Source organism: Eucalyptus grandis, chromosome 10 (genome assembly GCF_016545825.1).
Source record: "Eucalyptus grandis isolate ANBG69807.140 chromosome 10, ASM1654582v1, whole genome shotgun sequence".
Taxonomy (NCBI): domain Eukaryota; kingdom Viridiplantae; phylum Streptophyta; class Magnoliopsida; order Myrtales; family Myrtaceae; genus Eucalyptus; species Eucalyptus grandis.
Window position 1 is genome coordinate 8,579,761 of NC_052621.1, and position 72,089 is coordinate 8,651,849.

Sequence of the window (72,089 nt, forward strand, 5' to 3'; positions counted from 1 at the left end):
TTTTCCGCTAATTACTTTAATTTTTTGAGAAAATTAACAGAAAATTTTCACAAGATAGTATTTCAATCGTTAAATCATTATAGAGTTAAAATTACTTTAATTTTTAGGAATTTTGATAGTATTTCAATTGTTAAATCATTATAGAGTTAAAATAATTGTTAATTTAATATGTGAGACAACGATTATTTTTTCGGTTATTTTAATTCTTATCTTCATTCTTTTAAAATAATTACTTGTTTGGAAAGATTAAAAAATAAAAAAAAATCAAAAAGTACATAAAAATCTAAATATTGCATTAGAGCATTTAGGTTTAGTAAATTAAGACTGTATTTTTAGGGTTAGTAAATTAGAATTGCATTTATAGGATTATAATTTTTAGATTATACTTTTAGATGGGTGATTTTTGTTAGGGCTAATTTTAAATAATGTTGGCATGTCTTGATTTTTTAAATATAGCTTTTAAGATAAGATATAGTTTAAGTTAAATTGATTCCTAAAATAAATTAGAATATCATTCATTTTAGATAGTCTAATTAGTTTTTTAATTTCGAATTTCAATAAAAAGTATCCAAAAAATATTAGGTACATATTAATTAATTTGCATAATAGGTTCAATTAGAATTTGTTTATTAGTAAAATATTGTCATATCTAGAACTTAGGTACTTAGGTCCATACACATTTCATATTAAAGCAACACAACTAGATATTTTTAGATTAAATCAATTTTCATTTAGTAAAACAAAAGAGGAACAAAAAATATGTCATGCATGCCATATGAGTTATAGTTTAATTGTTTTTTTTTTTTTAAAAAAGGAAAATGCTAAAAGATGATCATTGCACCATTAAGTTACTTTCTTTTCAATAAAAAACATTATGTCATTAAAAAAAAAAAAAACTAAAGATCATTTCCTTGGTTAGTTGATAGGTTAATTCATAATTAATCTCATTTCATATCATCATTATTTAGCATAGGTTGCATATATGCATTAAAAAAAATGAATGAATCATCATTAAAAAAAAATCATAAAAAAGAGCATGCATGTAGAAATACTATGTCATTCATCACATATCATGTAGCACATGCATATTTAGGATTATATAAATTAGATTGCATATATATAGTGATAAGTTTAAGTCATACCATATGAATTGCATCTCGCATGTCATTAAAATAAATTCATGCATATTAAGTTAAATTAAGATTGCATATAATTAACATTTTTAAAAGAAAAAGAAAAATTAGGTATCGCGTTATTTAGAAATCATGTTTAGGGTATGCATTTTTATTAGCATTTTTTATTGAATGTTTTTTATTGATTGTGCACCTGCATGATCACCATTTGCATGTTAGTAGCTTAAGTTAAAATTAATCAACATTGCCTGCAAAATATTTTTGAAAGTAAAATAAAAGGTACCGAAAGGGCATTAGACTAATCTAGCGTAACCATGTCCTCGGACCTACTGAATCTCTGGTTTGGAAAAGTAAAGTATTCTCCCATACTTTACTTGGTTTTATAACCAACCATAATTGGTTAGTCGCGACTCCAAATTGAGTATAATTACATGTTTAAATAGATTAATTTCTTAACATCAAGTCGCGATTGGTAGGACTTGGGAATGTCCATGCCAAGTCTTCGGACTTAGTAATCCATTAGTCATTCTTTAAATAATTCACCTTCAAAAAATTCGGGAAGGTCACTACATGTTGAAAATAAAATATTGAAATTAAGAAAGAGAATGAAGGGTAAAGAAGTTCTTATAAATGGTAAAATCATCGAGTTTGTGAGACACCATTCGTCAAATCTCTTCTTTTATGGGCAGAATAATTTGTTTTAAGTTCGTAACAGAAATTTCAAGCGATGTTATCAACAATTTGACACTGACACAAGGGTTTAATTCCCTTAAAAAGCACCAACATTAGATTGGATCCTAATTCCAGCCCAATTTTTTTTGTCTCATAAAATACACCAGCTTTGCATCGGCTCTCAATTGTGGCTCAAACTTTTTTTTTTTTTGTCTCGTAAAAACACCAACTTTCATGTTGTATCGGAAAAGGAAGGCTGTGAGTTCTAATCAACCATGCTTTCATTTGATAGCTTAAAATTTGAAACAGTAATTGTGTATTTAGGATATTGAACTAAATTATTTCAAAACATGGAATATTTTTCAAAACTTAAATTCACAAGAGATTTACGATTTAAAAACAGCACAAGCAACTCAACTTTTAATGGCAATTATTTTGTGTTGTCAATTGGTGTGAATTACCATAATTTGCTCACTTTTTTTTGGCAATATGCTGTCATTACTAATCTCACAGCAAGTATGAACTTTTCCTAGAATTTTTCCGTGTTAGTTAAAAGGCTAAACACTTCTTTGGCATTCGCTTCATAATATAAATAGATGTGAACTAGATAATGGACGTTTGAATCCATTACCTTAATTTATTCCATCAATGCCTATTTCCTCGGCCTATCATATGCATTGTTGCGCAACAACTGATGAAGTTTGAAATTTCCTTTTTCTCCTGGAAATTTTTTATAAGATGAAAAAAACAAAATACTATTTTAGTATCAGAAAGAAAAAAATTTATATGACGAAATTCATGAACATGAATCACGTTCATGTGAGCAGTACCTTTCTTCACTCTGAGTTCTTTCTTATCAAATAGAAGATGAAGAGAAAAGCTAAGCATCTTTTAAAGTATAAGGATATTATCAATTTAGTCTTAAACTTATTATACGAACTTTAACATGGTCTTAATTTTTTACCTAAAATTTCAATATCGCCATTTTGGTCAATTTTTGTTTGAAATTACTAACTTGGGGGTTCAGTCATCGTTAGCCATTTTAAGTGGCATGGTTGGCAATCTGACGTAAACAAATTGAATTGCAAAAACGTGGTTTTGCATGAATTTATGAATTTTCGTTTTTATTTTGTTTTATTCATTTTCTTCCTTTTACTTATTCCCTTTTTCTTTTCTTTCCCTTTCCCTTTCCCTTGATTCAAATAAGATTTCTCTTTTCCGCAAGTAAAAGGAACATCTAAATATCAGAATTATCGAAGAAATTTGAGCCCTAGCGGCGAAAACACAGATTCCTCATATCAGCCTAATCGAAAGCTTCCATTTTGTCTATTCCAAGCTCTGCACTCCGTATGCAGCAGGAATGAAAGTCTTCATCACCTTGAACAACAGCTAAAACACAAATAAATGCACCTAAAACAAACGAAATGTCTCATATTATCATGACGTAGACACACACATGATTCAATCTTCAGGCACATGCCGGTGGGTCGGATGAAAGCAAGCAAGAAGAAGAATCCGAGCAGAGCCCACTTCGGAGTGGACTTCGATTTCGTGATGGAGTACAAGCGAACAGCTGAGACGCGATGCTCTCAGTATCGACAGTCAGAGTCGTTAGATCTAAGGCTCGAGCTTGATGTCACGACGGAGCTTGAGCCCTGTTGAAGATACTGTTGCCGATGCTGATTGATCTTGATTGATTTCTGATTATAAGGAATATTTTATATATCTTTGGGATATTATGTTTATTTTTATTCCTTAATAAATTCCTTAGTTATTTAGACACTTTGTATTATAAATAGATTGTAATTACATTCTGAACAAATCAATAGAAAGCAATACACAATTCTTCTAAATTTCAAGCTTTCTACTTTTCTGACATGGTATCAGAGCTTCCCGCCTTGGCCTAGCTTCCGCAGCGCCTTTTTTCTTTTTTCTTTTAGGGAGGAATCATGTCGAAGATAGAGGATTTATCCTCCGGTGTTTCTGAGGGAAATCCACAGTCCCTCAACAACCAAAGGGAAGACGCCGTTTCTGTAGAACAACAAACAAATTCATCAGAAAGTCAAACGGGTGTCGTGCAGCCCAACACAGGATTTAATCCTGGAAACGCCTTTGCAGGCCAATATGTTCAATGGGTACCTATACCAATTCAGAGTTCATCTCAAAGGATTGGTGGGTCGGAAGAAAGCCCATCGCACATACCTGGATACGGGGCAAGCTGGAGTTTCCCGGGTCACGGTGGTTCGGGTCCTGGATACGGGGCGAGCAATCCCTACCCGACCTACGGACCCGGATTCTTCCCTTTTGCAGGTCTCGTCGGAGTCGGCGGTCGGCCGGAACCTGGAGACCCATTATACACCGCCACCGCCGACGGACCAGAGTTGCGCCTGATCTCCGAGCAGTTGTCGAGATTGGAAAATTACTCCCTGTGGTCTCGTGAACTCCGGCGAGCGCTCGTGACCAAGGACAAAGACGGTTCTTTGGATGGCACCGTTCCAATATCGTCCGACGAGCGACTTGCACGTCAATGGCGGAAGTGCAACCAGCTTGTTAGAACCTGGATAGGAAATTGCCTCACGGCGGAAGTCGCCGCTGGGGTACCACCGACCGAGGATGCCCAAAATTTTTGGGAAAACTTATGGGAGATGTATGGTAAGCTAGACAGGGCAAAGATTTTCACACTAACGCAAGCTTTATCAGATCTCAAATAGGGAAATTTATCCGTCTCGGCCATTTACAATAAACTCTCTGCCCTATGGAATGAAATCGAGATGACAGAGGAAAAATTGAAGGGACCCGAGGAGACCTTGGCTCAATATTGGGCCATGAAGGATCGGGAGAAGGTTACAAGGTTCCTATTGGTGTTGAATGAGAACTACTTACCGTTTCAAAGCCAAATCTTGGCCATGGATCCGGTTCCCCCGCTCGGCCGCATATACCAACTTGCGGTTCAAGAAGAATCCCAGAGGCTGGTGTCGTCCGAGTATACGAAGACAGGAGATCGCGTCGTACTGGCGGCCAAGGCCTCGTCGGAGCATCGACTGGTGTCTTCGAGATCCGGCCATGGAGGTTTGTTGAAGAAAACAGGGGTGCTAGGGTTACGGGAGGAAGAAGAAGAAGTCTTTTATTCACCTCAAATGGACGGCCAGGATTACTTCGGGAGATCGGATGGCTCGGGCAGCTCGCGAGGGACGAACGGCCGAGATCACATCTTCGGATCTGACGGTGGAGGCTTCCTTGCACGATCGGATGGCTCCATCATACGATCAGACGGCTCACCTTTCGCCCTTGCAGCGCCCTGATCCGACGGTCCATCGGCGTCCGTTTTAAAGCGATCCACCGGTCAAAATTCGGCCACATCATCCAACATAAATAATTCAAACAAATGGAAAGGTAAATTTTGTGATTATTGCAAAAAACCTTATCATACCAAAGAAAATTGTTGGAAATTGCATGGAAGACCAGGGGAGAAGAAGGAACGAGAATTTTCTGTAGCAGCAAATGCTAAGGTGAATCAACCCATCAACAATGATTAACTTCAACAAATCATGAAGACCTTGAGTCAGATGGGAATTCAAGAAAAGATGCCTAGCTATGCAGGTATTTCTTATTGTTTGATGAGTAATATTTCGAACAACGCATGGATTATTGATTCAGGTGCCAGTGACCATATAGTCTGTGATGAATGTTTATTTTCCAAAATAGACAAATCATCAAGTCATACTTCTGTTCGTCTCCCAAATGACAGTGATATTTCGGTAGATAAGGTTGGGGATGTTGAGCTGAGTCCTTCCATCACACTTAAAAATGTCCTTTTCATTCCAAATTTTCAGTTCAATCTTATTTCCGTATCTAAAATTTGTCAAGACAACCTCTGTCGGGTCATTTTTGATTCTGACATTTGTCTCTTTCAGGCCCCTTTGACTGGGACATTGATGGGCTCGGGTAGAAATTTCGAGGGACTTTATTTCTGGACAGTATTTCCAAAGAATTTTTCTTTCAATAAGAGCATCTCATGTAATGCCAATCATAATAAAAATGTCTCTTTATTCCATCAACGTCTAGGCCATAGCACCGTTTTTCCTCATCCCAAGTGCCTTATATGCCCATTAGCTAAACAGTCTAGAATGTCTTTTCCACAAAGTACATCACGTGCTGCTAGAGCTTTCTCATTATTACACATGGACATCTGGGGCCCATATCACACCCCTCATCGTGATGGGTCACGTTTTTTTCTCACCATCGTGGATGATCATACTCGAGCAACTTGGGTTTTTCTTATGTAATCTAAAGCCCAAGTTCTTCCACATCTCAAAAATTTCATTGTCCTAATCAAAAATCAGTTTAACAAATCCGTACAACGGGTTCGTACTGACAATGCATGAGAATTCTTTAATCATGAATGTTATTCATTGTTTCACTTCCAATGGCATTCTTCATGAGAGCTCTTGTATCTATACTCCTCAATAAAATGGGATTGTAGAAAGAAAACACCGTCATTTGTTAGAAGTTGCTCGAGCCCTTAGGTATCAAGCTTCCATTCCTGAAAAGTTTTGGGGAGAATGTGTGGTCATAGCGGCATACCTAATCAATCGAATGCCATCTCGAGTTTTGAATGGAAAGACTCCATTTGAGTCATTATTTGGAAAATGTCCAAATATTCGTCATCTTCGAGTTTTTGGATGTTTATGTTATGTATCTACCACGGGTCCTCGGGACAAATTGGGTCCCCGTGCCCTTCCTTGCATATTTATGGGATATCCTACCCTTCAAAAATGATACTTGGTTCTTGATCCATCCACTGGAAGATTTTTCGTCAGCAGATATGTCATATTTCATGAAGATGCTTTCCCTTTCAAGGATAGGCTATCCACATCTCAACATGACGATCCTCTCACGTCTTCTCGTCCCTTTTTGCATGAAGATGATCCTCCATAGGCACCAATGATGATGCTACCACAAGTAATATCTCCTATGGCATCTTCAGATGTTGATATACATGTTACCTCGGATGGGGACAATGCAATTTCCAGCCCTCCTTCATCAAGCATACCCGAAGGACCTGCATCTTTGGAATCCAATATCCTGGCAGAAGACACTTCTGTAGACTCACAAATTGTTGTTCCATCTGAGCCAACTAATCTTCAGCAATCAAGATGCACAGTTCGACCACCGACATGGACAGCGGATTACGTTTGCTCCTCCTCAAAAAGGTGTGGTACGCAATATCCTATTTCCTCGTATGTCAGCTTTGCCAATCTCTCTCCTACACATAGGTGTTGTGTTAGTAGGATTTCTGAACAACAGGAACCCTCATCTTATGATGAAGCTGCCACGGATCCTCGTTGGCAACAAGCTATGAAAGATGAATTACAAGCTCTCATTAGAATGAGACTTGGGATATTGTTCGTCTACCTCCCCACCGTAGACCCATATGATGCAAATGGGTATACAAGATCAAACACAAAGTAGACGGATCCATTGAACGCTACAAGGACAGATTGGTTGCAAAGGATTCACCCAAAAAGAAGGATTTGATTATATGGAAACTTTCTCTCATGTTGCCAAAGAAGTCACCATACGTTCCTTTCTTTCCATTGCTGCCTTTTGTGACTGGCCTCTTCATCAAATGGACGTTCACAATGCCTTCCTACATGGAGATCTTGAAGAAGAGATTTATATGGATATTCCACCGGGATTTCGTAGATAGGGGGAGGGAAGCGTGTGCCGTCTTCGAAAATCCCTATATGGGCTCAAACAGGCTTCTCGTCAATGGTATGCCAAATTTACCAGTGCACTTACAACTGCAAACTTCCAGCAATCTAAGCACGATTATGCTTTATTCACATGGAAACAAGGTACATCGTCAATCTACTTGCTTATATATGTTGAGATATACTCATTATAGGAAATGATGCGCCTGCCATTGAGAGATTCAAAGAGTATCTGCATTCTACATTTCATATTAAGGATCTGGGATCTCCCAAATACTTTCTTGGGATAGAAATTGCGCGGTCAAACAAAGGCATTTGCCTTAGTCAACGAAATTTGTCTTAGAAATCGTGTCAGAAGCAAGATTGTCGGGATCTAGGCCGGCTGTTATTCCAATTGATCATAATATTAGATTAACAACAGCTGAATATGACAAAGGGTTGTCACCTATAAACAATGATCCTTTACTTAAAGATCCTTCTGCTTATCAAAGACTCGTTGGAAAGCTTATTTATTTGACCATGACCAGACCAAACATTTCTTATGCAGTTCAGATTCTTAGTCAATTTATGCATGCTCCAAAACAGTCTCACATGAATGCGGCATTAAAGGTCATAAAATACTTGAAAGGATGTCCTGGATTGGGTATATTGCTGTCTCGAGACAACAATATGGAGATGACAGCATATTGTGACACAGATTATGCTACTTGTCCCATGAGTAGGAGATCGGTCACGGGATTCTGTATAAAATTTGGGGATTCTCTAATTTTGTGGAAGACAAAGAAACAATCAACCGTTTCTTTATCGTCTGCTGAGGCAGAATACCGAGCAATGGCGAAGACTAGTTGTGAGATAGTCTGGATAAGAGGTCTTCTCCAAGACCTTGGTGTACAGATAAAGGAACCCACTGTTCTATTTTGTGATAATGATGCTGCACTGAAACTTGCAATGAATCCAGTATTCCATGAAAGGACGAAGCACATAGAGATTGATTGTCACTTTATCCGAGACAAGATCCAGAGTGGTGTGATTAAAACAAGAGGGATAAGAACAGCAGAGCAACCCGCGGACATTTTTACCAAGGACTAATGTCAAAGGCAACATTTGTATCTATTAAACAAGCTAGGCGTCTTCGATGTGTATAGACCGCCAAGCTTGAGGGGGAGTGTTGAAGATACTGTTGCCGATGCTGATTGATCTTGATTGATTTATGATTATAAGGAATATTTTATATATCTTTGGGATATTGTGTATATTTTTATTCCTTAGTAAATTCCTTAGTTATTTAGACATTTTGTATTGTAAATAGATTGTAATTACATTCTGAACAAATCAATAGAAAGCAATACACTAAATTTCAAGCTTTCTACTTTTCTGACAAGCCCTCTAAACCTAGGGACTCGAGCTCCAGGCGACAGGAGAGGTCAAGCAGCCCAGATCTGAGGCTCAAGCTCAATGCCACGGCGGAGCTCGACGTCGTCCAAGATTAGGGAGCCACCGAGCTTCACTACAAACTAAGCGGGAGGAGGGGACGTGTGATGATTATGGTGGATAACGAAGACATCCTAGGTAGAGTGAGGATCATACATTTAAGGGAAAAAAAATTAAGAAGAAGGTTAACAGTAAAGATTGTAAGAAGAAGAAGACGACAAACCATAAAGAATAAAGAATAAAGTAAAAAAAAAAAAGAAGAGAAAATAAGAAAGAGAGAGAAAAGAAAAGAAAATCGAAAATGCATAAATTACTCGAAAGAAAATCGTTCCAAATAAAATTTGTGTTGTTCATTTGAGTAAAAATATCTATATTAAATTGGTAATATGTCACGTACCAGTGATAACCAAATCGCAACATTAGTAATTTTAGGTGAAAATCGATTGGAAGAGTTGCATTGAAACAATTGAAATTTTTAATACTATATTAAGATCGATAAATTTATGATTAAATCGGTAACTCTTGAAAGCACACGCCCGTTTGAAGCCAGAGTGGAATGGTCCATGGAGAGCTCATGACAAGCCATTTGAAGGATGAAGACGGCCTATGCGTGTATGGCATTGTCCTTCATCCGAAACGTGACCGCATCGACCGGTGGGTGGTCCCAAAGAAGAACTGGCGCAAATGGTCCTGCTTTTTCCGGATCGTTGCGAAGAAACTTACGATGGAATTTCTCAGCCGTCTTAGTCAGCCGTCTTGACTTTTCTAATTCATCTCGACGGGCGTTCTTTCTCGGGTCGAAATTAGGGCGAATCCCACCGTTGATGAAGGGCGTTCGATGTGTCTTTTCATTAATCTTTTTGGCCTTTTGGGATTGTCGATAGAGAACGAGCGGATGGTGGCGAAGGAGAAGGAGGACTCGCCCGTCGCATTCCGAAATAAGAAAAGCGTGGCTCCCTTATAGAAACCATCGTACTGAATAAAAGATTCTGGATGGGGAGGGGGAGGCGGAGATGCATGCACACGTCACATCGGATTTCGCATCCATCGATGCTTGCGCCTAATTGACGGTTCCGCTGAAGAAATTTCTTACTAGAATGATTTGATGATTTTTCAATAGGGTTTTTAGAAAAAAATTTTAATGAAATTTTTAGTAGGATTTCTTTCCGCGGCTAGCACTTCTCGTACAGCTTTGATTGAATTATAAGTTTTGTCAGTCGATGCGTAGGAAAATTAGTCCGAGTTGAACTTAATTGTCTAATAAGAGGCCGAGGGGGAGACAAGGATGCCGTGACCTTCCTGAAAGTGAACCATTAAAAGTAAATTAATGGATTATTAAACGGAAAAGAAAATTTCTCCCACGACACAATTGTTCAAATTTAGCGTGAGCTCTTCAAAGCTCTACTAATCCCAACATGATACTCAATTCAACATATAATTTTATTAACTTACCTTTTATAGCTGTTTATTAATTGATTATGATCGATTAAACGCCCAAATAAATTCTAGGAATTTATTTTACTTGATTTAATGGATTTGTGGACTTGATCACGCTAAATTAATCTAAAACTTAAGTTGTAGTGATGTTGGACAAGGTCAAGGGTTGTCTATCATAGATTGTGAAAAGATGCTAACCCTAATCCCAACATGCACACACCTCATCACCTTGTGGTTACTGTGAACCACCAAGAAAAGATTAATGGAGTACTAAACAAACACTTTGCTCATACTCTCTCAAGTCTATATCAATCACAACTTTGAGTGTTAATTTAATCAATTAAACATGCAACTTAAATTATTTTGGAGTCATCACTAATCTTTATAAGTCGATTATAAGAGTGTATGATTTATCTAGCGTATTTAAGTTCTCATATCCATTGAATATCTAGTTCGTAAAAGTAAAATATACTTCCGTATTTTACTTGGGTGTCTAATCAACCCGTAATCGATTAGTGATGGCTCTAAAAGTTAATATAAATTGAATGTTAAATTGAATATCAAGTTATGATTAATAAGACTTGAAAGGATTCGTGCTAAACGCGAATGGTTGTCTTGTAAGACGAATTTCTTCTTCTCTTTTTTTTTTTTCCCTCATTTAGTAGTATGTTAACTTTCTCTTGTGATGCACCTCTGGGAATGTTACGGCAAGAGTCTTGAGATGAAGTCATGGTAAACAGACATATATGGGATTGCCTAGTGGTCCATGCATGCATGAATGTGCTTGCTTGCGTTGTGATAAGTGATAACTCTATAAAAATAGAGTTATTTTACCTATTTTAGGCAACAATTAATGCAATATCTATGAGAAAATATTTGGATTTCCTTCTGATTATTTGAATTTTCCTTGTTTATGCAGAATAATGAGATATGGAGAGGATAAGGAAAAGAATGACAACTATCAGAAATTCAAATAAAAGCAGTAGTGGAAGATGGATATCAAATCAAGAAATTCCTGATTTTGTTTCCTAATGTTATCTGCAAGCGTTGGAAGATAGATATTTTGGATATATCTTATAAATAAGAGAACAGAGAGAGCAGTTAGGTTTTTGTTAGATTGTTTTTTCATTTTTCTGAAAGTTTTTCAAGTATTTTGAAGATAAAACAAAAGTTGTGACGGAATTCTTGTTATTTGATTCAAGATGTTGGGTTTGATTTATATTTATATTTTTTCATCTATTATGTTCTAATTTTCTTTTGTTAGGGCTACGATATAGCCTAACTATGATGATGTGAATTTCATGATTTTTATGTTTTGTAATTGATTTCATTCATGTGAGTTATATATTATTGTGCTTAATGCTTTTGAGTGACTAGTCATCACTTGAATGATCTGATGTGTATGTTTGAGACTGAGAAGTGATAATATGCAATTGCTCATTATAATATATAACAATGAATTAAACATGGATAGAGATATACCACGTTATTTGTGTAGCTTTTGGTGATAAGGTGATCCAAAAGACTCATTGTAAGTTGGGAATATTCATAGTTTTTAATGCACTTATGTTTATTTTAATTCACATAGAGATATAATGGATTAATAAACTGAGTAGGTTTGCTATACCTAGATATATGATAATAAATTGATTAAGAAATTCCACTATCACATGTTTGATATCGTTCTTATACAAAAAACAATCTGAAATTCATATCTAGTGGTTATGGTGAAATCAGATGCTTTAACATATTTATCTGATTGATTTACTGCATTTAGTTTACAAATTTTGTTTTTAATTTATTCTTAATTATATTTTGATCTGTTAGATAAATTTTAGAATTAGTCTATTTTAGTATTTAATTGGTTTATTAATCATCGATCTCCGTGGGACGATACTTTTTCTCATTATTATATTACTTGTTTGATACATGCACTTGCGTTTATAATTTTACGAACAATAAGACATTTCACTTCGTAAATTAATCATTAATAGAAGCGGTATGCACAATTGAAATATGTAAGAAAATGGACTTTCGTTCTCTAAATGCATTTATTTCCTTTTTCAGCAAATGATAACGCTCACGAGCGTCTAGCTCAAATGCGTCAAAGTATGACTCCATTAGACTTCCTGTGAGAAGGGTTAAGGTGTAGGGTTGTTCTTTAGTATTTGATTTTCGACCTAATAAAATAGTGGTCAAAATACAAATGCACGCCACAAACTTCGAAGGAATTCAACATGAATCCCACAATTTTTTGAGTCATTTGAGATCTTAGTGGTCTCTTCTTTTCTAAAATTCGTCGACTATAATCTGTAGAGAGCATTGTTACATTTTTCAATCTGAAAACCATGTAAACTAAGTCCATTCCGACTTTTGATTATTTGAGCCTCACGATGAAACCATCGTAATTCATTGATGAAGTCGACATTGGTCTTCGTGATTTTATCGACCATATTTTAAGTTGCCGCATGCAACTCGTGCGTTGTCAGAGCCTTCTAATTCCCAAGGACGCGCGGAGATCTTGGCCAACTTATTTTTATAGAAAATTTGGGCCAAAACTAGTTCGTATCACCACTTCCTTTTTAGGACTGCCAACAAAGTAGTCGGTCCAAAATTCTGACGGCACAACAATCCAATGCATTACTCGTGTATAGTTTCGAAAATCGAAGGTGGTTGATTTTTAGTTTTTTGCATGGTTCGCGTTGCATGGGAAGCACATGGTTCACCTGTCCGGAATTCGAAAGTTCAAATATATATTTTTTCTATGTAGAAATTACTCCCATAAAAATCAAAGGTCTCATATCATTTAATCAAGAAAACCTAATATTTCAATCGTGGATCTTAAAAGTGGGAATGATATTTGATATGTGAGTGCAAAATCGTGTTTTTTTTTTCGTAATTATCCAAAGATTAAATCCCTTTAAGGAAGAAGACTACATTATGTAAAGCCCATTAAAATCCTTTATTCAAGTGATGTGAAATAAACTTTAATTCATATAATATTTTCCGCTAACTCAAGAACATATACCTAAAAAAATTCTACTGACGTGACACCTTTAATATCATCTCATAATTGCTTATTGGACTAAAAACGTTAATGACTTCGATCCATGTGGATCATCACCACATAAGGTGTTCTCCATTTATGGTGGATCTTACTTATGAATCACTCAACAAAACCTTTTATGTTTCATATGGAATTTACTATGTGACGATACTCCTCCAAGTACAGATAGAAACAGTATTGAAAAATGGACTGAAATTGAAGAACAAGGAGCCATATGTGTGAAATAAGGTGCATGAAGGTTGTGCAATCTAATCTAGAAAAGATAAACTATTAAATGAAATATCCCTACATGAATATAAGAAATATTAGAAAATTTAATACTCAAGCGATTTGGGATATCATTGTTCCCACTAAATGGTCTCTCTCTCTCTCTCTCTCTCAATGTGTATGAATGTATGTATGTACCTAAATAAATTGTGTAACTATATCTTCTACGATTTTATTTCTTTTTCTTCCTCTTTTCAATCTTTATTACTTATTAAATCGTATTTTTGAATATCTTCTCTTTTTGCGCACATTTTAATATCAAAAAGTTGTCATGTCAGTAATCACGCCCGCATGATTAATTATGTCAATGAAGAAGTTTCATGATTCCACAAAATCAAGAAGGCAAGAGACATTATTCTCCAGATTAGTCTAAATTGCATTGGTTGGAAAGTCATGACTGCGCCGTTCTACGAGCATTTTATGCGGACTTTTAATTTCTTTCCCAATCAAATCAAAAGAGAATTCATCTGAAGTTTCATGGCGAGACCGCTTCTAAAATTCTCAACCACCAGTCTTGTTCATTGGAAGGAATGCAGGTCACACGTAGAGTCAGTCAACTATTTTGACCCCTATATAAGAGTCCCTGGATGGAAACCTTATCAATATCCTGACCCAGAAAAGGGTGCCAAATATGGTCTAGATTCAAGCACTGGCGCTCAAAACCTTATCAGTCACCTCCTTGGCTTCATTCGTTTTGTGTTTTTGTTGTAGAAGCTCACGGATGTACAAGAGAAGTATACTCATCTTGGTTGGGATCACTTCAACGCTAAGGAAGTAATGAAGTGTTCGCAAATCTTTGACAGAGAAATATGTAGATAATGCTTTAATGAATTTGGGGATGAAAGAGGTGTCATTGTCTGTGATGACGAGATCATCAACATAGACAAACAAAGAAGGATGTTGTAATTGGACCCATGATGTAAATGAACAAGGATGGATCGGAGTAGGAGCTGCAAAAACCGTGAGTGTGTAAAAATTTACTCAATGTGGTATACCATGCCCTTGGTGCTTGTTTTAGTTTGTAAATAGCTTTTCTCAATTTGCATACATGGTTCGGTCTAGTCAGATCAATAAACCTTGGAGGTTGAGTCATGTATACTTCATTAATGAGATCTCCTTGTAGGAATGCATTGTTGACATCAAGTTGTCGATGGTCATCCTCAGTTTAATGCAATAGAAAGCACAACAAGAATGGTGGGCAATTTGACAATAGGACTAAAGATATCCTTGTAATCAATCCCGAGGCATTGGTGGAAGCCTTTGACAACTAGACACGCTTTGTAGCGCTCAATACTTTCATGAGGTCGGTCTTTAATTTGAAAGATCCACCTGCAACCAACAACATTACTGGAATTTGTGTTTGGGGTGAGTTCCCATGTTCCATTACATAGAAATGCATTAAACTCCTCGGATATGGCATGTGGCCATTTGGCATCCCGCAAGGCTTGAGTAATGCATGTTGGTTCAATGTTGTCGAGTAGAGGTTGTTTAGTGGTGTGATGAATTTGTTTGAATTTGAAGATGTTATTCTCAGATTGTATAATCATCAGATGGCTATGGGTTGCGATTGGTGAAGGTGGTGGTAAGGTCGATTGTGGTGGTGAATCAAAGGATGAGGGATGTGAATCCAATGGGGTGGTGTTTATGGTAGACAATGGGTTGTCATTTTGGTATGAGTTGGTTTAAGTTTAAGGTGTTGTGGGTGGGTTGAGTGGTGGATAAGATTGTGATTCGGGATTAGGATAGTTGTTGGTGGCATCGATGCTACGAACTAGAGAGTAGCTGTTGCGTGGGGAGCAAGCAGCGGGTCTGCAGCAATTGTAGGAGCTTACGGTTAAATCAGCATTGGGATAGGAGGCAAGGCTGGACTCATTTATTGGTTAGTGATTGGGAGTTGGATTCATGTAGGATTCGTAGGTGACAATGAGTTTGGAGGTGAGGAGTTTGTTGTGATATATGGAAAAATGTGTTCATGGAACACAACGTGACAAGAAGTGGAAACACATTTAGTTTGGGGTTTGAAACATTTGTATACGCTTTGGAAGAGCGAGTAACCAAGGAATATAAATGGACATGAATGGTTATCAAGTGTCACGGCCCGAAAGAAAGCATGTCCAAGAGGTTTCTCGAACATGGGCGTGACACATTAAAGACCCTCGGCTTATACCCCCGAGACTTAGAGTATTCTCCTAGGGGCGGGCGATACTGTATTTGTACGCATACCATATAAATGCAAATAGCTGGTAGTTGGCAATAAATGCCGGTAGTTAGTAGATGGGGAGGTGCAATCTCCACCGTCAGATCTAAGAGAGATCTACGGACATGGTTTGCCTTATACTTGTATATAAAGGGGTGTCCTCTCTTATTGTATTCTCATTCACAAGTTATATGAAAAGCAGAGCTTCTCTCTCTAAGAAGTTTCTCTCTCTATAAAGTCCCTTGTGAGTCAAGTGTTGAAAGGCTGCTTAGGGGTAAAACCTTAAGGCCGCACGGGTAGCCTTCGAGTGAACGAGGAGTGATCGAGAGCGAATCGATTGGCCCGTGACAAGTGGTATCAGAGCTGATTTGTGATCCAAGCGCAAGTGCAATGGCTGATCCACGATCTGATGAGGCGCTGGCCATGGGTGGTGACTGCGCTAATCGTGGGCGGATCGCCGAGAAAGGTGGTGCTAGGGGGAAGAAGAATCGTGGAGTTTCGAGCTCGAGGGAGCCAATGGGGGATCTTGCACAACGGATGACGAAGCTGGAGTTGTTCATCACCGATGTCCAAGGATCGGTCGATGACCTGACCCAGACCGTGGACGGAGTCGACACCGGAAGAGAAGAGCTGGTTGCGGATGTGCAAGAGCTCAAGAACGGCATGGGAGAGCTCCGCCATGAGTTGCTGGGGACCTTGCAGGAGGAACTGACACAACGGTGCGAACCCTTGGAGGCCATGATGGCGGCCATGATGGCAGCCATGCGCGCGGAGCTTACGGGTAAGCTCGCGGAAGCACAAGCTGCATGCATGAACGGTGTGATCATGGTGTAGGGTCCACGGGTGGACACGCCAAAGCCAAAGGAATTCTGGGGCTCGCGGGAGGCCAAAGACGTGGACAACTTTCTATGGTACATGGAGCGGTACTTCCAGACCATGGGAATCAACGACGACCAAACTCGGGTCAACACTACATCGATGTATTTAGCTGATAGTGCATTGTTGTGGTGGCATCATCGGTCGGATGATATGTGTGGGAATCCTATCACGACCTGGGGTGGTTTTGTCGAGGAGTTCCGACGGAACTACTTCCCCGCTTACGCGGAAGAGGAAGCTCGTGACGAGTTAAAGCGTCTCGAGCAGAAAGGTGGTGTGCGTGACTACATCAAGCGAATTTTCGGAGTTGCTGCTCCAAATCCCCTTGATGAATGAAGTTGAAGCGTTTCACTAGTTCATGGATGGTCTCAAGCCATGGATGAAGCAAGAGTTAAAGTGGTACAACGTGGGAGACCTCACTACGGCCATGACCGTAGCCGAGTCACTCGTGGAGTACAAAGTGTCGCCTTCCACATCCCGACCGGACACTCATCCAAGGGACAAAGGCACTGGTGGGGAGATCGGGGTAGATTTAACAATCGCCCGACTGGAGCTAGACTGCCGAACGGTCCTCACCCTCACCGGGCTAATGCTGGGCCAAATGGAGGTGGGCAAAGGAAGGTACGCTCGTATAGTTGTTTCTTTTGCGATGGTCCACACATGGCGCAGGATTGCCCGAACAAGGCCAAGTTAGCCGCTCTTTGCAAAGAGGATGAGCCTAGGGAGGAAGCACGGTTGGGATCGCTGCGACTCCTTAGGGCGCGCATGACAAAATTTCTATTTCAGAAATTGATTTCACCAGAAATCAATTTTTCAATTTCTATTCACCGGACACGTTTCGAGCAAAGAAACTCGTTTGATAACGATTTAAAATTTTTATTTTTGAAACAGAAATCCGTTTGATAACAAAATAAAATTTCTATTTCTAGAAATAGAAATTAATTAGATAACAACATAGGAAATCCTCAAATACAAAATAATAGTCGAAATAATACTAATACATTACAAAAGTTGAAAATACAATTTCATGGAATTTCCTATTACATGTGCTTACGTTTCCTATTACGTAATATTTTCTTTCAAAAAATAAACAACGTGGCAAAAAAATCAATTGAAATTCAATTGTAGTGAATATGTCGTTATGTTTTTGCCGAAATTGATTTCACATTAATCAAATAAGTCTAATGATAGCCATGATTATAATAGTATAATCTCCTAAAGAAAATTCTAGCTTCAAGTCTAATTCTAATTTCTTTCCAAATTTTGTCAAAAAAATCCTCACCATGTTCAAAAATCATCACCAGTTTTTTTCAAAATTATCAACACTAGGATTATTTTAAAATTTATTATCAAAATCTGTATTTTCATTAACACTCTTACAAGAACAACATATTCCTTATTAGATGTCTTTTTACCCATGTCTTGATGAGTGAGGACACTATATAAAAGAAAAATCGGATGAAATCCTAATGATTTGACACATTTTTACCGCCTCAATATGAAGTTTATGATTAAAAAAATAGTTAGCTAGATAGAGCCGTTGTCTGGCATACTACGGAAGAGTAGGTGAAGAAAGACTTGTTAGGTATGAATATGGCAAGTTGACTATTACCATGCATGAAATCTCTTGCGTGCAACAAATGAAGCCTTGTTCATTCAATTCCCACCATTTGGCCCAATGGTTAAGATTTTTAATCAATATTAATTGAAATGATTATATTAAAAAATCATTAAAATATTTTGGACTAAATTAACTAAATTAAAAAGTTGAGAAAAAAATTTATGTTTCTATTTCAGAAACTGAGAAGCTAAGGCTGCGCATGGTAAAATTTCCGTTTCTCAATTTCTCAATTTCTCTCGTTCTCGAACAGTTTGGAAACGTAAATCCGTTTGGTAACGCAAATTGATTTCTCTATTTCTGAAACAGATTGCTTTCAGAAATTGTTTTGAGGAGAAATCATAAGCTAAAAATTTTAGCTTCTCTATTTCTGAAGTAGAAATAGAAATTATTTCTCCATCCACCTCCTTCCTTAAGCAGACTTGACTCCCTCTCTCCTCACTACCGTTGCTTTCCCATTCCTTCTCCTCACCTCAACCAAAACCCTAGCGACTCCGGTTGGTCATCCTCGCCGTCGCCGCTCATCTCGACCGGCCTAGCTCCGGTCGTCCCATTGGACCCACCTCGTCCGTCCGCGTCCCCAGTCGCGCTCCAGTTGCCATCGCCCAAGCAGCCATCGCCGTCGCCCAACTCCGGTGCCGCGCCGTCGCCCATCTCCGGCCGCCGCGCCCATCTCCGCCGCCGCGCCGTCGCCCATCTTCGTTCGAGTCCCCTTCCGCTCTTGATTCCGCGGATCCAGTCACCCAACTCCAGTCGCCGTCGCCGTCGCCCATCTTCGTCCGCATCCCCTTCCACTCTCGATTCCGCGGATCCAGTTGCCGTCGCCCCTTTCTGCTTTCGATTCCTCACGAGGTTCGATCGATCCTTCCCTTTTCGCCTCTTTCTTCGTTGTTCTGTGCTTGTTCTGTGCTTGTGCTCTGCAATTTGTGCTGCGAGGCTGGGTTGCTCTGTTTCTCGGTGGGATGGGGAATGTGAGAGCGATTGCGAATGGTTGGTGTTTGTGCTGTGAGTCTTAGGTAGATTTCGCTCGGGCCAGAGCGAGAAGCGAGAAGCACGTGTTCTTGGGGCTGCTTTCAGCTGCAACCTGTTCCGCCCGCGTTCTTTGCTGTGCTTCGAGAAGCCCGATGTGTTTCGTCTGCGTTCTTTGCTGTGCTTGGTTGGTTTTTGTGCTGTGAGTCTTAGTTATTTATGCTGTCTGCTAATAAAATATGGTTTAGCTAGTATTGAAGCGTGGTTGCTCGTTGTTTGGGTAAGCTTATCACGTATTTGGCAAGTTTTATGCTTTCTCTTTAGATCATATCCGTGGAACAATAGCTTAATTCAACACCGTCGCAAATCTTGTGTGTTAAATGGGACGGCATAATCACTGTGTTAATAAATGGTTTCAGTTTGCATTTATATCCTTAGTTTTTTTGTTTATCATGCATTCGGATGTTGAGTATACAATGTCTTGAGTTAATAATCAAGGTATATCCTACCATCTCGCCTCCCGTTGTATGATACACAAGGGTAGCACGTAGCTGCTTCTGATGTTCCATTAAATTTAGGCTGTTGTTGCTAATCCAATGGTTGATCTTGTCGATTGGCCTCCAGAAAAATGTGCGTGGGCAAATTTCAAGGAACCAGACAAATTTCACGGATGATAGTTGCCTGATTTCTGTTTGTCATCCTCAAGTCCATGTCTAGCCTTCTTTATAGTGAAGCTTATGATCACCTTTGAATTTATAAATGCATTAAATGTTATGAAAACAATGAAGAATGGCTATTTGGACTGCATTTTGTTGCTCTGCACATTGCAAGTACAGCATAGAAAACTTTCTCCATGTTTTGGTTGTGGATTTTTAGGTGTATGTTGTGCGGGCAAGGAGGTGTTGGTTGATTTTCATTGGACTATGAGATATTTAAGGACACCTCAGTGACCTTTGTTATGTTTATTTCGTTGTCTATGCTTGTGTTATTGCAGATATGGGATGGATTGAAGGGGTTTGCATTTCCATTTGTTTGTTCCTCTTGAATCCCTGGTTGACATTGCTTAGTAGAAGTCTTATGTATTGTATCAATTTCTTGCTGGTGCAAACTCTAAAGCCAGGGGAGTGACTTGCTTTTTGGATTCAGATGCGATGGAAATTATTCCTACGTAGAGTTGAAACATGCTAACAAGATCATCGGCACCACTGCGGAGGAGGTTGTTATGAAGGCCAGGAGGGTGCTGGCATCCCTTGGCATGTTCCGGAATGTAAAAATATTTCCTTTTTTTTGTTAATTTTTGTTTCTTTTTGGCCAGTTATATATATTTTTATTAATAGTGGCAGACCTAGGAAGTTTGTTGGCACCTTCGCTTGTATCATGTGCTTAGCAAAGCACCACTGGAAACTGATGGTTAGAAGGTAACGAATGTGGTTTCATGATTCATTTAATCCAATTCCACTTAAAGTCTTAAAAGTCTTTGCAGTTTATGAGAAAGATGTCCAACTTCAAGTGCCCAAGTTTTGTGAAACTGTAGCTGAACATTCTGCAGCTGAATAGTTCCAGCATAGTTTACCAAAACGCTTATGTTGCAATTATATTTGAAAATCCGATACTATTCTGTCTCGAACCACCATGGCCATGAGCTGATGAAAAAGAAAAAGTATAGTAACAATAGTTCCACGATTGCAATTATATCTGAAAATGATGTTCGTGAGTCGCGCAAAAAAGCGTAGTGACTTGAACCCGAATCTTGAATGAGGAGAATAAATATATTCACTATTTGCATATTAGTATTTGAAAATACCAAATCTTTTATAGTTTGCATATTAGCATTTTTTATACTAATTACTAGCTTTTATTTACATAAATTGCTAATGTTTTGAAGTTTCTAACTACTCTATCGAATTACCAATATAAATTAAAGTGATTTGCCAACTTTTATCAAATTATATTACCATCACAAGCACCAAAAAGAGTGAGGATGAGGACAACATGATTCATAGAAATAGAAATTTTTTTTTTTGTTATCAAACGGATTTCATTTTCGGAAATAGAAATTTTGAGTCGTTATCAAACAGGTTTCTTTGCTCGAAACTTGTCCGGGAATAGAAATTGAGAAATTGATTTCTACCAGAAATCAATTTCCGTTTCAGAAATTTTACCATGCGCAGCCTAAAAATTCCAACTTCTGATTTCTTCGATTTCTCTATTTCTAGAATAGAAATCTGTTTCAGAAATAGAGAAATCAAATTGCGTTATCAAACGGATTTCTGTTCCAAACCTGTTCCGGGGAACAGAGAAATAGAGAAATCGAGAAAAAGAAATTTTATCACACGCACCCTTAGCACGATCAAAGCCAAGAAGGTGAAGGAGCCCAAAGGCTTGATGTTTGCAGACGTGAAGATCGGAGTGACCACGATGAGTGCACTCGTGGACACGGGAGCATCCGACATCTTCATATCGGAAGAGGCTGCGAAGAAGCTTAACCTATGGGTTGAGAAGGGAGCCAGCTGGCTCAAGACGGTGAACTCGAAAGAAGTCCCTGTGATCGGTGTTGCAAGGGACGTGGAACTACAATTGGGGTCATGGAAAGGCAAAGAAACTCTAGAGGTAATTCCACTCGACGACTATGATATTGTCATTGGAATCAAGTTCCTAGATAGAATCCATGCGGTTGTAGTCCCGTTCGCCGAGTGCATATGCATGTTGGACAAAAGTAGCCAATGCGTGATCCCAGTCCACCGTGAGTTGGATCGTGATCGGAAAATGATCTCGGCAATACGACTCACCAAAGGAACAAGAAAGGGAGAAGTGACCTTCCTAGTAGCCTTGAAGATCAAGGACAGCAAGGGTGAAGGGAAGGAAGTCCCGACAGAAGCAGCCCAAATCCTCGACTCGTTCAAGGATGTCATGCCTTCGGAGCTGCCGAAGGAGCTGCCGAAGGAGCTGCCACCCAAGAGGGAGGTAGATCACCAGATCGAGCTTGTGCCTGATGCTCGACCACCTGCCATGGCGCCTTATCGCATGGCACCACCCGAGTTGGAAGAATTGAGAAAGCAACTCAAGGAGCTGCTCCATGCGGGCTATATATAGCCGTCCAAAGCTCCGTTCGGTGAGTCGGTCCCGTTCCAAAAGAAGCACGATGGGTCACTCCGGATGTGCATCAACTACCGGGCGCTGAACAAGCTGACTGTGAAGAACAAGTACCCGATCCCGCTCATTGCGGATCTCTTTGATTAACTTGGGGGAGCTCAGTGGTTCACCAAGTTGGATCTTCGATCGGGCTACTACCAAGTTCGGATCGCCGAAGGGGACGAGCCAAAGACCGCCTGCGTGATGCGGTATGGATCCTATGAGTTCCTCGTGATGCCGTTCGGCTTGACCAACGCTCCGGCCACCTTCTGTACAATGATAAACAAGGTACTCCACCCTTTCCTAGATAGGTTTGTAATGGTTTACCTAGATGATATTGTGGTCTAAAGTCGGACGTTGGAAGAGCATGTCAGCATCTGAGGCAAGTCTTCCAAGTCTTGCGCGAGAACGAGCTGTACGTTAAGCGCGAGAAGTGCGCCTTCGCCCAAAAGGAAGTTCCGTTCCTCGGGCACATCGTCGGGGGTGGACGAGTGCGCATGGATAAAGCCAAGATTCAGTTGATCGTTGAATGGGAGCCGCCGACAAAGGTGCCAAGGTTGAGGTCGTTATTGGGCCTCACCAACTACTACCGGCGGTTCATCCGGAGCTACTCAAGCATCACCGTGCCACTCACGGACCTACTAAAGAAGGAGAAGGCGTGGGAGTGGACGGATCGGTGCCAAAGAGCCTTCGACCGATTGAAGCAGGCTATGACCGAGGAGCCGATGCTGGTGCTGCCCGACCACACCAAACCCTATGAGGTAGAGACTGATGCTTCAGACTTTGCCATTGGTGGTGTGCTCATGCAGGATGGCCATCCGATGGCGTACGAGTCTTGCAAGCTGAATGACACCGAGCGTCAGTACACCGTTCAAGAAAAGGAGATGACTGCGGTGGTCCATTGCCTTCGGACGTGGAGGCACTATCTCCTGGGGTCGAAGTTCGTCGTGAGGACGGACAATGTGGCCACGAGTTACTTTCAGACGCAAAAGAAGTTGAGTCCGAAACAAGCTCGATGGCAAGATTTTCTTGCGGAGTTCAACTACGCGTTGGAGTACAAGCCGGGAAGGCCAACTCCGTGGCGGACGCGCTGAGTCGAAGAACGGAGCTCATGAGCCACACGGTGAGTCGACCAAGCTGCCCATGAGTCGACCGCATCAAGGAGGGGTTGATGCATGACCCAAGAGCTCAAGCCCTCATCGGGTATGCCAAGGAGGGCAAGACCCGACAATTTTGGTGGGAGGATGAACTCCTCTACACTAAGGGAAGGCGGCTGTATGTGCCTTTCCATGGGAAGCTGAGGAGGGAGATCTTGCGCGAATACCACGACTCGAAGTGGGCGGGTTATCCAGGGATCCACCGCACGTTGGCCCTTGTCGAAGATCGCTACTATTAGCCTCAGATGCAGGATGACGTGGAGGCGTATGTGAAGACTTGTCTAGTTTGCCAACAAGACAAGCTGGAGCAACGGTCGTCGCCGGGTTTGCTGGAGCCACTTCCCGTTCCAACTCGTCCATGGGAAAGCATTTCCATGGACTTCATCGTCAACTTACCAAAGTCCGAAGGGTGTCGGACTCTAATGGTGGTGGTTGATCGGTTCTCAAAGTATGCAATCTTTGTGCTTGCAACAAAGGATTGCCCGGCCGAGGAGGTGGCCAAGTTGTTCATGAAACACGTGGTGAAGTATTGGGGAGTGCCACAAACGATCGTGAGCGATCGGGATCCCCGCTTCACGGGACGTTTCTAGTCCGAGTTGTTCAAGCTGCTGGGGTCGGAGCTGAACATGTCAACAAGTCTGCATCCCCAAACCGACGGTCAGACGGAGCGGGTCAATGCTCTCTTGGAGATCTACCTCCGGCACTATGTGAGCACAACGCAAGCGAATTGGGCGAAGTTGATCAACGTAGCCCAGTTCTCCTACAACTTGCAGCGGAGTGAGTCGACCGGCCAGAGTCCGTTCGAAGTTGCAACTGGACAGCAACCGAACACCCCGAGCATTATCGCTTTGGGTTACCGGGGGAGTAGTCCGCCCGCGTTCAAGTTCGCCAAGAATATGCAAGAGCAGGCGGACTTGGCACGGGCGTGTCTACACAAAGCCTCCAAGTGCATGAAGAAATGGGCGGACAAGAAGCGACGGCACGTGGAGTTCCAAGTGGGAGACCAAGTGTTGGCCAAGTTACACACGGTCCTTTGCCACAAGGACGTGCACAAAGGTTTGATCCGTCGCTACGAGGGGCCATTTCGGGTGCTGCAACGGGTCGGGAAGGTCGCATACAAGCTGGAACTACCACCAAAACTCAAGGTGCATCTAGTGTTCCATGTAAGTATGCTCAAACCTTTCCAAGTTGATGAGGAAGATCTGGATCATGGGGAGTCTCATCGGGCGCCACTCAGGGCAAAAACCTCGTATGATCGAGAGGTCGAGAGCATCTTGGCGGATCGAGTTATACGGAAGTGGTATTGCGCGCCCAAGCGAGAATATCTGATTTGATGGAGGGGTCTTCCGGAGAGCGAAGCCAGTTGGGAGCCCGAGGAGAGTCTTTGGCAATTCAAGAAAGAGATTGAAGCCTTTCATGTTGAAGACGTGACGAGGGCGTCGTCTGATTAGGTGGGGGAGAATGTCACGGCCCGAAAGAAAGCATGTCCAAGAGGTTTCTCGAACACGGGCGTGACAAATTAAAGACCCTTGGCTTATACCCCCGAGACTTAGAGTATTCTCTTGGGGGCGGGCAATACTGTATTTGTATGCATACGATATAAATGCGAATAGTTGGTAGTTGGCAATAAATGCCGGTAGTTGGTAGATGGGGAGGTGCAATCTCCACCGTCAGATCTAAGAGAGATCTACGGACAGGGTTTGTCTTATACTTGTATATAAAGGGGTGTCTTCCCTCATTGTATTATCATTCACAAGTTATATGAAAAGCAGAGCTTCTCTCTCTAAAGAAGTTTCTCTCTCTACAAAGTCCCTTGTGAGTCGAGTGTTGAAAGGCTGCTTAGGGGTAAAACCTTAAGGCCGCACGGGTAGCCTTCGAGTGAATGAGGAGTGATCGAGAGCGAATCGATCGGCCCGTGACACAAGCTTGTTTTGGGCATACGGGCGGAGCCACGGATATCATAAGCATTCGAAAATTCAAAGTTTGAGATATTTCGGCTTTTGATTGAAGAGCTTTTGATATGGAGGTTAATACTAAAGGATTGGGGTGGGTAGTCGATTGACAAGACATGCCATAGTTTGAAAGGCATATGACCAAAATGTGTTGGAAGAGATGCGTTGTGAAGTAACGTTAAGCGTGTTTCTACAACATGGCGATGTTGCCATTCGGTGGTGTCATTGTGTTGCAGGGTTTGAGGAGGAGTAGTAAAGTGAGAAATACCATGTGTGGTGAAAAAGATTTTGAGTTTTAGATATTCACCTTTGCCATTGGAGTAGACAAAGATAATAAGACGTCGGAATTTTTTTTTGGTTTAAAAAAAACTAAAAATGGCATAAATTTTGCATAGGATAAAGACATATGTATTTTGTAAAATGGTCAAGAAATGAAACGTAATATTTAAAACCATCAACTAAGGTGTTTGGAACAGGATCCCAAATGTTGGTGTATAGGAGTTCTAGTGGATTTTGACTCGAGATTGTAGAAACATTGAATGGCAAATGACGACTTTTATTGCATTGGCACAAATCGCAATATGATGTGGAAATGGATTTGGACTTATTACTTGTGGGTAATGAAAATATCCTAACTACATAATTTTGAATGGAGAGAGAGATATCATAAACATCGATGCCAGTGAGTCGCTTTCTCTCCTATGAACACCATAGGTTGGTCTTTGTGTTGCCATAGGGAGAGTGGCATCTGGTAGACTTCGTGCTTATGCTTGCCGCGCAACAATGTCGCTCCCATTCGAAGATCTTTCACCAAAAAGAATTGGCAAAAAATTCAATAGAGGTATAATTTTGGGCATAGAATTTAGAGACGGAAATTAAATTTTGAGTAAGGGACGGTGCGCAAAGTGTGTTGGGTAAAACTAATGTGTTTTCATGAGACGCAAGTTTTATCATCCTAACATGTGAAATACTCAAACTTGTCCCATTACCAATAACAATCTCATCCGGTCCTTTATACTTTGAGTGGAGAGATAGGTTTGCTAAGTTGTTGGTGATGAATGTGACGCTCCTAAATCAACAAGCCATTGTGGAGCTGAGCGTATGGTGGTTGTGTGGTGCACAACGGGTTTAGTATTTGGACGGCCTCCAATACGGTAGCAAGTCATGGCAATGTGGTCGTATTTGTCGCAAAATTAACATAGAGGCGTAGAGTCATGAGACTGAGATGGGTTGTCTTGCTGGGTAGGGATTCTGTGAGACCGTTGGTTGCTAGAATTGTTGCGAGCACCATGAGAAGCACCATGTCCGTTTTGGGCACCGTTCTAGCGAGCAACAAATAGACTAGAGTGTGATTTGACAGTATACTGAGTTGCAATAGAAATGAACTCTATAGCTTTTTCTTCATACTGAAGGTAAATTTCATAATCGACAAGTTTGTTGTATAATTCCTCAAATAAAATAGGATTTTCTCTAGCACGAATTGCAGCAGCTAATTCTTTAAATTCAAGACCAATTCCATGTAAGGCATGAATAACAATATCATCATCTTGAAGGGGGTGTATCAACAATAGAGAGCTTGTTGACAAACCTTTAATTCTTGAAGATATTCAGAAATTGATCTCAATTGACGCTGGATTGTGGACAAATGGTCCTTAAGAAGCATTACCCGAGAATGGGATTTGTTTCCATAAATGTTGGTGTGCTTTTTCAGTGCCTCTTAAGAGGTTTCGTTGAATGCAATCAATGGCAAAATGGAATTAGAAACTGACCCGAAAATGGTGGACAACAACAACTGGTCCTGGCAAATCCACAATGTGCGTATTGCACTGGCTGATTTGGACGAATCAAGTGACGAACAAGGGTGTATGCTGTCAACAAATCGGAGAAGATCATGTCCGATTAAAATGGCTTGAAGTTGTGTTCACCAAGAGGGAAAGTTGCCGGCTGTGAGCTTCACGAGAAGCTAGATAGTGTTGCCGATGGTTATGAAACCGGTGTTATCGATGGTGATGAGACCGGCTATGAAGGAGTTGGTGTTATCACTAGTTGAACTCATGATGGTTACTTCTTCGGTGTCGGAGGAGCTGAGTGACTTGATAACAAGTGGGATTAAAGGCTCGGTTGAGCGAAGAAGCTCTGATACCATATAAAATTTAAGAGAATCAAGAAAATTATAAGTAAAAAGATTTTTTGCATCTAATACATTTTCCATGAGCTAAGTACATGTGTTTACACAAGAGATTACAAGCCGTTAGAATAAATCAAATTGAATTTACAATCCCCTCATCTTAGCACTTTGCTTGTTATGTGAGATTCTTCCTTGACTTTAGCACTTGTGTGATTTGGTTCGATCTTGATTCCTTGATTTGTATCATTATCCTTGACAATCATGATCCAAAAAATGTGCAAAGATGGTGTAGGTTTGGGAAATGGTGCTTCATAAGGGTGCATTTATTTTGTTAAAATATATTATTTGAAAAATTTTAAAAAAATCACTTATGTCTTTTACAAAAATGAGCGAATGAAAGAAATTTTCTTTGTCTTAAAAAATATTTAGATATAAATGTTATCAATAATGAAACATTTTTCATTGACTAGTACTTCAAGCACTACAAGCAACTATTTTTAGGAAAATATTTTCTAAATTATTCATTTTTCATTAAACAAATGAACCATTAATTAAAAAGAGACATGATGAGGCAATTTGTGCAAAAAAAACCTAATTTTGGGAGGGTGAGATGATTGAACTTTACATGACAAAACACAAATTACGACACATCGCACCGAGCAACTTGAGAGCGACCACAACCTTGGCTAATCAGGCCCCCCGGGCGGGCATCAAATGCACGGCACGTTTAATAAGCCTAAGGACACATTGTGTCAAGATTACTAATGATGGAAGCAATAATTCAAGAACCAAAGAGCTCTCCCAATCAAAGATCCACATCTAGCAAAAACACGAAGAGGCACGACTTTCTAGGAGAAGACGAAGACATTAGCCCCTCCATGATTTGAGCGGTGGAAGAGTACATGGGTAGGTCGGGTCGAGCATAGCTGAAATTTTTCCGGGTCGGTCCAAAACAAACTCTTCCATCGGCCACTAACAATGCGCCACGTGGAGGCATGGGCCCGCTTAGTGTCTTCTACCTTCTTCCCCTCTGCAGAGGCGATAATGACGAGTCCTATCGCTTCCCCACTTACCATTTCCTCCATTTTCACGCGCCATGTTCCTGCATTTAGGCCAAAACTCCCTCTATAAAACCCACTAGACCGAACCTCCAGAACCCCATCACGTCGAAGTCTCAGTAACACACTCCCTTTTTCACATCTCCCCTTCAAGGACACACCAGAAAAGATCATCATCTTCATTACCACCACCATCATCATGCTGAAGCCGCATCTTCATCAATCCCGGTCCGCTTCCCCGACCCTGTTCCCCTTGAGCAAGCCGTTTAGCCAAGGCAATGGCGGGGTCGCAGTCTTGCTGGCACGGTCGGCGCCCGCGCTCCGAAATAGCCGTAGAAGCACTCGGGTGGGGCTCGCCTCGAGAAAGATCAAAGCGGTAGCGAGCCCCGGCGCTACCGAGAAGTCGCTGTCGGTTAAAGCGGTGGTGTCCGTGAAACCGAGCGCCGGTGGGCTGTTCTCGGAAATAGGGATAAACCGGGGGCTCGACGATATTGCTGATTTGGTGGGGAAAACGCTCCTCTTGGAGCTCGTTAGTGCAGAGCTTGACCCCAGTAAGTATTGAGCATTCAGTTTTACTCTCCAGCTGGTCAACACATTTTAAAAGTTGGGGTAGATATAGGCGCAATTTGATTGAGACCTTTTACTTCTTAGAAATTTTGCGATGTTCATAATTGGACTTTTATTTGGAGTGAAACATCTCAAAATTTTCTAAGTACAAAAGTAAAGATTTTTGAACCATATATGAATTTTTAACAATTTTTGTAAGAGTAAAAGACCTTTTCTATGTTTAGAGAAATGTCAGATAAGTACTTAAGTTATTTACAACTGGCAAGAAACAAGGATTTTTATTTTTTTTATTTGTCCGTGGACGTATGTTTGTATTAGAAGATCTGATGCATGTTATCCAAATTAGTACTAAATGGGAAAATAATATGTTAATAGAGGAATAATTTTCATGTCTTGTTATTTTATATATATGTATCTAGAAGATCTCGGTCTACAATTAATCTATGACTTGGAGAAGTTTTTCTAGTTGTCAAGCATATTGCTGTACTATATGCATATAAATTTTCAATCTATGATATAGCATGATGTTCACTTAGGGAATAAGTGCAAAATTAATCATTAAACATTTTGGTCATTGGCGAATTGAGCCCTTGACGTTTTATGTTTAATTAATTAAGTTCACGACATTTCAAAAAATGAGCAGTCAAGTCCTGCACTTACTGTCAATGGAGTTTCAACTGTAGAAACTTGCGTCACTCTCAGATCCGTGGCCACATGACGTTAGAACTAAGGCTAGTGGAAGACAAGTACAATTTCCAGCATTGGAAACCTTCCGATAGCAGACTTGATTGCGCATGTTTTTTTTTTTTTTTTTTTCAAATGTTAAGAACTTAATGGACCAACGTAAAACGTTAAAAACTCAATGATTAGTGGTTAAAATGTTGTGGATTAATTCTCTATTTATCCCCTTTTTTGCCGATCTTTTCTCCAAAGTTGGAAAAAGTATTGAATACAACAAGTATCTTGCAAACATGGTGCGACAATCCAATTACATTTCTTTTTTTTTTTTTGAAGTAATTGTTTGTGTTACAATGAGAAAATCGGCCACTTAAATCTGTCCGCATGTTTGAATTACATACATACAAATAAATGACTCATTGATCAGTAGGTACACAGCTAGAGATCGTGATCTTTGCTCAGATTTTTTTTTTTCTATTATATCATGGTCCATCCCAAATCTTGTTTTCTAAGCCATGATATAGACAATATATAGATTTTACTCTTTACCCTTTCTATGTTCGACCTTCCATCTGTGAGAGAGAGAGAGAGATGGTCCTAGCCTGCTTTAATTAGAAAGAATCATGGACAAGAAGGAAAACGAACATTATCTCTTCGAAGAATTATTCAGCTCTGAGCCCCCGATTCGACGATCTTCTGTTAGATTCGCCCTCATTTACTTTCATGGCTTAATTTCAGCTTCCTAACATCTAGCCCTCCCCATGATATAGACAATATATAGATTTTACTCTTTACCCTTTCTATGTTCGACCTTCCATCTGTGAGAGAGAGAGAGATGGTCCTAGCCTGCTTTAATTAGAAAGAATCATGGACAAGAAGGGAAAACGAACATTATCTCTTCGAAGAATTATTCAGCTCTGAGCCCCCGATTCGACGATCTTCTGTTAGATTCGCCCTCATTTACTTTCATGGCTTAATTTCAGCTTCCTAACATCTAGCCCTCCCCATGTAGTGCGAGAGCCAACTATAATTTCGGTCTTGTTATGAATTGAAAGTATCGATCTCTTGTATTCACAATGTCGATGATTCAAATACGATCCTGATTTTCTGAACTTTGTAAACAGAGACAGGACTAGAGAAGGGGACAATCAAAGGGTATGCACACAAGAAAAGCCAGAACGAGAAGGAGGTGACCTACGAGTGTGAGTTCAAGGTCGGAGACGATTTTGGGGAGGCCGGGGCGATTTTCGTGGAGAATGAGCACCACAAGGAGATGTACCTCAAGGACATCGTCCTCGACGGGTTTGCCGGCGGTCCTCTCAGCATTAGATGCAACTCCTGGGTTCACTCCAAATTCGATAACCCACAAAAGCGGGTCTTCTTCACCGATAAGGTTAGATCATACCCATAGCTTATAGTTTCGTATCTAGGGTTATTTTTTCATTTATCATGAGGTTATTACATATAAGAAAAGATCAAGACCATTTAGGATTATCACTTGAATAGATAGTATACATATGCGAAACTTGAAAATTGGGTTTTTTTTTTCCCAAGACTGCTAAATACTTAAGGAGGAGAGGATTGTCATAAAACAAGAGTATTCGAGCAGAGAGCAGGTAAATCAATTAGGCTGCGTTTGTTTGTATTTTTTTTTTTTTTTAAACACTTTTTTTGTTTTTTTGTTCTTGGGAACAAAAAGAAACAGAAACAAGAAACACAAATTTTGTGTTTTTGTTTCAAACACAAATCGAAACAAAAAAGGAACAAAAAGGGAACATGTCTCCTCCGAGCCTCTCCTCGTGCAAGCGTCTCCACCACCGTCTTCTCCGGCGCCTCCCACTCTCCGGCGCCGATGCAAGCGCCTTTGTCTCGAGACCATCCGGCTTCCACCGTCGTCCTCTCCGACGCCGACAGCCGGCCGCGAGCGTCTCCACTGCGAGCGGATGACGGAGCCGGGTCGCGGTCGCCGGGCGGCGGCGGCGGCTGCGGTGCGGGGCCGGGCCGTGGGGTCTCGAGCGGCGGACGTCTAGGAGCGGAGCGGCTAGGACGGCCGGTTAAGTCGTGGGCCGTGCGGGGTCGACGATCGAGCGGATCTCGAAGTCGTGGGTCATGGCGCGGTGAGATCCGATGTGGCGGTGGCGAACGGAGGCTCGAGACCCGCATGCGTCGATCGGGCGTGAGGCGGAGGGGCGGTCGCCGATGCGGTGGCGGCGAGGAGGCGTCGAGCGCGGTCGCCGATGTGGTGGAGGGAGACGACGGTGTGGCTCGGGTCACCGTCGGCCCGGCGGCGAGGCCGACCACGCCCGGCCGGGCGAGCTCGATCTCGCCCGATCCGGCGAGGCCGAGCTCGCCAGGCCGGCGGCGACGCCGAGCATCGCCGGGCCGGCGACGCCGAGCCTTGCCGGGGGCCGGCGAGCCTCGCGTGGCCGGGCGAGGCCGCCGCCCTCGTCGGCCGGCCGCCGGCCATGGCCGAGGCCGACCGGCCAAAAGTAGAAAAAAAGGAAAAAGGAAAAAGAAAAAGAAAAAAGGAAAAATAAGAAAGAAAATAAAAATTTAAAATTAAAATATTAAAAAATTAAAAGAAATAAAAAAATTATACAAATTTTACAAACTTACCAAACGTGTTTTCTATTTATTTTTTATTCTCGAAACAAGTTTACCAAACGCGTTTTTTGTTGAAATTGTTCTAACGTAAATATTTTTTTCTATTTCTGTTCCCCTAACAATTTTTAAACGTAAACACAAATAAACGCACCCTTAGCTTACGTGTCATGAAATGCAACTTTAATCACATTTGATTAGCTATAATCGCCAACAGTACTAAACGGTAGTATCAAAGTTATCTCAAGGCATAGGAGGGTAAAATTCCGACCTAGACAGGAAAAACCAGCATCTTCAGAGCTGGCGTAACTTTAGAGCTGGCGTTACTTTTTTCAGTGAAGAGTGGAGAAAACCTATTACATGCACAGCGTCCTCTTGAAGGGACCCTACTTCAAGAACTGGTGAAACTAACGTACCATGCACGTGAACGAACAGCCCCCACATTCATGTAAATCTTTTTACTCTCTCTCCCCCTCGCGGTCCCCTTTTGACAACGCCCAACAGCAACTAGGGAAATTAACGTACGATGCACGTGAATGAAAAGCGTCCACATTCATTTAAGTCCTTTAAGTCTCTTCAAGCCCACAGCGTCCTTTTAAAAAAGCAAATTGAAGACAGCTTGTGTGACAGCCTGACAGATGCCCGCTCCCCAGAACTTGAGAAAGGAATTCAGTCAAAGCAAGACAATTAATTAGAGAGAGTCGATGATTACTAATCTGAATCACGAGCAGTGCTTAGATATATTCAACTTGGAGCTTGATAGTTTTCATTTTCAATGTTGCGCCCTCCTGTGGCGGCAGTGCTACTTGCCGGCGGAAACGCCGAGCGGGCTGAGGAGGCTGAGAGAGGAGGAGCTGGTGATCCTGCGGGGGAATGGCCAAGGCGAGAGGAAGTCGTACGAGAGGATATACGATTACGATGTGTACAACGACCTCGGGAATCCGGATAGCGGCGCGGATAAGAAGAGACCAGTGCTTGGAGGCAAAGAGTTCCCGTACCCCAGGCGATGCCGGACCGGGCGCCCTCGGTGCAAGACCGGTGAGTCGAGATATTATCGTTATCACTTCGTAATAACGACTAGCACAACACAACTTTAGATTTGAACAAGGTCCATTCGTATGATTTTTTTGGGGCCGACAGGCAATGTGCATGATTTGAAAAATGTTCTTTTTGGACGGGAAATGCACTCCATAATAATCTGTCCAAAGGTTAAATTTCTTTGTCTCTTCCTACTCTTGATGAGAGATGACATGGCGAATGCCCATTCGATTTTTTTTTTTTTCACAGAGAGAGAGAGAGAGAGAGAGAGAGAGAGAGAGAGAGATGGACCATGAGAGCGAGAGTCCATAAAATTGATAAAAATTTGGAAAATGGAACTTTTGTATTTTTCTCTCTCAAAACCATAATAATAAAAAACATCAGCCATTCATAATTTCTTATCCTTTAGACATGCTTCTGGTTATGATCATATCTTATCAACGTAATGTCATAAAGAACCCAGCTGTAAACCAACAATTGATTATAACTATGCGTTTCTTCGGATGATCAATTACAAGCTCAGTATAATGTCAGCTAGTTCTAAACATCCGCATATAATGTCAAGCAGATCCAGAGTCAGAATCGAGGAGTGGAACCATATACGTGCCTCGAGACGAAGAGTTCTCGACGATAAAGGAATTGACGTTCTCAGCGAAGACGTTGTACTCCGTGGTGCATGCGCTGGTGCCGTCGCTCGAGACGGCGATAGTCGACACCGACTTGGGATTCCCGTTCTTCACCTCCATCGACGAGCTCTTCAACGAAGGTGTCAACTTGCCCCCGTTGCAAAAGCAAGGCTTCTTCAAGGACCTCCTCCCTCGGCTCGTCAAGGCCGTCACTGATGTCGCCGACGATGTCCTGCGCTTCGAAACTCCCGAAACCCTTGACCGTGAGCAAACCCTATCCCTCTCCCTCTCCCTCTCCCTCTAGTTAGATTCTGTGTTTGATAGTTGTCTTACAGAAATTTATTATTTACGGTGAAGATTATTATATATGTCTGAGACTTTTGATTAATAATAATTAGCTCTGTTGTTTCACTATGCAGGAGACAGATTCTTTTGGTTCAGCGACGACGAGTTTGCTCGTCAGACCCTAGCAGGAATCAACCCTTACACGATCCAGTTGGTCACGGTAATGTAATATATAACGCGCAGCTATATACTTTGCTCATGTACATTAGTTTCATGATAATTAATTCCTAGAAGGTTAATATATAAGTGGTGTTAAAATGTGTACTTAGGAGTGGCCCTTAAAGAGCAAGCTTGACCCTAAGGTCTATGGTCCACCTGAATCAGCAATCACGATAGAGATTATTGAAAGGGAAATTAAAAGTTTTATGACCGTCGATGAGGTACGAGGAAACTCCTTTGATGAAGTATCGCCTAATACAACCTATGAAATCAGACCAAACAAATTAATGAAATTCCACCCGATTCAACGTTGTGCAGGCCGTAAAGCAAAAGAAGCTGTTCATTTTGGACTATCACGACCTTTTCCTACCGTACGTGAACAAAGTGAGGCAGCTCAAGGGGACGACCCTATACGGGTCGAGGACCCTCTTCTTCTTGACCCCCGACGGGACGTTGAAGCCTCTCGCCATTGAGCTCACACGGCCACTGTCCGACGACGGTGGGAAGCCACAATGGAAGCAGGTGTTCACCCCGTCGTGGCACTCCACCGGCAAGTGGCTCTGGCGGCTCGCCAAAGCCCATGTCCTCGCCCACGACTCTGCATACCACCAGCTCGTCAGCCACTGGTAACAAAACAAGCCGGTCATTACATCTCGACGAGCAGGAATAAAAAAAGAGGTATAGATCTGAGAAATGCTAATTGCTTCGTTCGTCGCAGGTTGCGGACTCATTGTGCTACGGAACCTTACATAATAGCGGCAAACCGGCAACTGAGCGCAATGCACCCGATCTACAAGCTGTTGCACCCACACTTTCGGTACACGATGGAGATCAATGCTCTGGCTCGTGGGTATCTCGTCAACGGCGACGGCATCATCGAGAGCTCCTTCTCTCCCGGCAAGTACTCCATGGAGCTCAGCTCCGTCGCCTATGACAAGCAGTGGCAATTCGACTTACAAGCCTTGCCCAATGACTTAATTAGCAGGTATTGCACATCGATTAAAATTAGGGAAAGAGAAAAATTAGTCATATAATAACTCCATCCTTGCACTTGTCACGCTTTTCTGATCGTGTCAACTCCTGCCAGGGGATTGGCGGTGGAGGACCCGGCGGGACCGCATGGCCTTAAGCTAGCGATCGAGGACTACCCCTTCGCCAACGACGGCCTCCTCCTATGGGACACCATCAGGGAGTGGGTCACCGACTACGTCAACCACTACTACCCCGATCCGAGCCGCATCGCGTCGGACAAGGAGCTCCAGTCCTGGTGGACCGAGATCCGGACCGTCGGCCACGGCGACAAGAAAGACTTCCCCGGGTGGCCCGACCTCAAGACCCCGTCCGACCTCATCCACATCATCACCACCATAGTCTGGGTCGCCTCCGGCCACCACGCTGCGGTCAACTTCGGCCAGTACACCTACGCCGGCTACTTCCCTAACCGGCCCACTATCGCCCGAATCAACATGCCCCACGAGGATCCCAAAGAAGAAGAGCTCAAGCTCTTCTGGAATAAGCCCGAGGTCACGCTCCTCACGTGCTTCCCGTCGCAGATACAGGCGACGAAGGTGATGGCGATCCTTGACGTGTTGTCGAACCACTCGCCGGATGAGGAGTACCTAGGGCAAGATCCGGAACCGGCGTGGAAGCAGGAGCCGACGATACACGCGGCCTTCGAGAGGTTCAACGGGAGGCTGAAGGAGCTTGAGGGCATCATCGATGCGAGGAACAATGATCCGAAATTCAAGAATCGGAACGGAGCTGGGGTCGTACCGTACGAGCTGTTGAAGCCGTTCTCCGAGCCCGGCGTGACCGGGAAGGGAGTTCCATACAGCATATCCATCTGAGAAGACGGCCTTCAAAGTTTGCTTAATAATGGTCCGTTTGTTTAATGGAAAAAGATTTTGTCGAATTTTTTTTTGTTGAATTTTTTTTTTTTCAAAGTTTGAATCAGTTGGAAAGATGAATCGATAGAAAATATCTTCATAATCAACAAAACATATTTAATTAGATCAAGAAAATGATTTCTTTTTTTAAGAATGAGAATTTATTTTTCAAAATACGATTACATATTAGTGTCTACATTAGAGACCCTTGCATTTGGCCATGAGAACCTCGATGCCCGTGCTTGGACCCTCTATGGCCAAGCCTATATCCTAGAGGTCAGGCTTTGGGACACCAATTTCCATGCTTCAGTCCTCGACGACCGTACTTGGGTACTCAACTCCCACTCCTAAGTCACTAGACTCCTAAGTCACTAGCGCTTGAGAACAGGCCAACCAAGGCTAGGTTCTGTTACTTAGCAATCGCCCCTAGATCCAACAAGGTTGGGCCCGAGTCGCTTGAGGCCAGGCCCAAGACCCCAATGCTCATTAAATTATTACTTAATATTGGATTAATTCCCAACTCTCATTTTAGTTATTTACTGATATTTATTTATATTCATCAATTGTCCAATATTTCTTATTGTTTGCAAACTTTAATTTTCATCTCTTAAAAAATCCTTAAATTCATCCAGCTTTTCTTTTTTAAATTACGAACTTTATTACTAGGCCAAACACTTTCGTGATTCCCTGATTGAACCAATCAATAGTGTGAATATGCCGACTTTATTTCCTGCATTATGGAAGGCAAGTGGGTTGGGTATGCAAAATTGGAATTTCTTGTCAAAACCGTAACTGATGGGCACTACGCAAGCATGTTTGGCAACTCTCATAAAAATATATTGGTAAATACAAAATTCAGAAAAATGAAAACATAAGTGCTGAAAATAAAATATTGAAATTAAGAAAGAGAATGAAGGGTAAAGAAGTTCTTACAAATGGTAAAATCATCAAGTTTGCGAGACACCATTCGTCAAATCTCTTCTTTTATGGGCAGAATAATTTGTTTTTAGTTTGTAACAGAAATTTCAAGCGATGTTATCAACAATTTGACATTGACACAAGGGTGTAATTCCCTTAAAAAGCACCAACATTAGATTGGATCCTAATTCCGGCCCAAATACACCAGCTTTGCATTGGCTCTTAATTATGGCTCAATTTTTTTTTTTTTTGTCTCATGAAAACACCAACTTTCATATTGTATCGGAAAAAGAAGGTTGTGAGTTCTAATCAACCATGCTTTCATTTGATAGCTTAAAATTTAGAACAGTAATTGTGTATTTATAATATTGAACTAAATTATTTCAAAACGTGGAATATTTTTCAAAACTTAAATTCACAAGAGATTTACAAGTTAAAAACAGCACACGAAACTCAACTTTTAATGGCAATTATTTTGTGTTGTCAATTGGTGTGAATTACCATAATTTGCCCACTTTTTTGGGCAATATACTGTCATTACTAATCTCACAGCAAGTATGAACTTTTCCTAGAATTTTTCCGAGTTAGTTAAAAGGCTAAACATTTCTTTTGCATTCGCTTCATAATATAAAGAGATGTGAACTAGATAATGGACGTTTGAATCCATTACCTTAATTTATTCCATCAATGCCTATTTCCTCGGCCTATCATATGCATTGTTGCGCAACAACTGAGGAAGTTTGAAATTTCCTTTTTCTCCTGGAAACTTTTTATAAGATGAAAAAAACGAAATATTATTTTAGTATCAGAAAAAAAAAAAAACTTATATGGCGAAATTCATGAACTTGAATCACGTTCCTGTGAGCAATACCTTTCTTCACTCTGAGTTCTTTCTTATCAAATAGAAGATGAAGAGAAAAGCTAAGCATCTTTTAAAGTACAAGGATATTATCAATTCAGTCTTAAACTTATTATACGAACTTTAACATGGTCTTAAATTTTTACCTAAAATTTCAATGTAGCCATTTTGGTCAATTTCGTTTGAAATTACTAACTTGGGGGTTCAGTCATCATTAGCCATTTTAAGTGGCACGGTTGGCGATCTGACCTAAACAAATTGAATTGCAACAACGTGATTTTGCATGAATTTATGAATTTTCTTTTTTATATTATTTCGTTCATTTTCTTCCTTTTACTGCTTCCCTTTTTCTTTTCTTTCCCTTTCCCTTTCCCTTGATTCAAATAAGATTTCTCTTTTCCGCAAGTAAAAGGAACATCTAAATATCAGAATTATCGAAGAAATTTGAGCCCTAGCGGCGAAAACACAAATTCCTCATATCAGCCTAATCGAAAGCCTCCATTTTGTCTATACAGCAGGAATGAAAGTCTTCATCTACCTTGAACAACAGCTAAAACACAGATAAATGCACCTAAAACAAAGGAAATGTCTCATATTATCATGACGTAGACACACACATGATTCAATCATTCAGGCACGTGCCGGTGGCTCGGATGAAAGCAAGCAAGAAGAAGAATCCGAACAGAGCCCACTTCGGAGAGGATTTCGATTTCGTGATGAAGTACAAGCGAACAGCTGAGACGCGATGCTCTCAGTATCGACAGTCAGAGTCGTCATATCTAGGGCTTGAGCCCTCCAAACCTAGGGACTCGAGCTCCAGGCGACAGGAGAAGTCAAGCAGCCCAGATCTGAGGCTCAAGCTCAATGCCACGGCGGAGCTCAACGTCGTCCAAGATTAGGGAGCCACTGAGCTTCACTACAAACTAAGCGGGAGGAGGGGACGTGTGATGATGATGGTGGATAACAAAGACATCCTAGGTAGAGTGAGGATCATACATTTGAGGGAAAAAAATTAAGAAGAAGGATAACGGTAAAGATTGTAAGAAGAAGAAGACGACAAACCATAAAGAATAGAGAATAAAGTAAAAAGAAGAAGAAGAAGAGAAAATAAGAAAGAGAGAGAAAATAAAAGAAAATCGAAAATGCATAAATTACTCAAAGAAAATTGTTCCAAATAAAATTTGTATCATTCATGTTGGAAATATGAAGATACCGATTCCGAGTATCATTCCGAGCATTAGTGATTGATTTGGTTTATTGGTGATTTGCTTGGTAAAATAGGACATAGAATCATTATGTAATCAGTGTATATTTCCTTTCCCAGCTTACTTCCTCTCACTAAGATTATAAGTGGAGGAACATACATGTACAAGAGATATACTGAGAATACGTACATTATTTTTCCTCTCAACTCCACCTCAGTTTCTATCATGGTATCAGAGCATAGGTCCCAGACCTAGCTTCCGCGATCTCAGAATTGCCCTCGTTTCTTTCTTGAGTTATTGTTATTGCAGTTTTTCAATCTGCAAAACAAACCAAAAAGCCGAGTTGGAATTCAATCTTTTGTACCATGGCAAGAAAAGGGAATACTCAGGATTCACCTTTGGAGGAAATGCCTCAAGATCAAACTTCAGCTTCATTGGTTCAGATCAATCCGAATGAGCAGGAGGATGCAGTCATAAAAAAACCTGAGGATCCTCAAAACACCATTATTTTTCCTTCTGTTTCTAGTCCTGTTTTTCCTTCGGCTTCTGGTCCTTTTTTTTCCTTTTGCTTCTGGTCCAATGCAATGGCCTGTGTTTCTGTGGTACCCTGTTCAAGGCCAATGGGGTGCTGGTTCAGGACAGGGGTGGGCTCAACATGGCCCGTATGCGGGAGAAAGCTCCCACGTCTTTGGACCACAACCTAGAGGAGATCCAAGCCCTAACAAAAATGAAGGCGACCTGAGTCAAGAATCGGATCGGAGGGATCCGAACCAAGGAAATGGTGCTACACAGGGTCAAGGGTTCGGGTCCATACCGGGTCAAGGACCAAACCCGTACCCGTTTTTTGGATCCGGCTATGCACCGTACCTGTTTCCTTTTGGTAGCAACAGTCGACTCGAAGTCGGTGACCCTCTTTTCACTTCACCGGCAGATGGGCCAGATCTGAAACTCATCCAGCTACAACTCACCGGCCTCGACAACTACAGCACCTGGGCGCGTGATTTCCATAGAGTCCTCATCACCAAAGACAAAGAGGGTTTTTCTCGACGAATCCGTGCCCTACCTAATAGATGAACGGCTTCAACGGCATTGGCGACGGTGTAATCAATTGGTACGTACCTGGATCGAAACTGCCTTGCGCCGGACATTACAGCAAGACTCCCTCCAACAGAGGACTCGAGAACCTACTGGGAAAGCATCCGTGAGATGTACGGACGGCTAGATCGGGTGAAGCTATTCACCATAACACAGGCTCTCTTCGATTTGAAGCAGGGGAACCTCATGGTTACCGCTTGCTTCAATCGGCTCTCGGCTCTTTGGAACGAGCTCGAGGCGGCCGAGGAATGACTGGAGGGGCTCGAAATCACACTTCGTCAGTACAGAGCCATAAAGGAAAGGGAGAAGGTGACGCGGTTCTTATTGAGCTTGAATGAGACGTATGCTACCTTTAGGTCACAAATCCTGACGATGGAGCCGACGCCACCACTCGGCCGAATCTACCAACTGGTCGTTCAGGAAGAGATTCAACAGTTGGCGATGGTTGAGCATGCATGGACAGTTGATGGAGTCGCCCTTGCTGCTACGCTCGTGGGTGGTTTCAGTTTGCTAGATTCGACGCTCGGCGGCCATGGGGGAGCAGAAGCTTTGGGAAAGCCGGACACCTTGCAGCTGCGAGGAAGAAAAATCTTGGGAACCCTAAGAACCCACGGATGAATGGCCAAGATTAGAAGAAGCATTCGACGGCTCCCCTTCACCCAGCACTTTTTTTGGATCCAACGGTGGATATCCCTCCTTTGGCTTGGCTGAATCTAACGGCTCTCACTTGGCCACGTCAACACTCATCTATATGGGATCAAACGGACCACGCCATGCCACGTCATCGCATAGACCAGGTGGGTAAATTTCCAAAAATAAAGGAAAATTTTGTGAATATTGTAGACGTCCGCATCATACAATTGAAACTTGCTGGAAGTTGCATGGCAAGCCGGGTGATAAAGAAAAAAAGGAAAATGAGTTTTCTGCTTATCAGGTGTTGGCACTGAGGATTGATGGGGCACATCAACCAATTACCCAAGATCAATACCAGAACATCATGAGGGCTTTGAATCATTTAACCACAAGTGACAAGAGTGCAGCCTTTTCAGGTACTATCCTTGGTAAAACGAACTCAATACCAATTGATGCATGGATTATAGATTCGGGTGCAAGTGATCATATAATATGCAATGAGAAATTATTTTCCTATGCTCAGAAAAGTCCATATTTATATACTATGCGACTTCCGAATGACAATGTTACTCATGTCACTAAGGTTGGAACTGTTCACCTTAGCTCCGATATTGTCCTTAAAAATGTCCTCCATATTCCAGAGTTTGAGTTCAACTTGATATCCGTCTCAAAAGCTTGTGAAGACAATTCTTGTGGTGTCATTTTCAACTCCGACAATTATTTCTTTCAGGACCTTTCGACTGGCAAACTGATGGGCTTGGGTAGTGTTGCACAAGGACTTTACTTTTGGATTAGTTCTTCTCAAGTTTTTGATAAAAGCACTTCTTGTAATGCTATTATCAATAATAAAAATCTTAATTTCCATCAACACTTGGGTCATAGTGCATGTTTCCCTAATCCGAAATATCCCATTTGTCCCCTAGCTAAACAATCTCGGACACAAATTCCCATTAGCACATCTTGAGCCAGCATTGCCTTCTCTTTACTACACATTGATATTTGGGGATCTTATCACACACCACATCATGATGGGTCACGATTCTTTCTTACCATTATTGATGATTATAGTCGTGCGACTTGGGTTTTCCTCATGCAGTCAAAGAGCCAAACTTTCCCAACTCTATCAAATTTTCTCACTCTTATTGAAAATCAATTCAAAAAAACTGTTCAAAAAATTCGTACGGACAATGGACGTGAATTCTATACTAGAGAGTGTGAATCTTTTCTATCATCTAAGGGAATAATCCATGAAAGCTCTTGCACATATACTCCTCGGCAGAATGGGATAGTTGTGCATAAACATCGGCACCTCTTAGAGGTTGCTCGTGCTCTTAAATACCAGGCTTCGATTCCTGAAGATTTTTGGGGAGACTGCGTTGTTACGGTAGCCTATTTGATTAATTGAATGCCGACACGGATTCTCAATGGGCGAACACCTTTTCAATTGCCTTATGAAAATGAAGCAAAAATTGATCATCTCAGAGTATTTGGATGCTTGTGTTATGCCACAACAGTAGGGCCTCGGGATAAAATGGACCCTCGTGCTATTCCATGTATTTTTATGGGATATCCCTCATTGCAAAAAGGTTATAGAGTCATGGAGATCTCTACAGGTCACTTCTTTGTGAGTAGGGATGTGGTTTTTCATGAATACATATTTCCATTTCGGGAAAGTACCCCCTCATCCTCTATCTCAGCTCCCAATCATCGCCCCTTTTTATTAGAAGAAGATTTATGTATGGAACCTCCATATGTAACCATTGCACCAGAATAACCTGCACCAATAACAACAAATCAAATTCATCACGGAGCTAAATTATTTGTTCTTTCAGATGAGGAAAATCAGCCATCCAATTCTCCGGTCACTTCTTGACAACAAGAGTTACAGTGTTCTTCACAAGACTACTTACCTATCATTACTGAAGAAGGAAGAGTGGGGGAGCCTCGGCATTCTGGTCGACATACACGACCACCCACCTGGACAAAGGATTACATATGCCCTACAATAAATTCTCCAAGTATACAATATTCGGTCTCTTTGTACGTTTCTTTTGTCAGCTGTCACCGGAACATATATGCTGCATCTATCGGATTTCTGAAGAACAGGAGCCGTCTTCCTATGATGAGGCGGCATGCGACCCTAAATGGCAGGATGCAATGGAAGCTGAGCTTAAAGCACTGACTGAAAACCACACATGGGACATTGTTCCTTTACCTCCACATCGAAGACCCATTGAATGCAAATGGGTTTACAAGATAAAGTTCAAGGCAAATGGTCCCATCGAGAGATACAAGGCTCGGTTAGTTGCGAAGGGTTTCACGCAATGGGAAGGTTTTGATTACCATGAAACATTTTCCCCTGTAGCTAAAGAAGTTACTATCCGTTCCTTTTTATCTATTGCAGCCCTTTGTAATTGGCAACTACATCAGATGGATGTTCATAATGCCTTCCTACATGGGGATTTAGATGAAGAGATTTACATGAAACTTCCACCGGGTTTACGCAAGACAGGGGGAGTCTCGTGTGTGTCGTCTACGCAAATCCGTGTATGGACTTAAACAAGCTTCTAGACAGTGGTATGCCAAATTCACTACTGCACTAATCGGTGTAGGATTCCAGCACTCCAAGCACGATTATGCCCTGTTTACTTGGACTGAAGGTACTTTATCAATTTATTTGTTGATATATGTTGACGACATTCTTATAATGGGAAACAATGAGTTGGCCATTACAAGGTTCGAAAAATATTTGCATTCTGCTTTTCATATCAGGGATTTGGGACCACCCAAATTTTCCTAGGTATTAAAATAGCTCGCTCCGATAAGGGAATCGGCCTTAGTCAACGAAAGTTCATTTTGGAGATAGTTTTAGAAGCAGGATTATCAGGATGCAAACCGGCTGCCATACCGATTGAACAAAATGTGAAGCTAACAATGCATGAATACGATATGAGCTTGCCTTCTTCACAGTTGATCCATTGCTAGAGGATCCATCGGGATATCAGCGTCTTTGTTGGAAAACTAATCTACCTCACCATGACAAGACCCGATATTTGTTATGCAGTGCATATACTCAGTCAGTTCATGCACAAGCCGAAGCAATCTTATATGAATGCCGCATTAAAGGTTGTGAAGTACCTGAAAAAATGTCCGGGACTTGGTATTTTCTTATCTCATGATTGCGATATGAAGATAACAGCCTTTTGTGATACAAATTATGCCACTTGTCCAATGACAAGGAGATCGGTTACTAGTTTTTGTATCAAATTAGGGAATTCACTCATCTCATGGAAGACAAAGAAGCAGTCGACCGTGTCACTGTTGTCAGCCGAATCAGAATATCAAGCCGTGGCAAAGACTATTTGTGAGATAGTGTGGATACGTGGATTACTCTTCGACCTTGGAGTACGAATTGAGGGACCCAGTGAACTATTTTATGACAATGATGCAGCACTCAAGTTAGTGGCAAATCCAGTTTTTCATGAGAGGACTAAACATATAGAAGTTGATTGTCATATCACTTGAGACAAGATTCGAGAAGGGATCATCACAACAAGAGGAATTTGAATTGTAGAGCAACCTATAGATATCTTTACCAAGCCATTATGCCAAAGACAACATACATACCTTTTGAGCAAGCTAGGTATCCTTGACATATACAGGCCACCAGCTTGAGGGGGAGTGTTGGAAATATAAAGATACTGATTCCGAGCATCAGTGATTGATTTGGTTTATTGGTGATTAGCTTGGTAAAATAGGACATAGAATCATTATGTAATCAGTGTATATTTCCTTTCCCATCTTACTTCCTCTCACTAAGATTATAAGTGGAGGATCATACATGTACAAGAGATATAATGAGAATACGTAAATTATTTTTCCTCTCAACTCCACCTTAGTTTCTATCAATTCATTTGAGTAAAAATTATCTATATTAAATTGCCAATATGTCACCTACCGGTGATAGCCGAATCGCAACATTAGCAATTCTAGGTGAAAATCGATTGGAAGAGCTGCATCAAAACAATTGAAATTTTTATTACTATATTAAGATCAATAGATTTATGATTAAATCGGTAACTTTCCCTTGAAAACACAGGCCCGTTTGAAGCCAGAGTGGAATGGTCCATGGAGAGCTCACGACAAGCCACTTGAAGGATGAAGACGGCCCATGCGTGTATGGCATTGTCCTTCATCCGAAACGTGACCGCATCGAGCGGTGGGTGGTCCCGAAGAAGAACTGGCGCAAATGGTCTTGCTTTTTCGGAGTCGTTTCGAAGAAACTTACGATAGAATTTCTCAGTCGTATTAGTCAGCCGTCTTGACTTTTCTAATTCATCTCGACGGGCGTTCTTTCTCGGGTCGAAATTAGGGCGAATCCCACCGTTGATGAGGGGCGTTCGATGTGTCGTTTCATTAATCTTTTTGGCCTTTTGGGATTGTCGCTAGCAGACGGTGGCGAAGGAGAAGGAAGACTCGCCCGTCGCATTCCGAAATAAGATAAGCGTGGCTCCCATATAGAAACCATCGTACGGAAAAAAGATTCTGGATGGGGAGGGGGAGGCGAAGATGCATGCACACGTCACATCGGATTTCGCATCGATCGATGCTTGCGCGTAATTGACGGTTCCGCTGAAGAAATTTCTTACTAGAATGATTTGATGATTTTTCAATAGGGTATTTAGAAAAAGTTTTAATGAAATTTTTGGTAGGATTTCTCTCCGCGGCTAGCACTTCTCGTACAGCTTTGATTGAATTATAAGTTTCGTAGTCGATACGTAGGAAAATTAGTCCGAGCTGAACTTACTTGTCTAAAAAGAGGCGGAGGGGGAAACAGGGATGCCGTGACCTTCCCGGAAGTGAACCATTAAAATAAAATTAATGAATTTTTAAACGGAAAAGAAAATTTCTCCCACGAGACAATCTTTCGAATTTAGCGTGAACTCTTCAAAGCTCTAATAATCACAACATGATACTCAATTCAACATATAATTTCATTAACTTACATTTTATAGCTGTTACTAATTGATTATGATCGATTAAACGTTCAAGTAAATTCTAGAAATTTATTTTACTTGATTTAATGGATTTGTGGACTTGATCACGCTAAATTAATCTAAAACTTAAGTTGTAGTGATGTTGGACAAGGTCAAGGGTTGTCTATCATAGACTGTGAAAAGATGCTAACCCTAATCCCAACATGCACACACCTCATCACCTTGTGGTTACTGTGAACCACCAAGAAAAGATTAATGGAGTACTAAACAAACACTTTGTTCATACTCTCTCAAGTCTATACCAATCACAACTTTGGGTGTTAATTTAATCAATTAAACATGCAACTTAAATTATTTTGGAGTCATCACTAATCTTTATAAGTCGATTATAAGAGTGTATGATTCATCTAGCGTATTTAAGTTTTCATATCCATTGAATATCTAGTTTGTATAAAATATACTTTCGTATCTTACTTGGGTGTCTAATTGACCCGTAATCGATTAGTGATGGCTCTAAAAGTTAATATAAATTGAATGTTAAATTGAATATCAAGTTATGATTAATAAGACTTGAAAGGATTCGTGAATGGTTGTCTTGTAAGATTAAATGTGAATGGTTGTCTTATAAGACGAATTTCTTCTTCTCTTTTTTTTTTTTTTTTTTTTTCTCTCATTTAGTAGTCCATTAGCTTTCTCTTGTGATGCAGCTCCGAGAATGTTACGGCAAGAGCCATGAGATGAAGTCATGGTAAACAGACATATATGGGACTGCCTAGTGGTCCATGCATGCATGAATGTGCTCGCTTGCGTTGTGATAAGACATTTCACTTCGTAAATTAATCATTAATAGAAGCGGTATGCACAATTGAAATATGTAAGAAAATGGACTTTCGTTCTCTAAATGCATTTGTTTCCTTTTTCAGCAAATGATAACACTCACGAGCGTCTAGCTCAAATGCGTCAAAGTATGACTCCATTGGACTTCCTGTGAGAAGGGTTAAGGTGTAGGGTTGTTCTTTAGTATTTGATTTCCGACCTAATAAAATAGTGGTCAAAATACAAATGCATGCCACAAACTTCGAAGGAATTCAACATGGATCCCACATTTTTTTGAGTCATTTGAGATCTTAGTTGTCTCTTCCTTTCTAAAATGCCTTGACTATAATCTTTAGAGGGCATTGTTACATTTTTCGATCTGAAAACCATGTAAACTAAGTCTATTTCAACCTTTGATCATGTGAGCCTCACGATGAAACTATTGTAATTCACCGATGAAGTCGACATTGGTCTTTGTGATTTTATCGACCATATTTTAAGTTGCTGCATGCAACTCGTGCGTTGATGGAGCCTTCTAATTCCCAAGGGGGCGCGGAGATCTTGGCCAACTTATTTTATCTAAATTTGGGCCAAAACTAGTTCGTATCACCACTTCCTTTTTAGGACTTCCAACAAAGTAGTCGGTCCAAAATTCTGACGGCACAACAATCCAATGCATTACTCGTGTATAGTTTCGAAAATCGAAGGTGGTTGATTTTTAGTTTTTTGCATGGTTCACGTTGCATGGGAAGCACGTGGTTCACCTGTCCGGAATTCGAATATATATATTCTAATTAGACATTACTCCCATAAAAATCAAAGGTCTCGTATCGTTTAATCGAGAAAATCCAATATTTCAGTCGTGGATCTTAAAAGTGGGAATGATATTTGATATGTGAGTGCAAAACCATGTTTTTTTTTTTTCTCGTAATTATCCAAAGATTAAATCCTTTAAGGAAGAAGACTACATTATGTAAGGCCCATTAAAATCCTTTACTCAAGTGATGTAAAATAAAACTTTAATTCATATTTGCCGCCATCCATCAGAGTCGCCCGTCCAAGATAAGTGTTTTGTCAGAGACTTGACACCTTTAATATCATCTCATAATTGCTTATTGGACTAAAAATGTTAATGACTTCGATCCATGTGGATCATCACCACATAAAGTGTTCTCCATTTACGGTGGATCGTAAATCACTCAACAAAACCTTTTATGTTTGATGCGAAATTTGCTATGTGACGATACTCCTCCAACTGTATTGAAAAATGGACCGAAATTGAAGAACGAGGAGCCATATCTATGAAATAAGGCGCATGAAGGTTATGCAATCCTAATCAAGAAAAGATAAACTATTAAATGACATATCTCTACATGAATATAAGATGTAGGAAATATTTACCAACCCGTAGGCAGCGCAGCGCAGTTGATTAAGTTCACTCATTTCAACGCATGGAAATCGAGAGTTCGAAACCCTGCATTATTAGTAATTTAAGTAGGGGGGCTTAGCGATGGGTTGTTGGGCTAGCTCTCCCCGAGGTATAGGTGCTATAGGTACTCCATTGCGGAGGCCCTAAGACCCCGAATTGGTGTAAGCCGACAAGGGCATGCTCCGGTGGATCTTTGGTCATCAAATATATATATATATATATATATATATATATATATATATATAAAATAAATATTAGAAAATTTAATACTCAAGCAATTTGGAATATCATTGTTACCGCTAATTGATATATCTCTCTCAATGTGTATGAATGTATGTATGCACCTAAATAAATTGTCTAACTATATCTTCTACGATTTTATTTCTTTTTCTTCCTCTTTTCAATCTTTGTTATTGTTGACACCTAATTTAGATTCAATTTTTAGAAAATAAAAGATTAGAGGGAAATTTGAAAAGAAATTTAGAATTCAAAATAATTCAACAGCCGAATTTTGGAGCCATTTCTTTGTTGGAGAAGTTGAGCGAAAATCTTCACCGGCGAGAGGTTGAGCAAAATCTCCACCGGCGAAACAAACTCGAATTTTCGCTTTATAAATAGAGGGTTCTTCTTCACCTTTGGGGGAGCGAAGGTTACTTTTCGTCAAAAAATTGAAAAGTGAAGAAAATAAAAAAGAGGAGAAAGAGAGAGTACGAAAGCAGAGGAGAGTGTGCGGCTGCAGAGGGAAAAAGTGAAAAGGAAAGGAAAAGCCAAAGTAGAGGGGAAGAAGTGATGGGACATTTACTGTTCATCTTCTTCCCCACATTTGCTGCCCAATCGTGAGTTTCTTCTTCACCCGCGCTGCGCTCGCATCGCCGGTCTCCACCAGCCATCGTCGCGCCGACTCACGACGACCCAAGCGCCGACGCCCAGCGACACCACCGCGCTTCTGCAACCCGCGACACTGCCGATTCCGAACCGGCCCACACCTCCGCTGTTGCTGCGTCCGCGACCACCCGGTGCCTGACGCCCGACGACCGCACCTCTGCACCAGCGAGCTCGTCCCGACGCCTGCTGCAACGACCACTGCCGCAAGTCTCCTCCCGTGACGCCAGCCTGCAGCGCCGACGTCCTCCCCCGCTTTCCGTCTGCCGCCGGTGATAGCTCCGCCATTGCTCCCTATCCCGAGCCACCATCGCCGCGACGACCCGACGCTGCGCCCTCCTCCGAACCGACGCCTGTGACCTGCCGTGATCTGCAGTGCCCATTACCGCACGCCTGCCCCTTTGCAGGTTGCCGTGCTGCCCTCCGACCCAGCCGCCGGATTTCTCGCCGTGCTGCCCTCCGGGCGACACCCGACGCCACCGCCTCGAGCTCCTGCTGCCGCCGCTCCTAATCCGAGCCTGCTGCCGTGCTCTTGACCTACCTGTTGCCTCCCTGTTTCTGTTGCAGGGCCTTAGGTAGTTTATTTTTTTATATTTATTTCATGATACGTTAGCTTATTTTTTAAGTCTCATTATTTGAATTGTAGTATTGTATGTTAATTATTTGTATTGTTTAGACATTATCCTTAAGGCTTTATCCAAGATTTTTGTAATAATTAGTTTGATCCGAGAGACATCGTATCATTCTTTTAATTACATTAATTTTGGACTTCTTGATGAAATTTTAATTGTTAAATCACAATAATTATTTAATTTGGTCCGTAAGACTTCGACTAGATTATTTAATTATTTTGAGTTGTTGTGATGATTTGGGTTAAAATAATTGTTAATTTAACCTGTGAGACGACAGGTTATTTTTTCAATTATTTTGATCCTTTATTTAGTGGCTATATTAATTGTTTAGATTTAACCCTAATTTAATCATTATTCAACCTAAAAAAAACTAAAAAAGAAACTAAAAATCAAAATATTTAAAAATTGCATAAGCATATAGGACATTAGGTTTAATATAATAGACACGTAGTTTAATTAATCAAATTTTTAGGATTATATTTCTAGGATTGCAATTTTAGATAATATTTTTAGGACTGCATTTTTAGATATTTTAAAAGAAATAAGTTAGGATTAGACTTAAATAGCCTTTTTTAGAGTCTTAGATATAATTGGCACATTTTCATATTCTCGTTAAAAACAAAAAAATAGTTTTCTAAGACGGAATAGGGTTTAAGTCAAATTAATCCCAAAAATGGATTAGAAAATTACTTTAGATAGCTTGAGTAGGGTTTTTATTAGTTTTGAATTTCAATAAAAAAATACGAAAATACAAAATTTAGGTGCATGTTAATTAGTTGCATAATATGATCATTTAATTAGAATTTATTAGTAAAGTTAGGTCATAAGGTGCATAATAACTAGTTCGCATAATAGACCCATTTAATTAGAATTTCCACATTAATAAGATTAAGTCATTTAGTATTAAAATGCATTTTATAAAAGAATTCTAATTTTTAAGAAAATCCAAAAAAAAATGACAGCTTGCTTTATGTGATGCAGTTTATTTTTACTTGAATATTTTAAATAATGGATGAGCACCCGTGTGGTCACCACATTTGCATGATAGTAACTTAAGTTAAAATAAATCACCGCTTGCAAAAACATTTTGAAAAATTAAGAAGAAATGGTACCGAAAGGGCATTAGAAAAATTCTAGTATAACCAAATCCCCGTACTTGGGCCTCTGTTCGTATGAGTAAAATAAATCTCCCTTTATTTTACTTAGGTGTCTAATCGACCTACCATAAACCGATTAGTGGCGACTCCTAATTAGTAACATCTTGAATGTTAAATGTTTGAATCTTAAGTCGCGAATTGGTATGGGCTTGGGAGAGCCGAGCTAAGTTTAAAAGCTTAGTAGTCCATTAACCTAGTTTTAGGTGGTGAACCCGAAAAAACTAGGTCGCGACAGTTACTTATTAAATCGTATTTTTGAATAAATTCTCTTTTTGCACACATTTTTAATATAAAAAAGTAGTCATGTCAGTAATCACGCCCGCATGATTAATTATGTCGATGATGAAGTTTCATGATTCCACAAAATCAAGAAGACAAGAGACATTATTCTCCAGATTAGTCTGAATTGCATTGGTTGGAAAAGTCGTGAACTTCCTCCGAAGATTGTCCACTGCGATGTTGCAAGTGGCTGCGTCGTTCTACGAGCATTTTATGCGGCCTTTTAATTTCTTTCCCAATCAAATCAAAAGAGAATTCATCTGAAGTTTCATGGCGAGACGGCTTCTAAAATTCTCAACCACCAGTCTTGTTCATTGGAAGGAATGCAGGTCACACGTAGAGCCAGTCAACTATTTTGACCCCTATATAAGAGTCCCTGGATGGAAACCTTATCAGTATCCTGATCCAAAAAAGGGTGCAAAATATGGTCTAGATTCAAGCACTGGCGCTCAAAATCTTGGTTGAAGAAAGACGGCATAGACAAATTTGTGCGAAAAAACCTAACTTCAAGAAGTGAGACGGCAAAATTTTCATCAAAAATAAAAAATTATAACATATTTCTAGAAATTATGTCGAGCAATCCAAGAGCGACAACTCTAGCTAACTTGATCCCCAATCCGGCAATGAACGCATGACGGGTTGTGTCGAAGACAAGTAATAGTCGAAGACAATCTAGCAACATTGAAGAACCTTATCGCTCTCACAATCAGAGATCCACAACTTGCAAAACACGATGTACGACCTCGACTAGGATTATTTTCCAAACATAAGGACAAGACATATATGCCTTGAACGATTCAAGTGGTGGAAAAGTACACGGGCGGATCGGGGCGGGTCTAAAACAAACTTTTGTCACGTTTATTCTTGAATTTTCCCAGGCCTTTGAAGTATCTTTGTACACGTAATGTTACGGTCATGCAAAGCCAAATTCAATGAGAGTTTTGCTTCGTAAAATTACACGAAGACAAGTCTTGTCCCCCCGTCTTCTTTCCTCCTCTCTTCGCATTTCCCACTTCGTTTTCACGTGCCATGTACACGCATTTAGGGCAAAATAAAGCCCAAAACAATGCTACAGCACATGCCACAGTTTTCTTCCTCCTCTCCCTCTATAAAAACCCCTAGACCAACTCTCCAAAATCCCATCAACCCAAAGTCCCCAATAACCATTGTTTTGAGCCATTGTTGTCTTCACCAACTTTTTACTTCACATCTCTCCTTCAAGAACACAGCAAAAAAGATCATCACTGCCATCATCATGTTGAAGCCACAGCTTCATCAATCCCAATTTGCCTCCCCAACCTTGTTCCCTTAAGCAAGCCATTTAGCCAAGGCAATGGCAGGATCGTTGGTTTTCGGGTACGATCCACGCCTGTGCTCCAAAAGAGCCGTAGAAGCGCTAAAGTAGGGCTTGTCTCGCGCAAGATCAGTGCGACAATGAGCCCAATCACTACCGAGAAGTTGCTGTCAGTTAAAGTGGTAGTGACTCTGAAAGAGAGCCCCGGTGGTTTGCTCTCGAAAATCGGGATAAAGGGAGGGGTCGATCTCCTCTTGGAGCTTGTTAGTGCTGAGCTTGACCCCAGTAAGTATTGAGCAGTCAGTTTTAACCTTGAATTTGTTAACTCATATTGTAATAGAAAGTAAGGGCAGAAATAGGATGACTTTGATCGAAATGTTTTACGATGTTCATAATTTGACTTTTATTTGAAGTGAAACATATGATATTCTTAAAATTACAAAACTTGTGATATTTGTATCATATATGAATTGAGGGTGAGGGTGGCGGAGAGATGGTCCTAACCTGCACTAATTGGGGAGAATCTTGGACAAGAAGGGAACAACATTGCCTGGATGTAACTTTGCGAAATGGATCGAACATCGTACATGTTCTAAGTGCGTTACTCTACAGTAGTCCTCGAAGATGAAAGAAATCCAAAAACAGCGGCCGAGTGTCTATACTCAAGACGAAAGTAGTTTCTCATAAGAGAACACTATCTTGCCGAAGAAATATTCAGCTCCAAGCCTCCGATTCGCCGAGCTTTCATTAGATTCGCCCCATTTGCTGTCATGGCTTTAATTTCAGCTCCCTCACAGTTAATTGGTTCCACTTATGATGCTAAAACAGTTAATACACTCCTGATTTTTTGAACTTTGTTGACAGAGACGGGACAAGAGAAGGGTACAATCAAAGGGTACACGCGCAAGAAGAGCCAGAACGCGGAGGAGGCAACGTATGAGTGTGAGTTCGAGGTCGGAGAGGGGTTCGGGGAGGTCGGGGCGATTTTTGTGGAGAACGAGAACCGCAAGGAGATATACCTCAAGGACATCATCCTCGACGGGTTCGCAGGTGATCCTCTCAGCATCACCTGCAACTCGTGGGTTGAGTCCAAGTTCGATAACCCGCAAAAGAGGGTCTTCTTCACCAATAAGGTGAGATCACAAATAGAGCTGCATAGCTTCCTATTTAGGGTTTTTTTCTCATTTTTCAGGAGGTTCTTACATATATATAAATATATCAAGACCATTTTAGGATCATGGCTTGAAAATGAAGGTTCTTTTTTCTTTTTCTTTTTTCCTTCACAAGACTTAGGTGCATATAAAGACCACTTTAGTACAACTCTTTGATGATGTATATATTTAAATTTTGAGGCTTCATGGTTTTCATTTTCAATGTTGCTGACGCTTGTGGTGGGCAGTGCTATTTACCGAAGGAAACGCCGAGCGGGCTGAGGAGGCTGAGAGAGGAGGAGCTGGCGATCCTGCGAGGGAACGGTCAAGACGAGAGAAAGTCGCACGAGAGGATATACGATTACGATGTGTACAATGACCTCGGGAATCCCGACAGCGGCGTGGATAAGAAGAGGCCAGTGCTCGGTGGAAAAGAGCTTCCGTACCCCAGACGATGCCGGACCGGGCGCCCTCGGTGCGATACCGGTGAGTTATCCCTTTAGAATAATGACTTACACAATATATTTTAGATTATTGGTGGCGCAGAGAGCTTGTAGATTATATTTTTTAGCCGAAAGGCCATATGTGTGACTTGAATAGAGCTTTTTCTTTGGAGGGAAATGCGCTCCAAACTAGTAAGTCCAAAGGTATGTTTATTTGTCTCTTCTGATTACTTCGTCAGAAGATGACGTGGCGAATACCAATTTGAATATTCTTTATCGAGAGAGGGGGAGGGAGGGACCCTGAGATTGAGAGTGCTGGACCCTTTTTCCAAGTGGAAATTGCAACTTTTGTATTCTTCTTTCGTGAAATTATAGTCCCAGAAATATCAGCCATTCATAATTCCATATCCTTTTAGCATGCATTTTTGGCTATCACCAAATATATTTTAATGTAATGTGGAAACTATCCTAGCTAGTATATCAATGATTATAATTATGCGTTTCTTCGGATAATAAATTACAAGCTCGGTATTATGTTAGCTAGTGTTAAATCCAAAACATTCGTTGATTTTTGTTTTTTCATCCTAACGAACAAATTAAACATTCACATATAATATAAAACAGATCCGCAATCGGAATCGAGGAGTGGAAGCACATACGTGCCTCGAGATGAACAGTTCTCGCCGATAAAGAACTTGACGTTCTCCGCGAAGACTGTGTACTCGGTGGTGCATGCACTGGCGCAGTCGCTAGATACGGTGATAGTCGACTCCGACCTAGGGTTCCCCTACTTCTCCGCCATCGACGATCTGTTCAACGAAGGTGTCAACTTGCCCCCGTTGCAGAAGCAAGGCTTCCTCAAGGACCTCTTGCCCCGGCTCGTCAAAACCGTCGCCGATGCCTCCCAAGATGTCTTGCGCTTCGAAACCCCTGAAACCATGATCCGTAAGAAAACTCTCTTTCCCTCTCCCTCTCTCTTTAATTGAGTTCTATGTCCTCATTCAAGTATGTGTTGGACAGCCATCGTCCGTAAATTTCTACTGTATGCTCGATTCAATGCGCTTAGTGAAAGGAAACTAACAAGTGATCAAGTAGACATAATCTATTCGGAGAAAGTAACATGACCATCGCTCATTCTTTCTTCAGGAAAATGTATTATTAGTCAATCATAGGACAAAAAATTTATGTATTATTTAGAATATATCTCCAAGACTTTTTTTATGCATAATAATTAAACGCATTTTTCCTGATATTGCTAGTATGAGTACCTAGAGGGGGGTGAATAGGTGCCTAAACAATTTATCGATATACGGAAGTGATTCTTAACATATGATAGAAAGTAAATTCTCTCTTAATTAACAAAATGAAATACGATTGAGGTAGAGAGAGTGAGGAAGAGAAAATTGAACACAGGATTTATAGTGGTTCGGCTTATTCCAAGCCTACGTCCACTCTTCCGCACCGACAGCCCCACCTACTGGATTTCACTATGATCAAAAGAGAAGTTACAAAGACAGCCTTTGCCTTGATTCCACAAAGTGTAGATGTTTTACCACACCTCCTCAAGATCTCTCACAAATATAGACTCTCTTTTTGTATACAAGTATTCGCTCAAAGGATTTATCTAAACAAATAGGAGCTTCGTACTTTGGAATTCTTCTATCGCGCACACCTCGAATAACTAAGAACGTCTTCCTTATATACTCCTTTATGCCATCATACCCGTTGGCACTTACCAAAGGAATTCCTCCAATCTACCCGTTGGACAGAATCAATTAGGAAGATTGTTCGAGCTATTAAAGGAACGAGTTGATAGCCCATCAATCCTGTTCGCCCATACAATCAGGATCTCGGTTTCCATAAGTAGAACATTCCAATAATATTTAGACAATCATCGAATCTTCAGTCATTGAATCAATCTTGATCAATCAAAGGATTCTGATACGTCTTCTCCAACCACGAGATCTTCTCCGCATGATAAGGTTAAATCCCGAACAAAACATCCAGCCTCGGATAACCTTTCTTCAACGGATTAGAGAATGTCAATGAGGATAGACTTTGAGTCTTGAGTCTGGCTGTCCTGGAAGTCTTCGTACTTTAACTAACAGAGTCTGCAGACCTTCAGACTAGACTGATGGAAATATTTTGTCAACTTCAAAACACTTTATGAAAATTTCTCCAACAATCTCCCCCTTTTTGATGGTGACAAAACCTTCTTGCAGATTTGGATAACTTTGACTCCGCAAAACATTTCTCAAACACATATGCATATCTTATAGAGATGAATGGCTAAAAGATTAACACTAGAATCTGCAACCACAGAAAATAGGTTAGTCTAGAATATAATAAAACCATCCATAAGATATCAATACTTGTTAATAGAAGCAGTCAAGTCCAAGTCTAGTTCAGTTCTCATCCAGACACAAAACAAAGTCAAAGTTTGTCAAAAACAGTTAAACAACAACACAATCCAACAAACAGCTTAAAAATGATAAAGTTTTTGATCAAATCATGCATCTCTCCCCTTTTTGTCATCATTTAAAAAGGATGAGATGAAGTTTTGGGAATGTGGACAAGCTGGAAATCTTTCATAGACTCGAACAATGCCTTCCAGCCTTTTAAAGTCTTCCTTCACTGTACAACCTCCTCACTCTTGGCATTGGCCGATTCTCGAATAGAGAGGGCTTGCATCTTTTCATTCAATGAACAGGAAGAAGCTTGACTTTCATTCTTCAAATTTTGAACTTCGCATCCCAAGGCATAAATCGACCTTTCATCTCCAAGAGAATATCCATGATTCTCGCGAAAATCTGCTCCATTATCGCCCGAGTACTTGCTTCGCTCGATCTCGCAAAGATGGTAGATCAAAGCATAGTCTCGCAGTTTGGCGATGAAGCTTCATGACCTTCCTCTGGAAATTGATATGCATAAACATCTTCTGGGTCTGCAGGCGAGCGACTGACTCCTTCACTTGCATCAGGATATGAAGACGTCACTCCTTTCTCTTGATCTCCCCCTGTTTCCATGCCTACGTGGAGAAGAGATTTCCTCGAGTTCTCCTTCTTCTCTTATTTCTTCTTCAGTCTTTCTTCCTCTCGCTTCTTGTTCGCTTCTCTTTCTTCTTCTTCCTTCTCCTCTGCTTCTTTTTCTTCGCTTCCTTCTCCTCTCGCTTCTTTCGTCTTTTGTTCCGATTCTTTCTGTGGAACAGGACGACTTAAATTCTTCAAAGCCATTGCAGAGATGGTGATGTCTTCATCATCATCTTCATCCTCAACGAGGAGAGCTCTTCTTCTCTTTGATGGAGCAGCCATGGGCTCCTTCCCTTTTCTCTTAGCAGCAGAAGAGAATTGATGAGATTTGGCAGAGTCTTCTCCTTGAATTTCTCCACCTTGCTCGCCCTTCGTACGCATTTTGGTCACCATTTTCGCCCTACCACCATATGATCGCATGATCGAACACAAAAGATTTGGAGGCTGAATATTCGTATGTCCGAATAACTTCGTAACAAGGCTTGGGTAAGGAGTTGACATCTGTCCTTCATCACTGCTCTATACATGTGAAACATAACAAAGATGAGGGAGAAAAAACTTCTTTCCACAGAGGATGGCATACATCAACTTTGCCTCGAGCTTGAAACATCGCTTTTGGAAGTTGATTTTGGCCGAAGGCAATTGATCACAATCTTGTGAAGCAAGATGTTGAATGCATTCATCCGTGAGTAGGTGATCTTCTCATCTCGTTCTCCCGTCCTTCACCAGCCAAGTGTGGCCCGAGCAATGGAAACTTTGATTGGTTGATATCCGCCTCTCTCAACTTCTAACACATCTCGCCAAAGATATTCATATCCACAACATAGTCTTGTTCTTTAACGCTGAAGGAGAATCTATTCGCATCCAAAAAGCTAAGATTTGAATAGAAATATGCAATCAATTCAGATAAGCCTCGCTGAGTCGAGCAAAACTTTTCAAGTTGAAGATAACCGAACTTTTCCCTTAAGTTCACTTTCACAAAGATCCGTAAAATCAAAGTCCACACTCCTAGGGTTTATTACCCCACGCTTCAAAGAATTTCGAGTACGATCCTTTTGTTCCTTTGATCCGAACAAATCTCCCATTTTTCCTTGAATTTCAGCCGCAATACTCATTTTCGGTTGAAATAGACCGAACAGATTGTCATCGTCATTCCCATCTATAGGATTTGGTCCCCAAATACGAGGATCACTTGGGATATTCGCAAGGGTTTCCTCACCACCCCTTTACGAGCGATTCCCAAACTTTCCATTTTTCGCAAAGATATATTCGTTCCTATATCCTTTGTCTCTAAGAAACTCATCAACATAGTTCAAAGGAGTACGAATTCCTTTTAAGGCACGATATAGCTTGTAAATAAAAGCGGGCTTTTGAACTCTTACTTGGTCCGCATCCTCGATGATTTCTTCTTGATGCTGATGAACACCGCCTGAGGACTAGATGGAGGAGACCGACGCCGAGAATGTTGTGGGCTCGGTTGTTGATCCGGAGTAACTTCATCTTCGCAAGATCGAAGTGCGTAAGCCCTCACTCATTCTCCGTGGTCCCCGCTTGCGATTCTTGAGGACTTTCGAAGATGACATCTTTCTCGTGTTTGGAAGATTCCTTGCTTGACTTTCCCAGTAAAAGATGACAACTTTTTGAAGATTGAGCGAAGAAGACAAACGGGAGTGGAGGATCGATGCTTTCTAGGGTTTTTGAGAGAAAAGTGAATAGAAAAGTGAAGAGAAATCGACAAAGGCTCGTTCGGTTAAAAAGAAGAGTAAAGAATCGTCACAAAGGAAATAAAAATATGCCTTTTCAAAATAACTGTCTTTATCCGCAAAAATAGCTATTTCAAAAATAACTTCCCTTTTGAAAATGAATCGATGCAATATTTACGTTAATTAAATATAGCAACAATTTAAACACAGTCTGATGATCGTACATTTTCAAGATACGATTGGAGAGAGAAAGACTTACAGTCTGAAGGTCAAGCCAAGACTGTAGATAAAGTCTTGTAAGCCTGAGTCTGAAAGTCTTTAGACTTTGATATCCTCATACCTCAAAATGTTGAGTCTGGATCGTATAGACTCAAATTGATTTTTCTCCAAAGGCTTTGTGAGTATATCAGCCAGTTGATTCTTTGAGTCAACAAATTGAATTGAAACATCTCCATTTTGAACATGATCTCTAATAAAGTGATGTCGAATCTCTATATGCTTTGCTCTTGAGTGGAGAATTGGATTTTTGGTGAGGTTGATAGCGCCGGTGTTGTCGCAATTAATTTCCGTGCATGAATCTTCAATTTCAAAATCTCTTAGCGTTGTTTTATCCATAGAATTTGCGAACAGCAGCTTCCAAGAGCTACATACTTTCGCTTCGTTGTTGAAAGAGACACAAAGTTTTTGTTTCCTTGAAAACCAAGACACTGTCCCGCTTCCAAGCAACGGCAAGTTCTTTGAAGTGCTCTTTCTATCAACTCCGCAACCGCCGATTCGCGTCTCGAATATCCTTAAGATTAAAGTCTCACTTCTTAGGATACCAAAGACCGATGCTTGATGATGAAGCCACGTATTTAATGATGCGTTTCGCAGCACCGAGATGAGATTCTTTAGGATCCGATTGAAACCTAGCACGATGCAAACACTTAAAAAATATCGTGTCTAGAGGCGTAAGATAAATAAGTGATCCAATAATGCTCCCGTACAGCTTTTGATCAACTTTCTTCCCTTCTTCATCTTTGTCTATCTTTAAAGAACTTGACATTGGTATGTCGACCTTTTGCACTTTTCCAGTCCAAACCTTTTGACAAGATCATTAACATATTTTTCTTGATAAATAAAAGTTCCTTCCTTCAATTGTTTTACTTGAAGACCAAGAAAGAATGTTAACTCTCCCATCATACTCATTTCAAACTCATCCTGCATAGACTTTGAAAATTTATTGCAAAGACTTTCATTAGAGGATCCAAAAATAATATCATCCACATATATTTGAACAAGTAAGAAACTTTTGTTTTCCTTCTTGATGAATAAAGTCGTATCTACTTTACCTTTGACAAAACCATTTTGTATTAGGAACTTACTTAATCAGTCGTACCAAGCCCGAGGTGCTTGCTTTAAACCATACAAAGCCTTTTTCGCCTCAAGACTGAGTCCTGGCTTCTTTGGGGTCTTCAAACCCTGGTGGTTGTTCCACATAAACTTCCTCATGGATAAATCCATTTAGGAAGGCGCTTTTGACGTCCATTTGGAATAACCTGAAATTTTATAACAAGCAAACGCAAGTAATAGTCGAATAGCTTCTAACCTTGCTACTGGAGCATAAGTCTCATCATAGTCTATTCCTTCTTCTTGCGTATATCCCTTGGCCACGAGTCTTGCTTATTTCGTACGACTTTTCCTTTCTCGTTCATCTTGTTTCGAAAACCCATTTAGCTCCAATAATGCTTTTACCTTTTGGTTTGGATGTCAATTCCCATACATCATTTATGCTGAACTGTCTGAGCTCTTCTTGCATAGCTTCAATCCAACTTTCATCAAATAAAGCTTCTTCTATGCTCTTTGGTTCAATTTTAGAAACGAGTGCCACAGCACTAGACTCTTCTCGCCTTTTAGATCTGGTGCGAATTCCTTCATTCATTTCGCCGATTATAAGATCTTTGGGATGACTGGACTTATGCTTCCAGTTACTTGTTGATTTGTCTGATTGATGATCTCTTTCTTTGATTGAATCTTCACGAACATCCTTATTCTGGTTTTCCAGAGTCTGAGATGCTTCTTGAGTTGTAAGCTTTGGAAGATCTGGAGCAGGTTTAGACTCTTCTTGATGAGTCTGACTTGATTCATCTTGTGTTGAGTCTTGAAATTTGACATTCATTGACTCCTCCACAGATTGGCTCTTCTTGTTATAGACTCTGAAGGCTTTGCTTGATGTAGAATATCCAAGGAAGATACCTTCATCTAATCTTTCTTCAAACTTACCAACTCGATCTTTTGCATTTTTCAGTATAAAACATTTGCAACCAAATACATGAAAGTATGAAACAATAGGCTTCTTTTCTTTGAATAACTCATAAGGGGTTTTCTTCAAGAATAGATCTTAAGAAGACTCTATTGATGATATATCATGCCGTTGAAACGGCTTCAGCCTAAAATCGAGAAGAAATTTTACTTTCAATTAAAAGAGTTCTAGCCATTTCTTGAAGAGATCTGTTCTTTCTTTCCACAACTCCATTTTGCTGAGGAGTATATGGAGAGGAAAACACATGCTTACAGCCGATATCCATCACAGAATTTTGTAAAATCTTGATTTTCAAATTCACCTCCATGATCTGTTCTTATACTAGAGATAACACATCCTTTTTCATTTTGAACCATTTTAGCAAATTTTTCAAAATACGAAAAGGTTTCTGACTTACTTGCAAGGAAATATACCCAAGTAAAACGGGAGTAATCATCAACAATTACTAGGCAATACTTCTTACCCCCAATACTTTGAGTTCGTTGGTCCGAAGAGATCCATATGCAGAACGTAGTACATGATTAGTAGAGACATAATTAATTGGCTTAAAAGAATTTCTTACCTGCTTTCCCAAATACATGGAGTGCATGAATCAGTCTTTTGGTATGGCAATTTGGATAGTCCTCGAACAAGCTGTTTTGAAGAGATTTTGGCTAATTGCTTCATGTTGACATGACCAAGCTTTTTGTGCCATAAGCTTGCTTCATCTTGAATTGAGATAAGGCACTATGATTCATTTGGTTTCATATCCAGAAGTTAGATATTTCCATGTCTTCGACCCATGAAAGACTGAGTAGAGTCTTTACTGATTCCGTAACATGTTCCTTCTTGAAAGAAGATCTTGAAACCAGATCACACGCTTGACTAATGCCGAGAAGATTGTAATTGAGTCCTTCCACTAAGGAAACATTACTTATTGTGAGAGTTCCAATTTTCACGGTTCCAAATCCCACAATATTTCCTTTGTCATTTCCTCCGAATGAAACTTTTCCACCATTTACTTGAGCAATCTTTATAAAGCAATTTGAGTCTCCTGTCATGTGTCTTGAGCATCCGCTGTCAAGATACTACTTTACCTCGTTTCTGACGGAGACCTCAAATTCACTTGTCTCGAGTCCGATCCCGAGTCCGATCCAGTCTCGAGTCCGATTGTGCCATCGACATAGATTGGCATATTCATTATCATTTTCTTCACACTCGCATCACTCTGTGTTTCGCTTTGAGAGCTTTTCGAAATTTTTTTCAGCTTTTCCTCTTTTTTCTTCAAAGAGGACAGTTGGGTCTGATGTGTCCCTTTTCTTGCATTCAAAGCAGACTATATCTTTATTTGGTTCCTCATCATCAATGTACTTGGTCCGCTGTCTTTGAAAGCTTTGTTTCTTTGAGTTGAACCTTCTTCCTTTTCTATTTAGTTTTCTGAATCTTCTTATCATGAGAGCAAGCTCCTCATCATCCATATCTTCTTCAGAATTTGTATCATCGAATCATCATTTGATTTTAATGCAATGGATTTCTTACCTTTGGATCTTCATCTTCATTGATCCTTTCCACTTCATAGGACTCAAGAGCGTTCCAATCGCCTCGTCGACAGATAGTGGCATGATTCTCTCGCGTCTCTCTTATCGAAGTCTTTATGTGATTCCAATCCATGTCGATATTGATTCTCCCGGTTTCATTCTCAAGGCTTCAGATGACCGAGAAGAATGTTGATTATTGTTTCCTTCACTGATCTGTTCCTTCATAGGTGATATGCACCTGTCCCAAACTTCTTTTGCAGTACCACAAGAAGATATTATATTATATTCGCTGGTGATAAAGCACAATATAAGGAGTAAATTGCTTTTGCATCGAGTGTCCGTCTCTTGATTATATCTTCCCGAGACATTCCGCCGGTTTCTTCAGTTTCTTTTCCTCTTTCGAGACTCGATGTAGTGGTAGGAGTAATTCCTTTTCTACAACGTCCCATTCCGTAGGATCCTTTGATCGTAAGAAAGCTTTCATCTTGTTCTTCCGATGTTGTAATCCTTTCCATCAAAGTAGGGTGGTCCGGTATTGCTTTGCCCTTCCATCAGCCCCGGTGCTAGCATACTAGCCATGGATCTTTTACTATGAAGTAAAACACTTCAAATAAAGTAAGTACACAGCTCGATACCAATTGATATTGCTAGTATGAGTACCTAGAGGGGGTGAATAGGTGCCTAAACAATTTATCGATATACGGAAGCGATTCTTAACATATGATAGAAAGTAAATTCTCTCTAATTAACAAAATGAAATACTATTGAGGTAGAGAGAGTGAGGAAGAGAAAATTGAACACAGGATTTATAGTGGTTCGGCTTATTCCAAGCCTACGTCCACTCTTTCCGCACCGACCGATGCCCCACCGGCTGGATTTCACTATGATCAAAAGAGAAGTTACAGCACGCCTTGCCTTGATTCCACAAAGGTAGATGTTTTACCACACCTCCTCAAGGTCTCTCACAAATATAGACTCTCTTTTGTATACAAGTATTCGCTCAAAGGATTTATCTAAACAAATAGGAGCTTCAGACTTTGGAATTCTTCTATCGCGCACACCTCGAATAACTAAGAACGTCTTCCTTATATACGCCTTTATGCCATCATACCCGTTGGCACTTACCAAAGGAATTCCTCCAATCTACCCGTTGGACAAAATCAATTAGGAAGATTGTTCGAGCTATTAAAGGAACAAGTTGATAGCCCATCAATCCTGTTCGCCCATACAATCGTGGATCTCGGTTTCCATAAGTAGAACCTTCCAATAATATTTAGACAATCATCGAATCTTCAGTCATTGAATCAATCTTGATCAATCAAAGGATTCTGATACGTCTTCTCCAACCACGAGATCTTCTCCATGATAAGGTTAAATCTTAAACAAAACATCCAGCTTCTAGATAACCTTTCTTCAACGGATTAGAGACTCGTCAATGAGGATAGACTTTGAGTCTTGAGTCTCGGCTGTCCTAAGTCTTCGACTTTAACTAACGTAGTCGCAGACCTTCAGACTAGACGATGGAAACGTTTTGTCAACTTCAAAACACTTTATGAAGATTTCTCCAACATTTCTAACTTGCAGGAGACCGATTTTTTTGGTTTAGTGATGAAGAGTTTGCTCACAAACTCTAGCAGAATTAACCCCTATGCGATCCAAAGTTGTCACGGTAATAATTATTATACACATTTCAAATATATAATTTGCTCACATACAATTAATTTAGTTTAATAAAACTACAATTATTGGATATCACCATGTTGGGTATATGATTACTATACATAACTAGCATTAAAATATGTATTTAGGAATGGCCCTTGAGGAGTGAGCTTGATCCTAAGATCTACGGTGCATCTGAATCGGCTATCACAACGGAGATTATCGAAAGGGAAATCAAAGGCTTCATGACAGTAACTGAGGTACAAAAATACTCCATTCACGAAGTATCACCTAATACGACTTATCCGCTCTCTAGGCTTGAGCATAAACCTAAATCCTACTGCCCCAATTAATGAAATTTGACTTGGATCCGACCTTTCCGGTTCGGTGGAATTCTATATTGTGCAGGCCATCAAGCAAAAGAAGCTGTTCATGCTGGACTACCACGACCTGTTCCTACCATACGTGAACAAAGTGAGACAACTCAAGGGGACAACCTTGTACGGGTCGAGAACGCTCTTCTTCCTGACCCCAGATGAGACGTTGAAACCACTTGCCATCGAGCTCACACGGCCGCCGACCGATGACGGTAAGCCGCAATGGAAGCAGGTGTTCACCCCGTCGTGCAGCTCCACTGGCAGGTGGCTTTGGCGGCTCGCCAAGGCCCATGTCCTTGCCCATGACTCTGGATACCACCAGCTCGTCAGCCACTGGTAATAGCAATTGGACAGAAACGCTCAACTGTGGCACAATTAGTTCAAATTCTTTCCGAAGCGAATGCTTTGGAATAAGTGGATCATTACTTTTTGACAAGCAAAAAAAGTCATACACCTATTAAATAGAAGTATACTAGTAACGAAGCAGGCTAATGGCTCATTGTGATATGTGAGTATGTAGGTAATTTTGTAATCGTTCCTTACAATGAAATGATTTGCATTAAAACGTGAATTATCTTGAGAAGTACCTATTTGCATAAACGATGATGTGGTAAATAATGTTTCTCTGATTTCGATCCTCGTAGGTTGCGGACTCATTGTGCCACGGAACCCTATATAATAGCAACAAACCGGCAACTGAGTGAGATGCACCCACTATAAGTTGCTGCACCCGCACTTCCGGTACACGATGCAGATCAATGCGCTGGCTCGCGGGTTTCTGATCAATGGCGACGGGATCATCGAGAGCTCCTTCTCTCCCGGCAAGTATTCCATGGAGCTCAGCGCCGTCGCCTATGACAAGCAGTGGCAATTCGACTTACAAGGCTTGCCCAATGACTTAATTAGCAGGTATTATACATCAATTAATTACTTGCACACCTCTTTTTCTTTTTCTTTTTTTCCCTTATTAACGTGAAGAACATAAAAATCGTTGGCACATGGAGCGTTCTCAAGCTTTTCTGTTCGTGTCAATTCTTGCCAGGGGATTGGCAGTGGAAGACCCGACGGCACCCCATGGCCTCAGGCTAGCGATCGAGGACTACCCTTCGCCAACGATGGCCTCCTCTTGTGGGACGCCATCAAGGAGTGGGTCACCGACTACGTCAGCCACTACTACCCCGACCCAAGCCGCATTGCGTCGGACAAGGAGCTCCAGTCCTGGTGGACTGAGATCCGGACCGTCGGCCATGGTGACAAGAAAGACTCCCCGGTGGCCCGACCTCAAGACCCCGTCCGACCTCGTCCACATTATCACCACCATGGTCTGGGTCACCTCCGGCCACCATGCTGCTGTCAACTTTGGCCAGTACACCTATGCCGGTTACTTCCCGAACCGGCCCACCATCGCCCGAACCAAGATGCCCGTCGAGGACCCGACCGAGGAAGAGCTCAAGATCTTCTGGGACAAGCCTGAAACCACACTCCTCACGTGCTTCCCGTCACAGATACAGGCGACCAAGGTGATGGCAATCCTCGACGTGCTGTCGAACCACTCGCCAGATGAGGAGTATCTGGGACAGGATCCGGAACCAGCGTTGAAAGAGGAGCCGGCGATAAAGACAGCATTCGAGAGGTTCAGCGGGAGGCTGAAGGAGCTTGAGGGCATCATCGACAAGAGGAACACCGACCAAAGGTTTAAGAATCGAAGTGGAGCCGGGATCGTGCCGTACGAACTCTTGAAGCCATTCTCCGAGCCAGGCGTGACAGGGAAGGGAGTTCCATACAGCATTTCCATCTGAGCAAACGACATTCTTGTTCGTGGTGGCGACCACATTGGCTGCGGAGAGAGAACTTCTCTCTCTGTTTTGTAGAAGAAGAGAGAGCGTGGTATATGCGGATGATAATGTGGTCATCCTAATTTGTTAACATTTTTTATTTTAATTTCATGATCTGATTTGTCGTTTTACCAATATCTATGGAATTATGATTAAATGATTAATTTCAGTTCTAGTCCTCTATCAATTGCCAAAAGAAAGCAAGTGACGATGTGCATAAAACGTTATCTTCATTACATCTATCTTCCCATAGATACCATATTCCACTACTGTTACGTACTAATACAGAATTTAAAAACTTGGGTACATGGTCAGTTCAATAGATTAGCTAAACATGCTTCTCAGCCACAAGCAAGAGACAAGAGGCATGCACTTCCAGCAAGCAAATTGATGAGGGTAAAAATTAAATGGATTATATGGAGTTATTAATGCCAGCATCATGCAAGTCCAGTTTTGCATGCACTCTTAGATCAGGCAGTTCCGTCAACATATCCAATTATGGGCCAATTATGATATATTAATCATTTCACACACCTTTTATATGATGTGAGATTTTCCTAACATAACTTATACGTACATCTTAACAAAAAGGTGATTGGCCAGAGTTTGACTACCACAACTAAAAAGGTGAGGAATAAAATCAAGAAAGTCATTCAAAACTAAACATTTAGAATTTTCCCACCTAAACATTTTTTCTCTCATTTTTCTCAAACACTTACTTAAGTATCAGAGAGTTCTATTGAGAAAATTTTAGGAGACTTTATTTTTCGTGCACAATGATACAATGTAGAAGAAGATCAATCTAGTTTGAAGCTCATCTTAAACATCCGCATCAAATATCCTTTTCTTGTATTTTACATGAGGCACAATCGATAAAAAAAAAATTCTTTCCACAAGTAGACTTGAGATTGTACCGTGAATGTGCTTAATAAGGTGCTATTTGTTTCACAAAAAATTCTTATTAGAAAACATTTTCTGATATTTAGGTTGCTTAGAAAGATGAGTCTATAGAAGATATCTTCATAGTCAACGAAAAACATATACTTAGACTTAGGAAAATAATTTCTCTTTTAAAAATCAAAAATCATTTTCTAAAATACAACTAGATATTGACGTTTGCACTAGAGTTTTTGCACTTGGGCACGAGAACCCCATTGCCTATGCCATTACATACCAATGCCTATGCATGAGTCCTTGACGGCCATACATCGAATTCCATGCCCAAGTCACAGTGCTTGGGCCGAGGTTGATCAAGGCCGAGCTAGGTTCCTCATCGATCATGGTTGGGTTAACAAAGGCTAGGGCCCAAGACCCAATTCCCATGCTTGGGTGCTCGACTCCTTTGGCCATGTGATTGATGCTGGGGCCAAGTCTCTTGAGGCTAGCTTGAGGCTCTAATGCCCATGCTTGGGTCCCCGACGGCTGTGCATGGAGATCAATGCTTGTGCTAGAATCCACAGCAACCATGTTGTGGTGTTATGATTAAATATGCAATGTAGAGAGATGAATAGGTTACTAATCAAAAGTTGATGTATTCTTGCAAATATGTGAACAATTATATATATAGGAGTAAACTGATGATATCAAGTACAATGTGTTACTATTATCTTGACACCTAATTTAGGATTAAACTTATTTTTTAGAAAATAAAAATAGAGGATAATAAATAATATATAAAATAAAACATCTAAAGGAGATTTTGGAAATTTTTGAATAATGAAACATTTTTTTTTGTTGAACATATCTCCTCATTTCAAAATTAAAAAATTCAGCGGTTGAGTGATTTTGGAGTCATTTTTCTTGTTGAGTGATTGAGTGAATATGTGTAATTATATTGAAAAATCTTCAACAACTTTGAGTTTTTCTCTCTAAATAAAGAATGCGAGGCTTCGGAACCAGGGGCTTCTCTCGGTTTCGAGGTCAAGAAAAATTCGACAAAAAGAGAGAAAGCTTTCGTGCTCTTTTCGAGGGAAAAGAAAAGTCAGCAAAGAAACAGCGAAGAGAAGAAGACAGAGAGAGGGAAATGACGTGAGAGAGACGTGAGGAGAGAGGATACAGTGAGAGGTGAGAGAGGCTGACGTGAAGTAACGTTCGACCAGAAAAAAAAAAGAAAAGGGGAGGCAGCGACTGTTCATCTTCTCCGCGAGGGCCCCCGACGCGCCGGCCCTGCGCTCGCACCGGTCACTGCGCCGGCACCGCCTCCGCCAGCCGCTACCGCGCTTCCGCCACCGCGCGTCCGCCACAGCCGCTTCGCCGGTCTCCCCACGAAGCTCGCCGCGACGACCTGGCGCCGCGCCTCGCTCACCGACGCTCCCTGCAACCCGCCGATCCCCGCGATGCTGCACCAGCCTGAGAACTTGTACCGGCCGCCGCACCAACAACCCTTCAGCAGATCGCCTCCGCCTGCAACCCACCCCTGTTGCCGACGCCTGTAGCTCACACCGACCCGCGACCCAGCTGCTCGCCGGTCACTATCGTCCCCTCTCGCCAGTCACCGTACCAGCATCGCCGTTCGTCGCCCTTGCTGCAGCCACGACGACCCGACGCCCTCTCTGCCCGAGTGCTGTCTCGTCGCTTCACCACTGCACCTCCGCATCAGCTTCTGCGACCCACACCAGCAGCCTAAGCGCTGCCTTCCGCCCGGCGCCCGACGTCCGCACACCCCTTTTTTGCCGCAGCCACCGTCTCCGCCACTGCGCCTCAGCCCGCGCCACCACCGCTGCGACCCGCGACCCTGCTGTTCGCCGGTCACCGACGCCGCGCCTCCCTGCTGCTGCTGCCGCCCAGTCCTCGCCGAAACTCCGACGCCGGCTGTCTCCTCGCCCGCTCCAACGCCGACCATCCTTCATCCGAAGTTGTCCAGCAAGTTCAGTACTGTTGGTACCATTTTCCTCGTGCAGGTCACTTGAGGCTTGAGAATGGTGAATTTGGAATCGTTCCCTGCTGGTTTCCATCTTGAGATAATTTTTCCAAGCTAGGTAATCTGTTTAGGTTAAATTCAGTTCGACTATACGATTTCTTAGCTTGTGATTCTAACTTAATTGGTTATATATAATTGTTACCCGATCGGGAAATTTGTCATATTAAGCCATAATAATAAAAAATATTGAATCGCGAGACAATGGGTTAGATTTTTTATTATTTCAACTTTTCATGGCAAATTTATGAATTGCTTTGCATAATTGATTCGCATTAAGATAATATATCATTGATTTACGTTGGTGGATTTTCAATAGGACATATATTTTGGTGCGTTGTCATTATCTCCTTATCACATATCATTAATCATATGTCATATCTAGGATTTAGGTACACATATCTTTATAGCGGTTTGGCTTAGATCAAACCATGTTCACTTTCCCACACTAATAATAGCCACCAATGGACTAGAATCCAGTAGCAATACTTTGAGAAGTTCCAACATAACTTGTGTTGCTTCTAGCTGAAGCTGGTAAATAACATTACTAAATCCCAAGCACTACTACAACACTAATACAACTCTCTAAAGAGATTAAAATTAATGAAAAATGCCCTTAGTAAATGAACTTCTTGCTCAATAAGTCAACAAGAGTATAATTGTATCAAACAATAAAGCTTTTTCAGTTCGTAGTTGTTCTCGTGATTTATGTCTTCTCTAGCATACATTGATCTTCTTATGTAGTCTTCAATATCCAAACTATTCATTGGATAATTTTCAAGATGATCAATTTAGTCATTGAAAATAAACAACACAATCACTGGGAGATCTAGTTGCCCACACAATCAAATCTTCCTTACAATGGTGTAGTTTTCAAGAATAAAGTTACTTATATTAGAAAATTTATTTACACCATAGTGATTGATGATTGATTGGATTCTCCTTCATGTGCCTCTTCCAAAGTTCTAGGCTTTGGCTTGTTGTAAATATTCCATAAGACTTAGATTGATAGTCAAATGAATAGATGGTCTTCAAATCAAAGTGTGTCATCACGTGATATGCACGTTCTTCTCCCGTGATATAGGGAGCTACTCATATTAGCGATCCATGAGTCTGTCTAAGCTTCTTGATGGTAGTTGACTTATTTACAATTTTCCATTTGCTCTTCCTTAGTAAATTGGTGATCGAAGCCCCAATGAATAGTTCACCTTATGCTACCTCCAAGTCTCCTTGAACTTCCCATTGCAGACTTGTCACCCTCCATTAAGGTCATTCTAGTCTTCACAAGAAGTCTTTCCTTTTTGTACTTTGGAACAAACCAATAGTAATAGAACATACTTATGTCAATGTTACCTGAAACAAAGACATCTGCATCTATCAAGTAGTAACACAAATTGAACGGTTTTGTCAATTTCAAAATATTACAGGAGATTTTCTCACTATCGGGTACTTGGCTTCCATAACCAAGTCACTTCTGCTAAGCCTTGGTCCATTGAGATCAGGACGGGGTCAACTAAGGTTGTGCTCTAGTCTTTTGAGGCAAGGCCCAAGACCCTAGTACTTGTACCCGGCCCCCCATCGGTTGTGCCCAAGAATTTGGCTCCTACTGATGACTCCGATGAGAGTAATAAAGAAGTAGAATCTAAATAGAGTCTGGCTTGGAAAAAGACTCCAATCATGTGATGAAGTTCAAGAAGCCGAGGTACGAGAATGGAGAGAATACAAATAGCCAAGACATGATGCTCTCTGAATCAATAGCCATAGTAGCTAGATTTAGGGCTCGAGCTTGATGTTGTGATGGAGCTCGAGCCCTCCAAATGTAGGGCCTCGAGTTCGACACAATGGCATAGGTCGAGCACTGGATCTAGGGCTCAAGTTCAATGTTGCAGTGGAGCTTGATGTTGTCTAGCTTGGTCAGATAAGAAGAAGATGAACAATTATTTACATAAAAAAAATATAGCCAACTTTTTGTAATCATCAAATAATAAGTTTGATCAATTGGTTTAGATTGGTTAAACTGACAACTCTGTGGCCTAGACATCCACAATTATGTGATATGGTCATCGGTAACTAAATTATATCGACATCGATGAAAAATAAGGGATGTTTAGGAAGTACCATAACTCATCGACAAAACTTACAAGTGATCAGTTATCTTAAAGTTGGCTCGGTGTTTTGTGAAAAGAAGAAGAAAGAGAACACACTGTTCAAAGATGTCAAATGGATGGGCCAAAGTCAAGTGACGGTTGAGC

The 72,089-nt window shown here is 41.0% G+C and overlaps 2 protein-coding genes and 1 long non-coding RNA gene across 6 annotated transcripts; 2 read left to right on the forward strand and 1 right to left on the reverse strand.

Annotated features, from left to right (window-relative positions):
• The first annotated feature begins 28,813 nt into the window (after window positions 1-28,813).
• Window positions 28,814-36,734, forward strand: LOC104421559 (linoleate 13S-lipoxygenase 2-1, chloroplastic). Of its 2 annotated transcripts, XM_010033551.3 has the most exons (9): window positions 28,814-29,359; window positions 31,178-31,446; window positions 33,455-33,692; window positions 34,261-34,581; window positions 34,738-34,823; window positions 34,933-35,043; window positions 35,141-35,448; window positions 35,541-35,807; window positions 35,910-36,734. In XM_010033551.3, the coding sequence occupies exons 1-9, from the start codon at window positions 29,008-29,010 to the stop codon at window positions 36,667-36,669; spliced, it is 2,712 nt and encodes a 903-aa protein (XP_010031853.2). In that variant the 5' UTR covers window positions 28,814-29,007; the 3' UTR covers window positions 36,670-36,734. The 2 variants fall into 2 exon arrangements, with proteins under 2 accessions (XP_010031853.2, XP_039159416.1); XM_039303482.1 differs by lacking the exon at window positions 34,933-35,043.
• Window positions 36,735-39,650: 2,916 nt separating this feature from the next.
• On the reverse strand, window positions 39,651-41,407 carry LOC104421558. 3 transcript variants are annotated; one of them, XR_721026.3, is made up of 4 exons: window positions 41,136-41,407; window positions 40,505-41,037; window positions 40,087-40,408; window positions 39,651-40,008 (listed from the first exon to the last, which is right to left on the reverse strand). It is a non-coding gene; the product is annotated as an uncharacterized LOC104421558 (long non-coding RNA). The 3 variants fall into 3 exon arrangements; XR_721025.3 differs by having other exon boundaries at window positions 40,558-41,037; window positions 41,136-41,405; XR_721024.3 differs by having other exon boundaries at window positions 40,087-41,037.
• Window positions 41,408-52,598: 11,191 nt separating this feature from the next.
• Window positions 52,599-67,098, forward strand: LOC104423496 (linoleate 13S-lipoxygenase 2-1, chloroplastic). The gene is given in 14 exon segments (XM_039303363.1): window positions 52,599-52,914; window positions 52,917-53,189; window positions 53,769-54,037; window positions 54,304-54,541; window positions 55,123-55,443; window positions 64,634-64,669; window positions 64,672-64,718; window positions 64,858-64,968; window positions 65,117-65,421; window positions 65,730-65,798; window positions 65,800-65,994; window positions 66,128-66,189; window positions 66,192-66,354; window positions 66,356-67,098. Coding segments are annotated over 14 exon segments (2,856 nt in total). The 5' UTR covers window positions 52,599-52,676; the 3' UTR covers window positions 66,885-67,098.
• The last annotated feature ends 4,991 nt before the right edge of the window (window positions 67,099-72,089 follow it).

What these genes read in the sequence shown, in the direction of transcription:
- LOC104421559 (XM_010033551.3), top strand. Translation starts at nt 29,008, where the DNA reads ATGCTGAAGCCGCATCTTCATCAATCCCGGTCCGCTTCCCCGACCCTG. An exon ending in TAGTGCAGAGCTTGACCCCA is followed by an intron (nt 29,360 to 31,177) that starts GTAAGTATTGAG and finishes CTTTGTAAACAG; the next exon opens with AGACAGGACTAGAGAAGGGG. An exon ending in CCCAATGACTTAATTAGCAG is followed by an intron (nt 35,808 to 35,909) that starts GTATTGCACATC and finishes AACTCCTGCCAG; the next exon opens with GGGATTGGCGGTGGAGGACC.